Source organism: Gossypium raimondii, chromosome 7 (assembly GCF_025698545.1).
Source record: "Gossypium raimondii isolate GPD5lz chromosome 7, ASM2569854v1, whole genome shotgun sequence".
Classification (NCBI taxonomy): domain Eukaryota; kingdom Viridiplantae; phylum Streptophyta; class Magnoliopsida; order Malvales; family Malvaceae; genus Gossypium; species Gossypium raimondii.
Window position 1 is genome coordinate 47,282,961 of NC_068571.1, and position 72,089 is coordinate 47,355,049.

Genomic DNA, 72,089 nt, shown 5'->3' on the forward strand with positions numbered 1-72,089 from the left:
TATATTAAGAGATTTGTACAAGTTTTGTAATTGAACATTGATAGCACTTATCTGTGTATAATGGAACATATTTTGTGAGTATATTTGAGAGAGTAAACAAATTATGTTTAGTGTCTAAGTTATTAGGGGGAAATTAGAGACGAGTGATCTAGGTCTTTAGACACAAGAGCGAGGTTGCTATATTGGGATGTGATAAAACTTGAATCACTTGTATTGGGATTAAAGATAATGAATGTACTCACTAAACTTTACAGATACACTGCGTAAATAATTTTTTGTCCATTATTTTTGTTGTAGTTTATACAGTGTTATCTGAAATGCCCATTTCAATTGTCACTTTCAGTCAAGCATTCTATTTTTTCCTTAGTAATGAGCAACTATTCGTTTCAACACAAATAGTATATGATTTAGGGTGGGTTTGGATGGGCAATTGGGTGCGGTGCGGTGCGTTTAGCTTACTTTTTGTCTCACGCTACAGTACCGCTACAGTATCTAATCTCACCGCCACCGCTATTTTTACACTAACCGCAGGTAAACGCACTGCCCATCCAAACTCACCCTTAGTTATCATGTGATATATTCCACAAAAGACAACATTCACCTAATTTTACTATAAATTAAGTTGGCCCTTAAATTATCATTTTGAAAAGTTTGGCTTTTAAACCAACAATCATTAAAAAAAACCCATAATTTGAGCATTCAGCCATCCTAAGATTACAATTTAATACAATCATAAATTATACTTTTATACTCCTAAAAGATTCACAATTCAATTTTAGTCTTTCTAAAATAAAATTGGGTAAATTATAATAGAGATCACCCAACTATGATTATTTTTTGTCACCCAATTATAAAAAGTTATAAAATAATCATCCAACTATTCAATTTTATCTTCTTCTTTTATCATCAATTAATTAAAGTAAAAATGCCAATATCGAAAAATCCAAAATAATTAAGTGGCAAAGTTAAAATAAAATAAAATAGTTAAATAATGTTATATAATTTTTATAATTGAATAACTAAAAAATCATAATCTAATAACTACTAATATAATTGACCCATAGATTTTGACTAGTCTAAATTCAAGCGATAACAATTTCCCTTACGTTGAATCCTTCGAAAACCTCTTCTCCCTAAAATACAAGGCAAGTTTTGTTTGTATTGGAAAAATATTATTAATTTGTTTTTCTTTAAGCCTTTAAATTTTTAATCAATTTTCTTCTTCTTCGGTTGTCACCCCAATGAAGATTCAACCAACACCTCGAAGATATCAAACCAAAACCCTAAATCCATGAAATTTGATTCTAATCTATTTGGTTACCAATTAGGCTGATCCCAGCTAGCGGAATTGGATTATTATTATACACAAAGTCACTAAATTATTAATAGTTTTACGTTTTAATCTCTTAAAAAAGTTACAAATTTGTCATTGAATTATTCAAAAATTTTCATTTAAGTCATCGAATTGTTAAAGTTGTTATTGTTATATGGCATTCTTTATTTACACAGCCTGCGCCAATCGAAAGTTATTCTTTCATTTCATTTCTACAATTCAGCATTTTTCATAAAGCATTTTTGAACGTCACGAATCTGTAAATTAAAATCTAAATAGCTTTCTTTTCTGATCTCTAACACTGACTGTTAGATCGAGTTGGAATAAGATATACATTTTTAGTCATCGATAGATACTAATCCATTGTAACAATAATTGAATCATTACTCGGAGCTCGCTACTTGAATTTTTTTCAGTCATTTAAATAAAAATTTAAGAATAGTTTAGTATCTTAAATTATAACTATTGAATAGTCTATTTTATAACTTTTTAAAGTGATCAAAAACGTAAATTTATTAATAATTTTGTCACATAGTTTCCTTAATTTATTTAATTTTTAATAAGTTTCTTCTCGAGTTATGACTTCTATCACCACCCCCACAGAGAACATTCAACGAACACCTGGAAGACATGAATAAAAAAGAACCCAAAAGAAATGCAAAGCTGAACCAACATCTTCAAACTGTTTGTTCTCATTTGTTCCCTGGTTTCTTGATGGGTTGTTTTCTGTAAATAATAAGTCATCTTTACTTTATATGAGAGTAATACGAGACATCATCCCCTCCTGTCATTAGCTAACATTTTTCTGAAACATTTTAAATGAGCCCCCCCCCCCCTCTCATTGCAGTGACAACGTCGACGTAAAAATCAGGACCACTGAGCCATCCATTGATCGGCCACTCGGGGAGATAATGACGCTGTGCTGCGTCATAATTGGCATGGATACAGTGAGTAGTACTGCACGGGAAAAACTCAGATATGTCACCAAATGAAAAGGCTCAATATTCGAGACTAATTTGTTGGGTTTCTCTCATGTTAATATATTAATTCCTACTCGAGTTTAAATTTAATTTTTAATTTGATACTTAGATCAAATAATATAAAGTCACTTAATAATTATTTGATATATATACTATAATAAAAATACATGGGTATTTAATTGAAACAAAAAATTTTAAGGTATAAGGATAATAAAAAACCTCAAATCCGATAATAAAATTATATTTGAGGTAAGCCCATCTCGAGATATTTACAAATATATATATATATATATAAAGTTATTGCTTTTAATATAAAAATATATTAAAATTTGAGTCTAAACTTAAAAAATAATATTTACTTCAAAATAAAAATAAAAACTGTTAAATTAAATTCTGGTTAGGTTGGAGTTGAGTCTCCTATTAAATTTCAGGTTTGAAACGAATTTTTTTCTTAAGAGTCAGGTTAGGGCGGGCAAAAATTCGCCCTGTCTCTCCGTTGGCATCCTTACTCAGGTTCCAAATTAAATATTGAAACCAAACTCGAGTACTTAATTGAAATAAAAAAAAACTTTAATATAAAATTAAAAAAAATCGAGTATTGAATTGAATATTAAAGCCGTATTCACATGCTAGAGCCAAACTCATGTACCAAACAATATATTAACTCGTTTCTTTTTATTTATGACTCATCCATTTACTATACTCAATTTTAAGATTTAGTCATTGAGTATAATTTAGTGGTTTGTTTTTATGTTTTTATGACGAAACTTTTGTTTTTTACTTGTCCAAGCATTATAAATCGGGGGAGGCATGTCTTTACTAAAACTTGAACTTTGAACTGTAAAGTGTCGATATAGAACTTCAACTTCAACTATTTGTTTTTTTGAGTCGTTGGCATGATTCCATATAATTAACATCATTAACTATTTAGATTTATCATCAAGTGTGTTGTTTCACAACCATAGTTATAATGGTGACAAATATCTCACTTATTTAATTTTTAGGTTTTTAAATATACTTTAAGGGCACTCATCATGAATGCTTGTATAATTTTTATTTTTCACTTGCGGAGTAATCATTTTTTTCAAAATATTGATGTGAATTTCTTTTAGAAATATTTTTCCAACAACAAAAGAAAGAGGAAAATTCATGTGAGCATTTTAATTAAAAAATTAATAAGATTAACTATTTAAATTAATTAATGATATTATAAAAATAGAGAGACCAAATTATTAATTTTGAACGAATTAATGATATTATAAAAATAGAAATATCGATTTATATAAACTTGAACTGTAAAGATTAAATTTTAAATTTGAAAATAATAGAAGGACCGAGGCCAAAATTTAACCTTTCTTCTTAACAGCTTCGAAAAGTCGGTAAATATAATAAGTGGACCCTGGATTGTACATTGGTTCTTCAGTGTTCACTTTTTTAGTAATGTCACGTTACTGCCTGGTTATCTTATATAAAATTTAAATAAAAAATAATTTTTTAAATTAAGTGATGATGTGGCACATTCTTAAAGCGTAATGTCATTATAACTTAACGAAATTCAAATTTGAGAAAACCTATCAATTTTGACACTAATCTAAAAAATACAGTTTAAATATCAAAATGAAAAAATTTCCAAATTCAATGATTAAATAATGTTTTATCCCATAATAAAAGTCTTCAAAATAATATTATAATACACACCTCTGTCAAGCTCAAATAAAGGCTTCTAAATTTAAAACACGAGTCCAGCTTCACAAAGTTTTGTGAGCATTAATCCATTTTGAAATGTTTAAATTTCATCAAATTAAATATCGATACAAATGATTGAAATAAATCTTTGTAAAGTCAACCCTGTCCTATTGGATTGCATATCTCATAATATAAGATAAGAAGATTACATAAGAATCCTTGAAGTGTAACATTGCTTAATTCAATAATAAACACGAGATTGACTGTACAAAATCCATTAAAAGATACAATAAAAAAATCGAAATATTTTAGTTAAACTTGCAAACAAATAAAATAAGTTATAAAACCTGCACATTGCTGAGTGCAATAGTTAGTGCTTGCCTCGACAACAGGCAAACATATTCTTTTGCGTTTGATGAGATTTAAACTCAACATTTAACATATTTTCAATATATACATCATATTAATATATATTTAATTACATAATATATAAATATAAAAAAATATTTATAAAATTTAAAAAGTAATGTTAAATCGGCTAAGATTTTGAAAGTTAAATTTCAAGCCCAACTGTTTTTTTTAAACTCACCTTTTCATTTTTTGAGCATAATATATGTTTTTTAATATTGTTGTAACTAAATTAGATTAGTTGGTTGGACCATTTGGATCGAAAACTGTTAGGTATCGATAAAAAAAAGGACATTGAATTTAGCAAAAAATTGGTTGAATCGAATGATTGAACTGAATTTTTAATAATTTTATAAATTTTTGATGATTTATTTAATCAATCTAGATTGATTGGTTGAACGGACGAACTGATTGCCTGATTGATTCAACCATTGTCCGTTTTTAAAAACTTTACTTTTTTTTCAATATTGTATGAATCGAATTGGATTGAGAATGAAATCGGTTAAATTAGAAACCGAGCGATATATTGGTTAGAACAAAAGAATTAAACTAATCTTTAAACAAAACACTAAAAACCAAATGAATTGAAGAAATCCGAATGATTTTATAAAATAAATAGAATTAAATTTGACCGATTAGACCGTGAGTCAAAATTTGAGACACCTTTTGACCAGATGGAACTCATGCAAAAGAACCCAATCCAAACCAAACCATGGTTTTACAAAACACTGTTTCTCCTTATTCAAGAGCCCCACAAAAACTAACTGAAAACCCCACAAACTGGCCAACAACACGAGACTACACCCTGTTTCCCTCCCTTACCTTCTGCAACACTCTGCACCCAACACATTACTAAAGAATTTTCTGGCAAAAAAAATAAAAAAATTTTCCCTACAAACAAACACTCCCATTAATATATATCTATTATTTTCTTTCTATTTATTAACACCCTCCGTACTCATTAATTACATTTACGAGTTTGCCATTTATCTTTCTGTCTTCTTCTCCTAGTTCATCTTCTACATCAAAACCTATAAACAATCCAAAAGCTTAAAATATTGATGTTTTTTAGCTTTGGGTTTTTCTATTTTTAGAAAATAATGACAATGTATCCCACTTTTTACGCCAAACTTTTTTCAAATCTTTTTGTGAACTTCAATGACTTTGAGAGTTGTTTTTGAGGGTTTGAAGAGTGAAGACCTCTATCTCTAATTTTTTTTTCCCATTTCCATAATATTCTATCTTACAGGTCTGACATTGTTTTATTTTTTCAATTGCATTCTTTTGTTTTTATTTGCATTTCTTTATTTCTTGGGCTATTACATTTTTATTATTATTTGTTTTAGACCCTTTTTTTCAGTTACTATGAAATTTGAATTCTAGAGATTCTTGAACTTTGTATATGGAGTTTTTCTTTTATTTAATACAAAGTTACATTGCTTCAGCCTTTTACTCTTTGTTTGTTTTCTAGGCTATGGTTCTCCCTTTTTTTCTTTTGCTTTTTCTATTTTGAAGGTAAGTAAAACACTGAAACTAACTAAGTTGCTTCCCCAATGTCTAAGGTTTTGATTTTTAATAAATGTATATGAAAAATGTACTGCATTTTTTAGGTTTTGGGTGTTCATTTATCATGCATTTTGATACATTGAGTGTATGTTCCTCATGAAAATGACTCGTCTTGTGGACTTTCCCCCCCTTTTCTGTAATGTGCTTTAAAGAGATAATCTTAGAGGGTTTTTAATGCTTTGATTTGGATTTTTAACCTGGAATTTTTCAGAAAATGAAACATATGGGCATTCTATACTGGTTTTGATGTAATGTTTTGTTCATTTTCTAGTTTGCTTGTAGATTGTTTAATGGTTAATACAATGTCTTTTATGATTGTTTTGTTTGTTTTTATTGTTGTTTCAGGTTATGAATTCATATCATGTTTCTAAATCCCGTTATATGAGCTTTTGTTGAAGCAAAGAGCACTATTTTGATACTTAAAAATACTGTTATTTTGAAAAGAATGGATGGTAGAAGACATTCTGTTGATATACCAATCTCAAGAACCCTAATAGCACTTAGGAGAGTGAGGTCATTAAGGGATCCATCCACTAATTCCATGAGTAAATTCTCTTCTTTGTTTGATAATGTCAAGTGGGATACGAATTCGAGCAATGGGATCTCTTTGCAGTTTGTGAATGGTTGCACGGAAGCTGGTTCCGAGCTAAATGAATTTGACGAACGAAGAGAAGAGCAAGGTTATGATCTCGGGTTGCATCCTGTTCCTGAAAACTCTAACTCTAAGTTGATTGAATGTGAGAATGTGGAACAGTTAAGGAACATTGCTTCACTTGTTAGGACCGAAAAGGCCAGTGAATCGGATAATCGTAATGGTGATTTTACAGATCATGGATTAAACAAGGAAGAGGTCCAAAGCAACAGTCCCTTGGGTGAAAGATACAATGGTAATTTTAAGGATGATGGTATGAGCTTGATATGTATGGCACCTAGTTGTAATTATATGGAGGATTTAGCTTCATGCAATGAACCTGATCACTGTGATTCGAAACTGAAATGTCAATCTAGGAATCAAGTGCAATCATTTGGGGTTAATGGTGATGTTGCTAGCCCTTCCCTTGATGTTATTTCTAATTGCAGTACCTCATTGTATGTAGATGAAAATGTTGATGCCGGGGATCGAAATCACCGTGGATGTGGAATAAGTTACTGTTGGTTAAAAACCCCGAGGTTGAGAGAATCCAATCCTTCATCCGATTTTGAAGACTTCCCTTTGTTGTCTTCGGATACAGGTGAGACAACTCTTTGCGGGCAGAGCTTTTGGAAATGCATTAACGGTGAAATTAACCCTTATTCCGACACTCCTAGGAGCTTAGGCCAAAAATTCAGGCCAAAATCTTTCGATGAATTGGTAGGACAAGGTGTGGTTGTGAGGTCTCTTTTGAGTGCCATTTCTAAAGGAAGGGTAGCCTCTTTGTACCTTTTCCATGGTCCTCGTGGAACTGGGAAGACTTGTGCCTCTAGGATCTTTGCTGCTGCTTTGAATTGTCTTTCACTCGAGGAGGATAAACCATGTGGTCGGTGTCGAGAATGCATTACCTTCTTTTCTGGAAGGAGCAGAGATGTTAAGGAGGTTGACTCATTGAGAATCAATCGATCGGATAGGTTGCGGTCCCTTGTTAAGAATGCAGTTTCACCTCCGGTTTCTTCACGGTTTAAGATTTTCATCATTGATGAGTGCCAGTTACTGCATAGTGAGACATGGGCGACGGTTTTAAACAGCTTAGAGAAGCTTTCTCATCACATTGTTTTTGTTGTGAGTACTCCTGAACTCGATATGCTGCCAAGAAGTGCAGTTTCTCGGTCGCAAAAATATCACTTCCCGAAGTTAAAAGATTCTGATATTTCAAACCGGTTGGAGAAACTCTGTGTCGAAGAAGGTCTTGACTATGATCAGGCTGCTTTAGGCTTCATTGCTGTTAAATCCAATGGCTCATTAAGGGATGCAGAGATGATGCTCGAGCAGTTGAGTTTGCTCGGTAAAAAGATCACAATGTCCTTAACCTATGAGCTTGTAAGTGCTGTAAACTTTTCTTTTTCTAATCTCTTCCGGTGCTTACGTTTGCATCTAAGTTATTGAATGTCTTTTTCGTTCACTGGGGCAGATTGGAACTGTTTCAGATGATGAGTTGCTTGATTTGCTCGATCTGGCTTTATCTTGTGACACTTCAAATACGGTAATACGAGCACGGGAGCTAATGAGGTCGAAAATTGATCCTATGCAACTTATATCACAGCTAGCAAATCTCATTATGGACATTCTTGCTGGGAAATGTGAGGAAGGTAGCTCGGAAGCCAGAAGAAAGTTCTTCGGAAAGCATACTTGTAAGTTCTGTATATCCATGCAACACCCTTATTTTTCCATATATAGTATGTTGTTGATTTGATAATGATGCTGAATAGGTTGAAAATACAGGATTATAACCCATATTACCAATATATAACAACCTTATATTTGGTAGATACCACTGAACCAAACTGAATAATTCAAAGGTCGTAAATGAATTCACAAGCATTCTCACAATGAAAGTATCGAGTGTTTCATTGTTTTGAGCATTGCAAATTGTTGTATCACAGCTGAATCGAGCTTGCAGAAGTTGAGTCATGCACTGAGAACACTTTCGGAAACAGAAAAGCATTTGAGAGTGTCAAAGAATCAAACAACTTGGCTCACCGTAGCTCTTTTGCAACTAAGCTCTATGGAATCCAATTTCCCGGAGACAAACGATTCAAAATTATGTTTGGCGAATGCTCAACACAAAGGTAAGCGTTGTTACAATCAGTTGTAAATTATACCTGAAATTTTAAATTTAGTTCAATGTATTGAGGAGGTTTGTTCTTTGTTCGGAAGCAGATGGTGACTCTAACAGCACATCATCGACTGGTGAGAGGTCGAATCATCCTTTCACTTGTATGTGTAATGGCATTAGCTCCTCTAAATTGGCAAAACGGGATGATTCTGAGAGAAGTCTTGAATCTATATGGAACAGAGCAACCGAATTATGCCAATCTGGTTCACTTAAGAAATTTCTGAGGAAACATGGGAAATTGTCTTCTCTTCGTTTTAATCAAGGTACATGATTCTGATTTTTTTTTCTTCAACCTGTACCTAGGATATATGCTCATTGCTCGCATACAAATTCAGCAAATAGTGAAGCTGATCTTAAGAATAAACGTGCGCATGGATTGATGACGTAATGGACCCTTTTTGTCCCTTTTTGATGCATGGATACGTTGATGTTGAAACTAATGACTTGTCTGTTGGTGCTGGAGTTTCTCCGGTAATGGTCCATTTCGTAAACACTCTTGAGCATCCCTTGTCGTATTTGAACATATTTTAGATCACTCTACTTGGCATAAACTATTTTGGCTTGCGGCTACAAGAATTTTTGGGAAACTTTACATGATCTTTCTTCGATATTGCTTTGTTTTCCATAATGCATTGAGAATTTCTCGTCTTTATCGTCTCTAGGAGCTTTCGAGCTTTTGTACAGTGAATTATAGCTTTTTCCCATTCCATTTTTTATGGTTTAATATTTCTCCGAATTCAGGTCTGGCTATAGCTGAACTAGAATTCCGCAGTCCTAATCATGTGTCGAGGGCTGAAAAATCATGGAAACATATCGCAAGTTCACTTCAATTAACTATTGGCTCAAATGTGGAGATTCGGATTAATCTTTCAGTTACTGATCCATCATTGAAGTTTGCCAAAGCAAGGAAACCGTCGTTTAGTTTGTTTAGTTGTTCGCGCAGGCTGCATCTGAGGTCAAGTTCATCTACGAAAAGTGGAAGTGATTCTGAAGTTTCACAATACGCCTCGGAAAAACCAATGATAAGTGACAGACATAGACCTGTTTTAACTTATTACTCTGATCACGGATATGAAATGCCTCATAGTTGTTCTCATGGATCTGAAGTGGTTCGAGCTTTCAGAAATAGTGAAGGGAACATACTAAGCACAGGTGCAACCCCATCTTGTGGTTCATTACGAGACGATACGTCTCGGACTCCTGCATATTTAGTTGATTCATCAAAAGGGGAAGGAAGGGACTGCAAATGCCAGATTCGTTCCGTTGAAGAGCCCGATTATCAGCCGAATTGTTTCCCTAGATCATTGAGGCCTCAAAAGAAGGCGCATTTGTCCAACACTACTAAAATGGAAGAAAACAAACTCACATTATCTATTCCCGGGGTTTGTTCCAATGATCCTTGTTCCTTTTACAGCTCTGATAACGAGGATAGGTAAGAAGTCTTGTCTTTTCCTTTTTGAGACATGCATGATGGTATGTATATGAACATGTATACGACTCTTTTATCCTCAATGATTACTCATTTTGGGCAGGTTGAAGGAGAACTCCGAGGTGCTTTGTTGGAGAACCCCTACTTTTCCATTAAAGAAGGTAACAGTTAATGACACTAATGTTATCGAATTGTCTCGAGAATTGGATGGAAATAGGACCGTGTTTGAGTACACTTAGCTACCGGTAAAAGTATCATGGAGACCCTTGTATTAGAAGTTAGATTGCATTTTACCCTTGTACATTATATTAAAAAAGTAAACTGGTTATTTTGTTAAAAATTTATTCATTTTTACTATGAAAAATAGGTTTTTCTATATTAGCAAGAGGTACATGTGTAACTGCTTAATTATTCCTTCAGCCACACTAATTTTTAACATTAAAAATGAATAAAATTTTTAACAAAAAGGATCAATTTATTTTTTGATCTAACGCACTAGACTAATTTACTCATTTTCTAGTGGCATGAGTCAAAATGCAATCTGACTTCTAGTATAGGTGCTTGCATGGTACTTTTACCCCTAGTTGTTTGTAGTTATTTCTGATTATACGGCATCGACATTTTTAACTTGATGAATACTGCAGGCATGGCAGCTGACATATAACCAACGTAGTCGGAGGCCACACATAGTGGATTGGGTTCTTCCTTGCTCGATCGCCAAGTAGGTCGGTGCGGCATGGTTTTGAGGTCTAAAGGATCAGTACAAGGTTCAAAGTAGTGATTAATGGCACATTTTTGTAAGTATATATAAATCTTATATGAAACTAGATATTGATGTTAACTGTTACAGATGAAGCATAGACATGACAGTCCTATGTACATTCCGAAACGTTAATGTTTGTTGGTTGTTCAACCCTTTCGTAAGGATTTTTTGGTTCAATAATCATTAACCGATTGGATTTTTTGGTTTAATCTTATTTTCTTTATATTAAATTTTTAAAAAATATAAATTAATAATATAAAAAATTAGAGGAAAAACATTTTTAAAAATTAAAAAAAGGGAAAAAGATCGTTTTTACAAAATTAATGGTAAGTGTAGGTTTGAATCTTGTTGTTCAGTTTAATTTAGAGATACTAAAACCTTGAATATTGGAATGGGCTATGGATTGCTAGTGGCTTTTGGAAGCTAAGACAGTATTAATGGGGAATTCAGTGGCTTTTGGAATTCTAAATTCTTATTGCCATTATTGAGAGCGATTCTCTTGGGCTAATTAGGTTTCTTAATGGTTGGTTCATCTAATTAGTGAGAGAATATAAATTTTTTAAAATACAAATGAAGTCATTTATCCAAGGCTTTAATTGGCTTCAAGTACGATATATCTGTTTAACATCAACCAATTTATATAAGAAAAGGGAAGATTTATTAATGGTAACACACACAAAATTTAAAATAACACGTCCAAATCTACTCATCAAACTATTTATTATTATTCCTAAATGTAGAAATACATCAAGCAGTTGAGCATTCGAGCATCATCGTCCAACCCAATTCCTAACAGGTCTTACATGTCTTTTGCATTCAAATCAACTGATGAAACTATTTTATTATTACATGTGTTATGCACTCCACAATTTGAATCAATGTCAAACAAATATATAATAAAAATTCTCAAGTCAAGACAGGGTATAATTCATCTATCTGTAATTTTAGGTTGTTTATATACAAATATTTCTAATTGATAAAATGATAATTTTGGTGTACCTTTTTTTCCATTCTTCACATACACGAATGGATTTTTAACGCAACATTTTTTTTCATAAAAATAAATGTAAATTAATTATTTTTTATGATTTTATAGTAAAATATATTAAAAAGTGGTTTTGGTCATTTAATTAAAAAAATTACAATTTTGTCATTGAACCATTCAAAAGTTTTCTTAAATCACCGGGTTGTTAAAATTAATGCCTTTTTCTATTTGCATTGCCTGTATCAATCAAGAGCCCTTTTTTTTTTCTTCTACAATTCAATTTTTTTCATGAAATAACTTTGGATGTCATGAATCTACGAATCAAAATTCAATCAAATTTTTTCACCAATATCCAAAGTTGATCGTCAAATCGACTTAGATCTAAGGTATGTTTTTCTATTTGTCAATGGTTACTGATTCACCATATCGATCGTCAAATCATTGCTTGGAGCTCCCTGATGAAACCTTTTTCTAAAAAAAAAAATTGAACAACCCAGTGACTTAAATAAAAACTTTTGAATAGTTCAATAACTTAAATGAAAACTTTAAAATAGTTAAATGACCAAATTATAACTTTTTTAATTAAGTGACCAAAATGAAAAATTATCCATAATTTAGTGACTAATGATGTAATTATTTTTAAGTAAACTATACAATTAGTTAATCAAACTACTAGATGGTCACTCAACTACAAGAACTTTTACTTTGTCACTAACTTATCATTCTTTTAGTCACTCCTATTAAATTGTTAACAGAAAAGGGAAGGTGGCACTTTTACTTGGTATAATAATATATTTAGTCCTCAATACTTATACATTTTATCAAATTAATCCTAATTCTAAATAATTCAACAAAATTAGCTCTCCACGATTAAAAATTCTATCAATTTAATTCTCAAACACATCTTAAACAAAAATGGCAACCAATAAACCTAACTCTAGCATGGGTTTGACAGCTTCGGGTTACTTGGTGCCTGTTAAAAACATTTTCTTTACCATTCCTCTAAAGGTAAAGACTAACGCAGTAAATCCCACAATTCCACTATGGATAATTTAACAAGCTTCTCTCTTAAGCACAGTACACTAAAATTTGTAAGTAAAAACCATATCATCCTATGTTTACATTATACCCAAAGGATTGCTATATCAATTCTCTCTCTCTCTCTCTATATAGAAGAAAACATATAGTAGCACTAAAATTAAGAACTCAGAGATGCAACGACAGTGTTGATGGTGGGTCCAAAATGACCTAGTTTGAGAGTGTCGGAGCAGGGCTTTTTCTTGGAGTTGTACAGTTGAGAAGTCAACGAATTGAAGAAGATAGAAGAAGAGGAAGTGGCAACCATGTTTTCTTTAAGATGAAGTTAAAAATGCTTTGGGTTTTTAGAAACTACTTTGAAAAAACCTAAAGCGGATTCGTTTAGATTCTTTTTTTTCCCATTTTAGAGAAGAGAGAAAAAATGAATGCAGAATGGGGAGGGGGTTAGATGCATGATGAAGATATGTTTGGAACCAAATTGATTGAATATAACTGTGGAGGGTTAAATTTGTAGAATTATTTAGAATTAGGACTAATTTAATAGAATATGCAAACGTTGAGGATTGAATATGTTATTATACTAAGTAAAAAAAGAAAAAGACCATCTCACCATTTTCGTTAACAATTCAAGGGAATGACCAAAATAGAATGAATGATAACATTGGTTATGAAATTGAAAGTTTTGTAGTTTGATGACTAAGACTGAAACACGCTAATAGTTATGTGACTAATTATATAGTTTATTCCATATTTTTTAATTTTCCAACTAAAAAAATTAATATTTAAAAGAAGGGTAAACTACTAGAATAGTCACTTTTGTTTGCCTTAGGTTACATTTTAGTCACTTATGTTTGAAATGTTACGTTTTAGTCACTTACGTTATCGTGTTGTAACATTTTAGTCACTGAGTCGTTAATTGTCGACAATGGTGTAACGGTAAGTTGATGTGGCACCTTAAATCATCATTGAAACGAAAATTTTAGGTTAAATTCTACAATTGGTCCCTATATTTTTTCATTTTCAACAATTTAAAAAATTTCTTTTATGTTCTTCTAACTTTTTTTTTCCATTCTCTTATGCTTCTCCCTCTATTTTCCTCCCTTCTTCATTTCTTTTAACATAGTTTTTCTATGCTTTCCATTTGTAACTAGTCCACAAGCTCGCCTCACTCGAAAAAATTAAATTGTGCAAAAAAATAAAACATATAAAAACTACGTTGAAAGAAATGGAGAAGGGAGGAAAACAAAGGGAGAAGCATAAGAGAATGGAAAAGAAAGAACGTTAAAAAAAACATAAAAGAAAAAATTAAATTGCTCCAAACGAAAAAATATGGGGACCGATTGTATAAATTAACCTAGATTTTTTGTTTGAAATGATGATTTAACGTACACATCAATTCTGATTACACCATTAATGTAAACTAACGGCTCATTGACTAAAATGTTACAACGTGATAACATAAGTGACTAAAACGTAACATTTCAAACATAAGTGACTAAAATGTAACTTGAGCCAAAGAAAAGTGACTATTTTGGTAGTTTACTCTTAAAAGAATTAGATATTCTAGGTTAAAATATACTCCAAGTTCCTACATTTTTATTACATTTGAAATACAGTTATCCTACTTATATTTTTAGGAACTTAGTCTCTGTACTTTTAAGATTTAACAATCCAAGTCTAATTGTTGATATCGTTAAATTCATTACAAAAAAATTCATTATAAATTTAAATTCATTACAATGTCATTCTTTTTGTTTCATGGCTTTCACGCGAGAATTTTCTTATTTCAAAATATCACACTATTTAACTTAAAAAAGTTAATGGAATAAACAATTAGACCTGAATTTTAAATCTAAAAAGTAAAGAGTAAATTCTTGAAAATATAAGTAGAGGGACTAAATTTTAAATATACAAAGAGTACATAGACTAAAAGCACATTTAAACCTTAATTTTAATACCTCTGCTGTTTATCATCAGAGCTATTATAATAGCATTACCGTATATTCTCTGTTTATATCAGCTTAAAAAGAAAAAAAGAAAAAAACTATTCAGCTATGGCGATGAGTCAGTTCAGCTCGTGTTCTTCATTTCCCTTCATCTATCACACTCACTTTTTAAATAACCATTGTTCGAAATCCCCTTTTCTTCTACAAACTTCAAAAACCTTTCCTTCTCTCACCCTTTTCGCATCGCTTCCTCCTCCTTCATCCCCTATTTTCCTCCCTTTTCTTCAAGAACCTGAAGAACAAGAGCTACCAATTGAGAACCCAAAACACCCAAAGCTTGATGAAGAAGAAGAAGAAGAAGAGGAGGAGGAGGAGGATAATCATATAAAAGACCCAATCATCAGATTCTTCAAGTCGCGTCCCTCGGCGCCTGACCCACCGAGTCAAGGCAAATTCTCCCTCCAAAAGAACCGTCGGTCTTCTTGGCACCTCGCCCCGGATATCCGGTCCTTACCCGACCCGGAATTTGACTCCGAACCGGAGCCTGATAATGCAGAAGAAGAAGACTTGTTCTCAGAGGCAAAACAACAAAGAGGTTATACGTACGAAGACTCAACTGAACTACCTGACGGAATTGTGGGAGAAATCATTCGCGCTGCGAGAAACTTGCCGGAGAATTCTACATTGGGTGAGTTCATGGGAGGTTATCAAGGGAAATTAAGTGAAAAAGAATGCTTGGAAGTGTTGTCATTGATGGGAAAACAAGGACTTGCTTTGGGCTGCTTGTATTTTTTTGAATGGATGCGTTTGCAGGAGCCTTCACTCGTTACTCCACGAGCTTGTTCGATTATCTTCCCTGTGTTGGGGAGATGGGGAATGGGTGATAAACTGATGGTTTTGTTTAGAAATTTGCCACAAAGTAAGGGTTTCAGAGATGTTCATGTCTATAATGCAGCCATTTCTGGGCTTTTATGCTCGAAAAGGTAAAGCTTTTCTGAGCTTTTTAGATAAATGTAATTGTTTAGTGATAGGTAAAAGTATGTGTAAGAGTTATGCATTTTCCCCTTCTACTTAATGGGCAAAGCAAATTGCTTAGTTAAAAATTTTATTTATTTGTAGTGTTAAAAACTGAGGTGGCTGATGTAATAATCAAACGATACCTCATGTTAATTTATTAGGATCAGTTTTAACATTAGAAATAGACGGAATTTTTGACAAAAGGAACAATTTGCTCTTTAATCTAATGTACGGAAATTATTGTACCATTTTTTAAGTAGGGGGGGCGGAATACAATCCAGCTATTAGAGGGGCTTCCATGGTGTACTTTTTCCCTTAGTTATACTATTTTCTTATATATATATGTTTACAATTTATATAGGTATAATGATGCTTGGGAAGTTTACGAGGCCATGGAAGCTAACAATGTTAAACCAGATCATGTTACATGCTCTACAATGATTACAATTATGAGAAAAACTGGGGGTACTGCAAAAGATTCATGGCAGTTCTTAGATAGAATGAATAGGAAAGGAGTGAAATGGAGTGTTGAAGTTTTGGGGTCGATAATAAAGTCTTTTTGTGATGAAGGGTTGAAGAATGAAGCTCTTATTATCCAATCTGAAATGGAGAAGAAAGGGGTTCATTCAAATACTGTAGTGTACAACACTTTGATGGATGCTTATGGTAAATCGAACCAAATCGAGGAAGTTGAAGGCCTTTTCGCTGAGATGAAAACGAAAGGACTTATGCCTACATCTGCTACCTTTAACATATTAATGGATGCATATAGTCGGAGAATGCAGCCGGAGATCGTTGAGAAACTGCTTGTTGAGATGCAGGATATGGGGTTAAACCCGGATGTGAAATCGTATACTTGCCTGATAAGTGCCTATGGGAGACAGAAGAAGATGAGTGATAGGGCAGCTGATGCTTTCTTGAGGATGAAGAAAGTTGGTCTAAAACCGACTTCACATTCGTATACATCTCTTATCCATGCTTACTCCATTAGTGGTTGGCATGAGAAAGCTTATACTGCATTCGAGGATATGCAGAGAGAAGGACTTAAGCCGTCCATTGAAACATACACTGCTCTATTGGATGCATTTAGGCGTGCAGGGGACACTCAAAGATTGATGAAAGTATGGAAGTTGATGATGAGCGAAAAAATCAAAGGCACATGCGTTACCTTCAACATCCTTCTCGACGGATTTGCAAAACAAGGTCAATATATTGAAGCAAGGGATGTTATTTCTGAGTTTGGGAAGATTGGGTTACAACCAACAGTGATGACATATAATATGCTAATGAATGCATATGCAAGAGGAGGCCAACACCTGAAATTACCACAATTGTTGAAAGAAATGATGGTTCTTGATTTAAAACCGGATTCAGTCACTTATTCAACAATGATCTATGCTTTTGTTCGTGTTCGGGATTTCAAGAGGGCATTCTATTATCACAAGCAAATGGTGAAAAATGGGCAAGTTCCTGATGTTAAGTCCTACAAAAAGCTCAGATCAATATTGGATGTAAAAGCTGCAAAACAGAACAAGAGAGATAAGAGTGCTATACTAGGTATAATCAACAGTAAAATGGGGATGGTGAAAGCGAAAAGGAAAACAAAGAAAGATGAGTTCTGGAAGTATAAGAAAAGGAACCATAGAACTCCCGATGTTGCTCATGATGGTCAGAAATGAATGCCACCTTTCCGTTACATGAGAGCTTAAGTTGTTCGACATAAGTATTTGGATATTGGTGTTGGTCCGTTGGATATGAAGATGTGTCAGGGTAGTACACCGAGTTGATTTCATCTCCTCATAGCACTCTAGGAGAGGCCATGGTCTTTTAGATTGGATATACAAGTGTTCATACTCTCTTCAACATTCTTCAAACATGTGAGGCATCTTTTCTGGACAAAATCGCGAGATTCAATGAGGTAAAGGAGATAATATCTTATAAATTGGTATGAACTATGATAACATATCATGGGAATTAAATGGCTACTGTTAGGTTATCCTTATTTATGTTTGCATCTCTTTCTAGGCTAACTTTTGCAAATACTTCTCTAAATATAGTAGTTATAATAATTAATGGATGCTATGTACTATGTAGCCTTTGTAGTTTCTTTTGTTATTTTTGGGTAAATTACGTTAGTAGTCATCCAACTATGGTTTTGTCACTCGACTATGAAAAGTTACAAAATGGTCATCCAATTATGATTTTTTTTCTTTTTTTGTCATCCAACTATTCAATTTTGTCTTTTTGAGTCACTCAACTATCTTGAATTTTTGAGTGTTTCCATTTTTACGTTAATTAGCTGTTGACCAAAAAAAGAAAAAAAAGTCATAGTTGGATGGCCAATTTGTAACTTTTCATAGTTGAATGATTAAAACAAAAAAAAATCGTAGTTGAATTACCCTAATTTTTTAATTTTTCGTTTGATAGGAGGATTAACCTTGTAAAGATTTCTTAATACGATAATTAACGTTAATTATTTGTTTGGTTGTGAAAATCAATTGATTAGTTGTTACACCACTTAATATGTTTTTCTTAATTTGAGGAAAAGATTTTATACTTGTTGAATTGGTAAATTCTATCAAGTGTTTTTCTTCCTCTATTTCTTTTAATGTTTTCAATAGTGTTTTGCTCAAAAATAATTTATTATATTTTCTTCTTCACTTCTTTCAGCATCATTTCAAGTAATATAATAATTTTTAAAATATTAAAAAATTCCAATCTTCAAAATTTTCAACCATATCATTCCTATAAAATTACATGTCAAATTTTGCTTGGATTTTATTTTATGGAATATTGTATAAAATATTTTCATTTAAAACTATTTTTAATTAAGTTTATTTCAAAGGCATATAAAAGTTTATAATGTAATTTTATAGAAGTAACACATTTGGTAAGTATATCTTTCCCAATGGTCACTAAATTGTTTTTAAGGTGTGATTGATGAGAGAGAGATTATGCTCATCCATCATCTAGTAAAAATATTATCTTAGGATGGTACTTAACATCATCCAAGATGCAACATGTCTCGAAAACAATATGGAATTATTTATCTAACATCCGAAGATGCATGTAAGGCATTGGTATTGGATGGACATTATGAGTGGCATGAGATATTACGTGAAGCATTTTTCAGAGGATTGCTTATAGATTTTCTGACTTGGGAATGATGATTGATCATGGAGGAAATATATTCCTCTTCAAGATAAACATAATTTCTTAATTATGGAAGAATTTGTTTATGATAGAGTTGATTTACTTGGTGAGCACAATGATTTGTATAATGACTTAATCTTTGACCAAAATCTGTTTCTGATGCACTTGTTGATGGTATGTATAATGGATTTGGTGTGTTCTTTTTCATATATGGTAGTGGTGATACTTGTGGAGATCAATCATTGCTGGGGTTAGATCAAAAGGTAAAATTATTGTTGTTGCATCTTTAGAATAAGTTTTCTGTTGTTGTTACCTAGGGAAGAAATGCTCACTCTAGATTTAAGATTCCCTTGAAGTTCAATAAGGATTCATGTTTTCGTGTTAAATAAGGTAGTCCATTTGAGATGAAGCTCCAATGACACATAGAAATGCATTTGAATCAATTGATGGTATGCTGAGGGACATTATACGTTTTATCGATCCTGATTCTGAGCATAAAATATTTGATGGAAAAATAGCGTTATTGGATGATGATTTTCGTTAAATTCTTCAAGGTAGCAACTAGCAAGGCTGACATTGTCTTAGCTTTTATCTACAAATCATAGATTTGGAATCATTATATGTTGCTTATCTTGAGGAATTCAACATCTGATACAATATTTGCAACACCTTTAACTTGATCCGCCTATAGTCTCGATCAAACAATGCTACTCGATAATTCTTTTGATTATATTGTCAATTATTACAATCAGAACTATTCCGGTTGCTGTTAAATCAAGTGAGCTAGAACTGTACTTGTAAATCCGAGTTTGACCATTTTAAACACATCATTTTTTTTTTCAAAACATGTATGAGGTATTAATACCCTTGGCTTGAAAGTATTGATACCCTAAGTTTGGGTGCTGGTACCATGTTCTCTTATTTGGTTACTGACTTGTGAGGTATCGACATCCACAGTTCAAGTATTGATACTTTGACTGAAGGTATTGGTATTTGGGTACTAGGTATCCATTCCCAACCTGTCTAGAATCTCTATTTGGCTGGTAATTTAGTAAGTGTTGGTACCCTTGTTCTGGGTACTGATACTGGATGCAGTACAACCCAAGTTGCCCTTCTAAAGGTAGCTTGTTATGCAAGAAAACCATTCTAATGACTTGCTACTCACTCAAACATAATTTAAGGTCTCTGACCCCTTTAAAGCTCACAAAGACATGTTAATTTCTAATACTAAACAAACTATGCCAATAACTCTATTCTCGATATACATATTAAATCATTATAAAATTCTGTTGTACTTTAGATTGTAAATGGGATACTAATACCTACTCTAGTTTGATTAAAAAAAATTTAAATTAAATTTGGAAATTATTAAGCCAAGCTCGAGCTTAGTAATATTCAACTCGAACGGCTCGTAAGTCTTATTGAGCTTTTCTTATTTTTATACTATAAAATCATGTTTAATGCTTTTACCTTTGATATATATTATTAAACCTAAGTTTAATTATTGAGTTTAAGCTTGCGTACAAAAATTGGTAAACAAGTTTAATCGAGCTCAAGTAGCTTGATTATAGCTCAAGCAAAAACTTGAGCTTAAAAATAGATGTTCGATCAAGTTTGAATCGAGTGTCAAACTCCGAATTTTGAGTTGAATTCAAACTCGAACTTAAAAATATTTGAATTCAATTCGACTCAACTTGGTTATACTTCTAAATGCAATCTTTACAACCCAAAAACATAATACAAAGGATGTGAATTTAACATAAGGATGCATCTCTTCATCAAGTTTACTAAAAACCAATCAACTTTAAATTCATTGATACTCACATGATTTCTAATAACATCCTATAATATACATTAAACAAACTGATAATAAAGAAAATAAGTTGCCACATATTTCACAATCACCTATTAATTTTAGGTCTTATTAGACCTCTTAAAGCTCTTTATCCATTTCATCTCTATTAGCCAATTTTGAAGAATCAAATTAAAGTACAACTTCATCTATACTCTTTTGTGTCCAAAAGATTACACTTTGAGCTATTGAATTCTATTAAACTTTAACTCATCATCAAGTACAATTTTATCTATACTCTTTTTTGTATATTAGTTTTTCTTTTAAACTGAGTTAATCTTTGGTCAACTTGTAACACTTAAGTTAAATTAGGTGTTGTTTGATAAATTGAAAAATAAGTTTTTAGTATAAAATTTATAATTTTTAATTTACATTATAAAATTGTTTGTTATGTTAATAAAAATTAAATGTTGAATATAATTATATTGTTTGAGATTAATAAATTATAATTTTTTAAATTATTTATTTCATAAATTAATATTATTAATATAATATTTTATATTCTTTTGGATAAAATTAAATATAATAATTTGAACATTTCATTTTTAACAAAATAAAAATAATATTTTATTTTTATTTTATTTTTAAAACTAAAATCAACTAATCTTTTCAACATTAAGTGATAAGTAGCTATCTACGTACTTATTTTACTCTATATTTTTGCTAAAAATTTGAATTAACTAATAATTTATTATGGTTATTAAACATAAAACATATATATAAATTAAATTTTGAAAATTTTCTTTTTGAAAAAATGAAAATTGTCAATGGTTTATCAAATACACCCAATTAACGTGACTAAGTTAGTACCCAATTAATTTGTGACACCAAAGATATATTGTATCCACCTGTCTTTTTTGAGGAAAATGGTGAAATTTCAATTTAGTTCCTATGCTCCAGTTAAATTTTATATCATATAATAATGGTGAAATTTCAATTTGATCAACGTGCTACACTCAAATTTAAGATTCAATCTTTATACTTCAAACCTTTTGATATAAATTGGTACCTTTGTTTGTTTGCTTTTTTTTAATCATTGATTAGATCAAATACTTTATTTTGATTAAAATGATGATGTAACTTTTAAGTGTTATTGACACTATTACGATTATTTGTTAAATTCAATTCCATTGTAATGCCATTTTTTGTTACATGATACTAAGTGAGTATTTTTTTTTTAATTTCAAAATGTCACATAAACAATTTTACTAGAAGAATTTAAGGCATTAACAATTGAATTTGAATTATTAAATTTAAAAAAATTGTAACACCCCTCGCCTGACCCAATTGTCAAGTTCGAACTATAGGATGCTACATTCGTTGCCGAAGCAACTACATTCAAATATACAATAATTAATCATTCACACATGCGATTAAGCATCAATCACATTCAATTTATGTTAAATAATCATTTTCAGATCTTATACAAGCTTATGAAAGCTCTTTTGTAAATCTGAATATGAAATAAGACCAAATTGCAAAGTCTTGAAAATTTAGGATCGGCGTTGCGATTTCATCACTTCCACATCGTGACGTTGCCAACACAGTAAGTCACATCACAACTTCATGTCATTTGATGTCACGGCGTCACTTATTGTCAGCCGACGTTGTAATAAGAGAGGTTGGTCGTCGAAACGTGGCTCTTGTTTTTGGCAAAAATGTACAATTTGATACCTAAACCAAAGTTTCGAACAAAACCTTTCAATATGTTCATCTATTAATCACTACTACTTGATTCAAAACATACCAACACATACCAAACAAGTTCAAACATTCAAATTTAACTTATTATCAAGACATTCAATACTTATTCATCAATTAGATTTAAACAATTCAATATCATTATAACATACCAGCCAAGTCATTCAAATACCAATCTTTACCTATACAATACCATATTGAAACATTCCATTTCACTTTAATTACATACACTTGTGTACATTATACATACCAAAGGCTTATAGGCCTTAAGTATGAACATCAAACATACCATTTCAACTAAGCATCAACTTAGCTATTTTACTTATCTCAATCTACCAACTTCAACATACCAAGTTTAATTAGGTTCATGTTTCTCCTTTCTAAAAGCATCAACAAATTGTCAAATCATGCATTAAATAAATCACATGCTATGACCAACATTCAAAATCATATACACTAAAACACTTATATACATACCACAACCCTAGACTCAAAATGATCGTATAACTACCGATTCGGTGATAGTGTGAGCTTCGAGACGATTCAACTTGACAAGTTCTGCAAAGAAAGGGAAAACAAATAATGTAAGCATATAGGATGCTTAGTAAGTTCAAATGTATTATACAAAACTTACCTTATTCTTACCTAACATTTGTAAGTTACTTTAGCTTGACATAAGAATTGGCTAGACATGGCAATAAAAAACACCAACGTTGTAAGCATTGACTTATAATCAAAACCATTTGATACCACAGTTACTTAACATGCCAATTCATGTCACTTTAGGTAATTAATCTTAAAAACACATTCAATCAAGAGATAATACAATCACATACATGTCAAAGACATTACTCCAATTAATTTTTCATACTCAATTCATTCAATATTTTTCCATTTGATATCAAGTTCATTCCATCCCATTCAATTTCTCATTTTCATATAAATTACATCCCTCGATGAACTCTAGTAAACGAACTTGGATACACAGGTATCTACACTACACCAGTTGTTCATCCGAGCTGAATATATATATCAGGTTACCCGTCTAGGCTAAACCTTTATAACGACACATCAAGTTACTCGTCCGAGTTAAATCTGTGCCACATACATTTGAGAATCCGCAACAAATGCTGGACTTCAGTAACATCTGTAATAAATACCGTACAAGTGTGCATAAGACCCCATTGGCATGTCAATCGTATCCCAACTTTTACTAAGTTCACATGAGCATCTTTACACATATAAGCGTCACATTTCAATTTAGTCCAATTCTAGCCTTTCATATCAATTCACAATTAATTAATCCACAATCAAACATACATAACAACCTAAGTAAATAAATATCATATGAACTTACCTGATCAAAACACCAAACAAGTTAATTTTTTAGGGACTAATCAATAATTTTAACTTTTCCTCGATTATCTCCACTTTGATCTGGTTCTTACTCTAAATAATTATTTTATACAATCCATCAATTCTAAAAATTTTATATTATGACATGACATGAATGAACCTATATAATTTCATTTTATACCCTTAAAGTTTTACATTTTATTCATTTTAGTCCCGAATTGAAATAGTCATAACTTTCAACTTTTAGCATTGGTTTAAAATTTGACTTCACATACATTTATTAGGGACCCTTTACTTTCTATTTATACCAAAATTTCACAATAATTTCAAATTTTATTCACTTTGGTCCCTATGCACAAAACTAACAATTAAACTTTACAATCTAGTCCTTTTATAATCTAAACTTAAAATTTATCAATTTCAAGCCTAATTCTTCAAGAAATTAATAATGATAACTTTTAAAATTTACAAATTAGTACATGGGCTAGCTAAATCAAGCTCCCATGACTTCAAAAACATAAAAAATTAAAGAAAAAAGACTTGAATTTACTTACCTATTAGATGGTCGAATGTTTGAACTTCAAAAATGGTTTTTCCTTAGGTTTTTATGTTCGGCCGGTTAAAAAAAAGATGAAGAAGATAGAATATCCCACTATCATAGGTCTTTTATACTTTTATTAGTCTTTAATTAACCTAAATTAATTAATTTAATCAAACTTAATTAACATTAAGCTTTTAAATTTCCAACGGTGGAGAACACCATCATCAAGCACTATCTCCTAATAAAAAATGGATTATTTACCATTTTGAACTTTTGGCTAATTGCAATTAATAGGCCAAATTGATGGGCCAAACATCAATATTATTTTATACTAGCTCCATCAATATTTATATTAAATATTTTCGGACTCGGTTTACGGAAATGGAGTTCTAAAACCGTCTTTTCCGGCACCACTAAAAACTAGGCTGTTATAAAAATAGAAGAACTAAAGCTCTAAAAATAAAAGTATGAAGACTAAATTTAAAATATATAAAGTGTACAAAGACTTGAAATATATTTTAATATTCAAATATATACCCTATAATTTGACCCAAAAATAATTAATAATTAACCCTAAGGCTGAGCAAGAAAAATCGAAAAATTGAAAACCTACATGAACCTATGTATTTGGGCAGTTTATGTAATACAAGCTTAAAAATTGCGGTTACACTAAAACTGAATCAATTCTATTTTTTCTAATTTATAATTAATTTTAATTTTATGATATAAAATAAATATTTTATATTTAAATTACTGAAAATAATTTAAAATTTCTTAAAAGATATTTTTTAGAAATATTTATGAAAAATATTTTGAAATATTATCAAATAATATACAAAACCATAAAACAACATAGATGAAGCCAAAAGTTGTTATTTGAGGGCCAAAATTAAAATTTAAAATTTAAAAGGGTTAAAGTAAATTTTTTCTTTGTAATATGCTTGTTAGTTTAGAATTTCAAAGGATTAAATTAAAAAAATCATCTTTAAAGAGTCAAAGAGTAATTTTACCGTTAAATTAACTTATAATTTTAAATTTTTAAAAAACTAAATTAATAATATACCATTTTAAAGGCACTTTAATGTCGTACCTATAAACAAAGTTTATTTTGTTAAAATAAATTTAAAAATTTAAAATAAAAATTAATATAAAAATAAAAAATGGAACCGATCCCAATAAATAATTCAAAAAATTAAAGAAAACCAATTTAGAGACACTCAGAGAGGGAAGATCGCTTTAGTCCGTGCCGTGTAGTAAAGATGCCACGTGGACTCCAAAAAACCGATAACATCCCATTGCCATTGATGACGTGTAATTATAACCGTAGCCTCCCTATATATATGATTATATCCCTTCTTTTTCGATCCCTTCTTTTCTGCCCTCATCCATTTCCTGTTTCTAACAGATTTTCCGACCCGAAACTTGGATCCGACGACCCTTTTCCTTTGATCTAGGGCTCCATTTTCCCTTCTTCTTCACATCGCCCTTTGTTTTGGTGAACTGGAATCCCAGCTCCGGTTCTTAGATCCGGTTTACTCCTGTTTTGGGCTTCAGATCCGGGCCACAAACAGAAGGGATCGGGTTACGTCTCTTTTACTTCATTTCTTTTGGAATCAGGTCTTTTTTTTGCTCATTCTTATCTTCTTCTTTAGTTTTTGCTTTTTGTTGCTTTTGTTTGCCTTTAACTTGTTTGGTTGCTCGGAAAAATGGTGGGAAAAAATGAAGGAAAGTAGAGTGTTCAGTGTGACCGTTACGGTTTTTAATAGAAGACGATTTGTCTTTACTTAGTTGACGAGTTTTTATTGTATTCTACTGTTTGGTTTTGTCAGTTGCTTTTAATTTTTTTTTAAACTGCTACTCAAGATTTGTTTAATTAATTGTTTATTCGAATTGAACTTAGTTCATCAGATAACAGTGTAATACTTAGTCGATGTGATTGTATTGTATTTTACTGTTTTTCTTTTTCTAATTTGCTTTTGATTGTTTTTCACTGCTAATCCAAGATTTCTTTGATTAGTTGTTTATTCCAATTGAACTTAGTCCATCAGATAACAGTGTAATACTTAGTCGATGTGATTGTATTGTATTTTACTGTTTTTTTTCCTAATTTGCTTTTGATTGTTTTTCACTGCTAATACAAGATTTCTTTGATTAGTTGTTTATTCCAATTGAAATTAGTTCATCAGATAACAGTGTAATACTTAGTCGATGTGATTTTATTGCATTTTGCTTTTGCTTTTGCTTCTTTTTTTGTTTTTTTGCACTGCTAATCAAGATTTCTTTAATTAGTTGTTTATTCAAATTGAACATAGTTCATCCAAAAACAGTGTAATACTTAGTCGACGAGATTGTATTGCATTTTACTGGTTTCTCTCCGTTGCTTTTGAAGTTCTTTTACTGCTAATCGAGATTTCTTCAATTAATTGTTAATTCCAATTGACCTTAGTTCAACAGAAAACAGTGTAATACTTAGTCATATATGATTAATTGCATTTTGCTTTTGATTCTTTTTGTTCACTGCTAATCAAGATTTTTTTAATTAGCTGTTTATTCAAGTTGAACATAGTTCAGCCAAAAACAGTGTAATACTTAGTTGACGAGATTGCATTGCATTTTACTGGTTTCTCTCCGTTGCTTTTGAAGTTTTTTTCGCTGCAACTCGAGATTTATTTAATTAATTGTTTATTCCAATTAAACATGCTTCATACGAAAACAGTGCAAACTAAGAGTATTTACTTGTAGGTTGGTGAAGAGTAAATGGCATCAGGTGAGGGATTTCTTACTGATGAACAAAGGGAAGTGTTGAAAATAGCGAGTCAAAATGCGGAGACTCCTTTACCATCTCCTAGATTGTCATCATCACCGAAATCCCCTACTTCTTTGCTTTCCGATCACCACTTAAAGGATCCTGCTGGTGGTAAGGCACCAACTTGTGGTGTTGGAGTGAGGCATGTTCGTCGGTCTCACTCAGGGAAGTTTGTCCGTGTAAAGAAAGGTGAGCCTTCTTACTGCTTTGGCTATTTGATTTCATTTTGGTTTTATAATTATTTTTATGTATACCTAGGTTTTCTTTCATCATATTGTATTGTTGGGATAAGTTGCATTCAAATCAGTAACTGGTGAAGCTGACTTTTACTAAATAAAGTAGGGTTCGAGGGAAAAATGGCAGAGTACCAAAAAGTCGTATAATATTGACTACTCATCATCAATCTCACCTTAAATGTGTAACTTGATCGTAAAAGATATATTGAAGTTACTGCTGGACGGTGTGATATTTGTAATTTTTGTAGAGGTTGGTATGCACCTTTCTTAACTTGCTGAGCAAGTAATTCAGAATGATTCCTATTATATGGTTTACTTACGCTGGAATTGTAGTTAGCAAATTGGGGCCTCAGTAAGATGAAAATAGTTTGGGGAAGTTTCAAATTTTGTTTGTTGATTTTATACCTATAGGTACATTAGCACTTAAAAGTGTTTCATCTTGTGTTCTATTATCCCATGATTTGGGTTTCTTCTCTCCCTGTAATTCATTTAAGCTTAATGGTGTAAGCTCAGATTGACTTATGGTGCTATGGTGCTATGGTGCTATGCTGCTTTGTGTCTGCATTTTTGTCAAAGAACTTAGCTGAAATGTGGGAGAGTCACCAAGGAGTTCTTATATGTTTTTTCTTACTGATTAATTGTTATCCTCCTTAATAATGTTAAAACAGATGGTGCTGGTGGAAAGGGAACATGGGGGAAACTGCTTGATACTGACAGGGAATCACATATAGATCGAAATGATCCTAACTATGACAGTGGAGAGGTATTTGTACCTTTTAGTCTGTTGTATTTTTCATACTTGCTTTTTTACATTTCTTTATCTGGTAAACCACAGTTGTTCATAGAGTTAATGCCACTTGTACCTGCCGTCGATAGTTATTTGTTAATAAGTTCTGATGATGTTTAATTTATTTACCCTTGTCTTTGCCAGGAACCATATCAACTTGTTGGTTCAACTATTTCTGACCCTCTAGATGAGTACAAAAAAGCAGTTGTCTCGATAATAGAAGAATATTTTAGCACTAGCGATGTGGAATTGGCAGCATCCGACCTCAAAGATCTTGGCTCAAGTGAATTTCATCCTTATTTTATTAAGAGGCTTGTCTCCATTGCCATGGACAGGCATGATAAAGAGAAGGAAATGGCCTCGGTTTTGCTTTCTTCATTATATGCTGATGTCATCAGCCCAAACCAGATTAGGGATGGTTTTGTTATGCTTCTCGATGCTGCGGATGACCTTGCTGTGGACATACTGGATGCAGTCAATATCCTTGCTCTGTTCGTAGCTCGTGCTGTGGTTGATGAGATACTGCCTCCAGCATTCCTCACAAGGGCAAAGAAGACACTTCCTGAATCTTCCAAGGGATATCAGGTTCTTCAAACTGCGGAGAAGAGCTATCTCTCGGCACCCCACCATGCTGAACTTTTAGAGAGGAGGTGGGGCGGTAGCATTCATGTCACAGTTGAGGAAATGAAGAAAAAGATTGCTGATCTTTTAAGGGAGTATGTGGAGAGTGGTGACACATTTGAGGCCTGTAGATGTATAAGGGAATTAGGTGTTTCGTTCTTTCATCATGAGGTTGTTAAGAGGGCTTTGGTTCTTGCCATGGAAATTCAAGCAGCGGAACTGCTAATGCTGAAACTCCTAAAGGAAGCAGCTGAGGAAGGGTTGATAAGTTCGAGTCAAATGGTGAAAGGGTTTGCTCGGTTAGCAGAGAGTCTTGATGATCTTGCCCTTGACATACCATCTGCGAAAACCTTGTTTCAATCCATTGTCCCAAAAGCTATATCTGAAGGATGGCTTGATGCATCATTCACAAAGTCCTCATGTGAAGATGGAGAGGGTCAAAGTGAAGAAAAAAGATTGAGACGGTACAAGGAGGAGGTTGTAACTATAATTCATGAGTATTTTCTCTCAGATGATATTCCGGAACTCATCCGGAGTCTTGAAGATCTAGGGTTGCCTGAATTTAATCCTATTTTCTTGAAGAAGCTTGTCACTCTTGCCCTAGATAGGAAGAACAGGGAGAAAGAAATGGCGTCGGTTTTGCTCTCTGCTCTTCACATTGAAATCTTTTCAACCGAAGATATAGTGAATGGGTTTGTCATGCTTCTGGAGTCTGCAGAAGACACGGCCTTGGATATTTTGGATGCTTCGACTGAGCTTGCTCTCTTCTTGGCGAGGGCTGTTATCGATGATGTGTTAGCCCCGTTGAATCTTGATGAGATAGCAAGCAAGTTGTCACCAAATTGCAGTGGAAGTGAGACTATCCGCATGGCACGATCACTTATAACCGCACGCCATGCTGGTGAGCGGCTCCTCAGATGCTGGGGAGGTGGAACTGGCTGGGCTGTAGAAGATGCAAAGGACAAGATAATGAAGCTCCTTGAGGAATACGAAAGTGGAGGTGTTGTAGCTGAAGCTTGCCAATGTATCCGTGACCTTGGAATGCCATTCTTTAACCACGAAGTGGTTAAAAAAGCACTAGTGATGGCCATGGAGAAGAAAAACGATAGGATGCTGAATCTGTTACAGGTATGTTTCGACGAAGGGCTAATTACCATTAATCAAATGAGCAAAGGCTTCACCCGAGTAAAGGACGGCCTTGATGATCTAGCTCTTGATATTCCAAATGCAAAAGATAAATTCAGTTTCTATATGGAGTATGCCCAGAAGAAAGGGTGGCTTCTTACATCCTTCGGGTCATCTGCAATGGAAGCTCCACCAATCGCCACAGCCTCCTGAGATATTGATGTGTTTCTGTCTATACAGTTTCTCGCGCATGCTGTTGCTGTTCTGGTACTCTCCATGCTCATAGCCGTCTTCAAGTTTGAATTCCTCATGTTTTTTCTTTTAATTCCTTTTTCAGTGGTCATCCGATGGGAGATTCACACATCCCAGCTAGCCATTGTATAAAGTTGGTTCTTTCCGTCTGCTATATCGAAATAGCTTTAGGTTCGTATTCTAAACAGTGTAGCATGTTGGTTAGGAAATGATATGATATGATATGCGTGCTGGTACTTACCATCATATTATGATGGCATATGATGGTCAGGATGATGGTTGTATACTTCCAAAAAGGATCCATATTAATGTAATGCTCCCATATTAAATCTTTTAATTGAGAAAGTAAAAAAAAAAAAGTGTTGGGGACGATATAGAGTTTTGGTAAAAGCTGAAACCGTGGTAGTTTTGGATCGGGGGTATCAGTTTGGAAAATGTATTAAATTGGTTGACCTGTAAAGCGATATGAGCTGGTTGGATTGGGTTAAAAAATCGATTGAATTATTTTTTTAAAATATATTTCTTTATCTTTTTGATGATTTATTTAATTAAACCGTATGAATCGATTGAATCAATGGTTTAATCGATTTTATCACTGATCTCATTATTTAATTGACCTTTTGTTTGTTGAAGGTTTAAAGGCTAGTGTTTGATGCTGAAAATGTATCAACTAATTGGGAAAGATCTTAGGATCATATTGTTTTGGGTACCGAAACACGTTTCATAAACTATTAGTTGTAACAAAGTTATTATTTAAGACAACATTAATATGGAAATAAGAAGCAAATGTTGCCCATCTTGATCTGCAATGTCGATCCCGACTCTTCATCCTTATAGTAAACATTCCCAAGCTTCCTAATATCCTCCACCAAAGGTTCGTGTCTCTAATTTAATCCTTTAGCCCTTGAGTTTTTGTTTAAGTAGTTCTTTATTTTTATCAATCGTTTTCATCACCCAACTGCTCTTTTTAGCATGAATGAGGGCTTCCCTAATTGCAAAAAGTGATGCTTGTATTTTGTCTTCCAACAAAACATCAGACGTGTACGCATATCTCTATCAATCAATGAGCATGCAATACTTGTACCTGTTTGTCTCCGTTTTACTTCTATTATTCCAGTACAATTATAATCTCTACATGGATGTTTTTTAATCTCAACTCTCTATTTGATGAAAACTTGATTGACTGTATACTTTTATAATTTGAAAAGGTTTTATTCCACAACCGTCCTAACTCCATTGCTTTATATATTGTACTGTCCACCCTTGCTCTGTTCCTTTAAATACACATTCATTTCTTTGAAGCCAAATGTTCAATAAAATACTCGCCTACAAATACGAGTTGTTTTATGTAGAATTAAACACCTAACATCATAATCATCAACTTCATGGGTTTTGATATCTAAATTTGAGCCAGACCAAATAGCTCTTGAGAAAAGGCAGTGGAGAAACAGGTGATTACTATCCTTCGAGTTGCAAAGGACACAGTTCATGTCCACCCCATTGATTCTTCTGCCAATCTCTTTTTTGCATGGTAACCCGTTAACGCACACCTTCCATGGAAATAACACAGATTTGAATGGTACTTTGAGTTTCCATAAATTGCTCCAATCTTGCTTAGGCCAATCACAATGAAAGGATTGTCGATCTTGTATATTCAGATCATTTAATAATGCCTTGTATCCTAAACTCACAATGTACTCCCCATCATTTGTGAACTTCCATACCTGTAAGTCTCTACCACCAAAGATAGAGAACGATTTTTGTATTAAGTTTCTTATAGACTCACTATTCACGTAACTGTTTATGTGATTCAAATTCCAATTTCTATCATCCTGATTCATCATTGTTGCAAAATGACCATACATGTGAACTGCAAACTGCAAGCTGCGAATAACGAACTCTCCAAATATGAAAGTTCTAAAAAACTGCGAGCTCACCAAACATGTGAACTCTTCACTCTGCAAGTTGCTAGTTTGCACTAAAACAATAATAACTTTTTTATTAGACATTGTGGCAGCTGGATTTAGACAAAAATCAGCCAATAAAAAAGAAAGTTGTATGAATCTAGTCACTAGATTAAGCCAAGTTGTAATTATTTTATTATTATTTTCAGCTTATTTAAACTTTATGATTCATTAAATCTTAGTATTAACCTTTCATGTTAATGAAACAGTAGTTGATCCTGTTTTCACTCAATTTTTGATCTGTTTTTGCTTCTGGTTCAATCCTTCCCTTCATTAAATATATATCCAACAATCATGTTCATCATCATCATACAATCAATTTCGCCTCCCTGTAGTGGCATATCCTTTTCGTCCAACACACCATTTTCAATTTTAAGATTGTTCCCACTCCATACTTGCTAATCAAGACCTTTTTTACACACATTATTTCCATGCAAAATATTTTTCCAAATCCACCAATCAAACGGCTTAACTTGAATTCTATCAAAGTTTATATTGCGACAGTATTTCTTGACAATTGTATTCTGAACAATCGAGTTCATACCTCCATGTATTCACTATTCTTGTTCCGCTGCTCCAAATATTTACCTCGTTCAGTAAGAACCTTTATTCCCAAAATTTCCCTTAAACATTCTCTTGAATCTATTATGATAGTTCCTACTGACCATAAGTTTCGATTTATCAAGATTTATGATTTGACCTGACAGTTGACAGTAGTCGTCTACAATCCTTTCGACAACCCTGCATTCCTCTAAATTGGCTATGAAGAAGATGAAACTATCTTCTGCAAAGAACAGGTGAGAAATAGGAATGCTATTTCAACTCACCTTTATCCCATGAATTATCCCCTCCTCCGCTCTCGTCAACACGCATGAAAGAACATTATGACATAGAATGAAAACGTAAGGAGAAAGAGGGTCACCTTGTTTAACCCCACGCTTCGGGAACAGATGTCTCGATTGGTCTCCACTGATTAGTAATTGAGAGCTTATAGACGATATGCATTCATTAATAATATGGGTCCATATACTATTAAAACCCATGTTCTCCAACACCACCTAAACAAAGTTCCAACTCAGCCTGTCATACGCCTTAATCATATCTAATCCTTCTCTTCCATATAGTGTTCATGATCTTCCACATGAATTTGTCTATAGCTGACAGACACAATTTGAAAAGGAGAGATGAGATTCTTAAGAGTAGGTTTCAACCTGTTTTCCATTATTTTGGAGATGATCTTGTAAATGGTTGCGCTCAAACTGATTGGTCTGAAATCCCCTGCTGTAACATTTTGCTCCTTCTTCGGTATGAGAACTATGAATGTCTTATTTGAGTTCTCTCAGCATCCTTCCCTTATCAAAAAATAAATAAATTTACCGCTGTTTCGGTGTTTCCACAAGGAACCTTATGGTATCTCAATTTTCTTCGAAAAAAATTGCCGAAAAACCATCAGGATCTGGGCGCTTTATGAGGCTTCATTTAGAATAAAGTTGCTCTAATTTCGTCGCTAGTAACAGGCACATTGAGAATTCATCATCTTTTTTCGTAATCTTAGTACGCTATGACCTCATCCATTAATAACACTAGTACAAAATAGATTTAGGATGAGTTTGGATGGGTGGTGCGTTTAACTGCGGTTAGTGTAAGAACAGCGGTGGCGGTGAGATTAGATACTGTAGCATGAGACAAAAAGTAAGCTAAACGCACCGCACCACACCGCACCGCACCCAATCGCCCATCCAAACTCACCCTTAGTATATACAGTTAGCCTTCTCTATAACAGCCACCCGTTATATCAATATTTAGCTATAACAACTAAGTTTCTAGAAGAATCGATTTTTTATATTTTATTTTAACCCTTTATAACAACAACATTCATAGTTATGAAGTACGTTCTTTATTAAATTAGTTCTCTATAACAACATATGAACTAAATTTTCAAGTAGTAAAATTATATTTATTTTATATAAGTAAGCCTATTAATTATCATTTATTAAATAAAACGATTTTAATTAAAACATCATTTCAATAAAATGATTAAATTTCATGTGAAGAAATTTATTAATCGTATTTTATTAAATGAAAATAACTTTAATGAGTGAAATTAAATATATTAATTCAATAAACTATTAAGTTTTGTAATTAAATATTCTACTATGAATTTGGAATATTATAGATTTGGAACATCATAAACTTATAAATTGATTAATTTAATTTGATAATTCATTGGTTAATTGAACTTGTTAGATTTATAAACTTTATAATTAATCATATGAAAAATGTAAAATAAAATATTCATTAAAGGAATAATACATGCACATGTTATCGTCGTTTAATTTTGTTAGTTTTGATTCCCAATTTCTTTTTCTTTAACATAATTTTTACTTTCTTTATTTGATAAAAATTCACGATATAATTTTCACGGTCAGCTTATAATGATATCTCTCTACTACAGTTAAAATCTTAACAAACAAATAAGATTATTATAGAGAGTCTTGATCTTCCCATTTCTATTAAAATAGGAATGGGACTCCTACTTTTCCGACGGCAACAAAAAATCTTTGTCACATGTGAGCTTTTCCCAATATTTTATTGTTAAGTATAGTTATGATTTTTTCGCTCGACCTGTTTCTTCAACAAATAAATGGAAGTTCTATCTTGGACCATCAATAGTTATTTTTCTTTCGAGTTTGGCTACTTTATTGGTTCACTTATCTCTATTATGTCAATATTAATCACTACTATTGGAATTTTTGTTCTTATTTATAATGACAATTATATGTCTCATGATGAAGGATATTTGAGATTTTTTGCTTGTATGAGTTTGTTCAATACTTCAATGTTGGGATTAGTTACTAATTCGAATTTGATACAAATTTATATTTTTTGGGAATTAGTTGGAATGTGTTCTTATCTATTAATAGGTTTTTAGTTCACACAACTAACTGAGGCAAACGCTTGTCAAAAAGCGTTTGTAACTAACCGGATAGGCAATTTTGGTTTATTATTAGGAATCTTAGGTTTTAATTAGATAAAGGGAAGTTTCGAATTTTAAGATTTGTTCGAAATATTTAATAACTTGATTTATAATAATGATGTTCATTTTTTATTTGTTACTTTATGTGCCTCATTATTACCTGATGCCATGGAGGGATTTAACTTTTTAACATTTTAGTTAAATAATATTTTAATTGTATTTACTATTTATTTAACATTAAATAATTATTTAAATATTTGAAAGTTCATTTAAATAAATTTATGGATTCGAACCCAATTAGTTTAATTTACATTTTCATGTGGGTGTGTTATATCACTTACCGGTCCTGTCGGCCAAAATTCCCCATTTCCGTGAGGATTTTTTTATTCCATAAAACATTTTATTTATTAAAGAATATAATGAACCTCAATAATAATAGCAAAATAAAATATTAATAATGAGATCAATATAATTATTTTTAATTTGATGTTATAAAATTATAAATATAAAGTTGAATTTATTTAGTTTTTGCAAATATATGCTTTCTACAAACTTTATATATTAAAATAGATGAAATACAAATCTTACTAAGTGATGAATTTCACCGTAATTAAAATTTTAATATTTTTAGGTTAAATTATAAAATAAAAATTTAAAAGTCTTGTATACTTTCTATATATTTGAAATTTACTTTCATTTTTATTTTAAAAGTTAGCATCTTTGCTTTTCGAATTTAAATATTCAAATTTAGTTATTAATATTGTTAAAAATTTTTATTATTTTTATAAGGTGTAATGGTTTTTTAGCTCTTTTCGTATTTTTAATTTTGAACTTACATTTTTTGTCAAATCAATTCAAATTCGATAAAAAATTAATATTTATTAACTTTACTAACATGACAAACACATAGATTACCATATGTATGCCACGTAAACAATTAATCTAATTGTCAAAATAGCTCTTTTTTTTTAATTTTTCCTTTCTATCTCTAACTTATCCCTTCTTCTTTTTTCTTTCCTATTCTAGAATATTCGAAAGTTTTTTTTTGCTTTGCTTATTGCCGATGTTTTTTTTTTTTCTTTTTTGGATTTTGAATGGGTATACATTTGTTTCGATTTTTGAATGGTGTTGGGTGAGAAAGATTGATGGAAGGTTTTGAGTGGTGGGCGACGACAGAAACAGAGACGATGGTGGTGGTTTGGGTTTGAAGGAAGGGGAGGAGGAAAAAGTTTTTTTTAAAAATATTTTATATTGATAAAAAAAACTAATAAATAAAGGTGAAAAATTGGAGGCATTAATAAAATAATTTTGACTTTCATATCAGCAATTTTAAATCCAAGTCGTTTTATACTTAACGTCTTAGTGACTAGCCGATGGAGTGTTGGTTCTATTAATATGGATATTATTGTTAATACAAGATGATGTAAGTTCGAGTGTGCTGAAGCGCATTATTCTACTATTTATTGGCTAGGGAGTGGCTATAAATAGTTTTATATATTATATCAAAAAGAATGGATATAATCAGAATTTATAATGAGGTTGTAACTAAAAAAACTGAACTAATATATTTTAGTGATTAAATTGGAAATGCCTATAGTTGAGTGACCAAAATAAAAAATTATTAAAATTTTAGTGACTAATTAAATAGTTTACCCAAATTGACCAAAAATAAATAAATCTGCACCCAAAAAATTAAATTTGAACAATGGAAAATGGAACATTCAGATTTTGGTTGGAGGAAAAACAAGTGATACAATGGGCTACAACATAACCAAAATTAATTAACCAATGAATGTATGACACGCAAATCCATGCACTTGAGGCAAATTTATATATAATAAGTCTCATGCGGTTTGTTTTCTTCTAGACTCTGTTTTGACTACCGTCAAGTCAAAATAAAAAAGTAAAAACCGTAAAAATAAAATTTATTTATTCATTTATTTGATTTTTCATTATTTTTCCTAACTAAATTTATATAAAAATTTGAAAAAATTTATTTAAACATATTACTAAGAAAATTTTTAATATTATCAATAAGTTGATGTATGGTTTTTATTTTGATATTGACTTATATTGGTATTGATATGTTTTAGTGTATTTTTTATAGTTTAGTGATATTTTTAATTTAGTTTAAATTTTTTTATTTTTAATAAAATATATTAATTTACATGGAATATATCTCAGTTATGTAGTAAATACGTTTTATATGAATATAAATTTAAATTTTATTAACTAAGTTAAAAAATGAATTTAATAATTTACACTTTGTTTTTAATGTAATAAAAAAGTGAAGATAAAAAATTAAAAACTAATTTCAAATATTAATATATTGTACCAATTAATATGAGTTGGTAAATATGTATCCGTATAACTCGAACACGAAATTTTACTTAAGAGACACGTGTCAGTACCTGACGCATCGTTAATTTTCTTGTTGACTTCATCTGAAGTAATGATTTGACAAACCACTCATTCCTCTCAAAAGAAGTCATCCACCGGCTTTTTAGGTATGAATACTATCAAGTGTGATTGCAATCTTAATATGATAAGGAATCCACTTAGACGCAACAACCTCGTACTGATAAGGTCTCATGATATACACTCATAATTATCCTTTACACATTTGGCAGGATTGAACGCTTATCACGCCACACCACACTAATGGACAAGTAAACCTCTCCTATAAATACGTTGATGAACGATGAAGAAGGGATCGATTTCCCAACAACCTAAAGTCATTCTGAGCAATTTTCTTATTAATCGGCCTGTACTATTGTCATTGTTTTGGTTCTTAGCCTCCTTAAGGGAATCGGCCTCCTCTATATCGCCACGATCTCCTCCTTGTCCTTCTCCCTTAGTGTACACTGTATCAACAATATTCTTATATAACAAAGTTTCTTGTTGAGTTTATTGTTATAAGTCATCTCGACATGAATCCGATCAAGGAAATTACTTAAAAAAACAATTTTAAGAATGTAATAAATATTAGTATAATGGTGTTTTTCTTTTATTATTTTTATATGAAATATTTAAATAAAATATCTAAAACCACAATTTAAGGAAAAAATAAATATTATTGATTGAGCCTTAGCTCAACGAACAATGTTGCTATTATAGTTATTATGAGAAATTGGATTTAAGCATGTTTAAGCATGTTTTTCTTGATTTAAGGATCAAAGAGGGTTATAAATAGAAGTAGACATAGTTAACTCAAAAACACAGTAAAAGTATTATAGAGGCCTTTATACTAGTAATCAAATTACATTTTATTCATTTTACTAAAAATGGACAAATCAATCTCCATATGTTATATCAAATAGTAAATTGATTCTTCTATTAAAATTTCTATTCATTTTATTGATCTAATATACAATAACTAATATACCCATTTTTTGAGTAAAGATGACAAAATACAATTTGTCACTTAATACAATAGCCTCCATAATACTTTTATCCCAAAAAATACTACACCTGGGTTAATATACACGGAGATACCTGAACTTGGCAACTTGTACCTATTTGGTACCTAAACTTTTGTTTGGGCTTAATTGATACTTAAACTTGGAAATTGTAAGCCAACTTGGTGCTTTTTTTAGGCATATGACTAACACCGTTAAAATACACTAACGTGACATAGATAACCAATAGTATTGCGATACATGGCGGCCTCACAGTTTAACATGTGACAAATAAAATAAAAAATTAAATTTTACTTAAAATTTTTATTACGTGTTACCATGCTATTGGTTGTTAGCGCCATATTAGTTTTTTTTAATAATGTTAGTCAGGTATCTAAAACATGTACCAAATTAACTTATGGTTTTCAAGTTTAGGTACTAGTTAGATCCAAAAAGAAGTTCAGGTATCAAGTAGGTACAAGTTGTCATGTTCAGATATTTCCATATATATTAACCCTCACCAATTTATTTATTGAATAAATTTTTTATAAGTACATTCTTAATATAAGGGTTTAATATAAAAAAGCCATTAAGGAAATGTAAAAAAACCAATTAATCCACTATAATAAATTTGCACCCAATTAAGCCATTGCACTTAACTAAAATAATAAATTAAGCCACTCTATTAACGGTTTCCATGTTGACCATTAACCAAATTGATGAGCCAATCAGCTGGTGACATATGGTAGTTTCTGGTTTAATCTAAATTTTCCCATAAAATCATTAAAAACATTATAAGAATAAGAAAAAAAAAATAAAAAAACTTATAAACATTATAAAATACAAAAAAATCAAATAAATTATAAATTATAAAAAAATATAAAAATAATAAAATTTATTTAAAATATTTAAATTTTTATAAAAAAATATTAGAATTCTTACAAAATAATAAAAACTTGTAAAAATTATTAAAAACATTAAAACTGATATAAAATTATAAAAAAAATCATAAAAATTTGAATTGGATTAAATCAGTTAGCTGGATTGGTTAGCTCGAAATCGGTAAGGGTACCGGTTTGAAAAAAGCCATTTGACTGGTTGACTTGGAACTAGGCAAATGAAGTTTTTATTATTTTAATAATTTTTATCAAACCAAAATTTCATTATCCAACTATAGCACATGTCAGAATATTCTGTCCTGGGTTTTTAGAGACCACCGATTAGGTCGTCAATTTTCTAGTTCGACTAGTACGTCTAGTTCAATTAAATAAAATATTAAAAAAATAAAAAATCGATTCAACCATACAGTTCTCAAGTCAACGATCTAATGTCTTTTTTTTTTTCGAACCGATACTCTTATCGATTTCAGTCTAACTGGTCCAACTGACTGATCTGGTCTTTTTATGATTTTTTAATAATTTTTATAAGTTTATATCATTTTTAATATTTTTATTTTTTATAGAATTTTTTATACGTTTTTATAAAATTTTAAATATTTTAAGTATATTTTATTAATTTTATAAAAATATAATTTATTAAAATTTATTATATTATTCATGGGCAAAGCAAGGAAAAAATTTTAGGGGCGAAATTAAATTGTCTATATCTTTACAACTTTTAAAGAATTAAATAAAAATTTATCATTTTAAGGGTCAAAGTACAATTTTGTTTTACTAGTTTAAAATTTTAAAATTTAAAGGGTAAAATGATAAAATTTTCATTTCAGGTCAGCCCCTAAATCCACCTCTATGTTATTATAATATTTTATATTTTTATAAGTTTATATTTATTTTAGCATTTTTGATATTTTCTGATTTTTAATAATTCTTTAAGATTTTTAATCAATTTTATGAAAAATATTATATTAAACCGAAGTTACCATGTGTTATTATTATGTCAATTTATTTTAATAAATTTTAACAATCGATGGCGAAACTATTAACGGAGGGACTTAATTGATTATTTTAATTAATGACAAAACTTAATTAGATAGGAATTTAACGAAAAGATTTAATTTAATTTTTTTGACGTACAAGCCTAAAATATATTTCTTTTGACATAATCTACTTATTAATGGAAAGTTTAATCAGCTCACACAGCCCCCAAAAATTTATTGTTAAATTAGCCGGAATAAAAAAATAAAATAAAAGAGACAGTGGTAGGAAAGTAAATAAAATAAAAATGGCTGTCATTTTCATAACTTTCTTCCAAACCCAGAATAAAACCCATCCAATTCCCTCTTAGTTTGTCTCTGCCCCTTCCTCTGTTATCATAAAATAAACATTTTAATATTTTTCACTCTTTTACTCTGTAATTTGCTAAAGAGAAAAAAAAAAAAAAAACACAGAGGAAAAGAAAAGCAAAGAAAACCCATTTTTCAGAGTATAAAAATAAAGAAAATGGGAGCTTAGAAGAATCTTCAAAACTTTTTTTGTTTTGTTTTTTTTTTGAGCTCTTTTTACAATATGAACTTTTTTCAATGATTACCCAAACCTTACCCACAATTTTTTTTCATGGCTTGTTCAAGTCACCATTCATTGGAGCAAAGTCAAGAAGCGTTTTCATGGCTGAAATCCATGCCTTTAGCTCCAGAGTACAGGCCTACTTTAGCAGAGTTTCAAGATCCAATTGCATACATTTTCAAGATCGAAAAAGAGGCTTCCCAGTATGGAATCTGCAAAATCATACCGCCAGTACCACCTGCTTCTAAAAAGACAGCAATTGGGAACCTCAATCGTTCCCTTTTGGTTCGTGCTGAAGCTAATGCAAGCTCCGATTTGAAGCCAACACCCACATTTACTACTCGTCAACAACAGATCGGGTTTTGCCCCAGAAAGCCCCGACCTGTTCAGAAACCGGTATGGCAAAGTGGGGAGTACTATACTTTCCAAGAATTCGAAGCTAAAGCCAAAAGTTTCGAAAGGAATTACTTGAAAAAATACAGCAAGAAGGGTACCCTTTCAGCTTTAGAAGTTGAAACCCTTTTTTGGAAAGCAACGGTTGATAAACCTGCCATGGTTGAGTATGCTAATGACATGCCTGGTTCAGCTTTTGTGCCATTGAACCCAAAGAAGAGTAGTGGAGGAGGGAGAGAAGCAGGGGAAGGGGTTACAGTAGGAGAAACACCTTGGAATATGAGAGCTGTTTCGAGGGCTAAAGGGTCATTGTTAAGGTTCATGAAGGAGGAGATTCCGGGGGTTACTTCCCCTATGGTGTACATTGCAATGTTGTTCAGTTGGTTCGCTTGGCATGTTGAGGATCATGACTTGCATAGCTTGAATTATTTGCATATGGGTGCAGGGAAGACTTGGTATGGTGTGCCGAGGGACGCTGCGGTTGCTTTTGAGGAGGTCGTCAGGCTTGATGGCTATGGAGGAGAGTTCAATCCTCTTGGTGAGTTTTAGTGAACTATTGGTTGTGTTTCCTCTGTTTCTTAGCTAGCTATATGTGAAATATTTTGTATGGACTCTGCATGTGTGAGTAATACTTCATTTAAGATTAACCCATTGGTGTGGTCGACTTGTTTGAGCAAATCAAAACCTTAATAGACTAGGACCAGCTGGTGCTTGAAATTGACTTCTTCTTGAATGGTGTCAATGGCGCCTATAAGAGGTTTTAATTATCAGCTAGCACTATGTGTCAATGGAGGGGAGTTCAGTCCTCTTGGCGGGTTTAGTGAATTATTAATCGTGTTTCCTCTGATTCTTCACTAGCTGCGTGTGAAATACTTGGTGTTGGCTCTGTATATGTAAGTAGTAACCCATATAGGATTAGCCCATTGATGTGATTGAACAGTTTGAGCAAAGGAAAAACTTAGTAGACTAGGACCACTAGGTGCTTGAATTTGACTTGTTCTTGAACAGTGTCCATGGCACCTTTTAAGGGGTTTTAATTATCGGTTAGCATTTTGTTTCAATGGAGGGGAGTTCAATCTTCTTGGTGAGTTTAGTGAATTATTAATTGTGTTTCCTCTGTTTCTCTGCTAGTTGTGTGTGAAATACTGTGTTGACTCTGCATGTGTAAGTAGTCCATGTAGGATAATTTGGCATTTTGGTGTGATTGACTAGTTTGAGCAATGGAAGAATTAGCTTAGTAGACTATGTGCTCCAATTTGACTTCTTGTTGAGAAGTGTCAATGGAGATTTTTAAGGGGTTTTAATTATGCGTTAGTGTTGTATCAATGGAGGGGAGTTCAATCATCTTGGTGAGTTCAGTGAACTGTTAATTGTGTTTCCCCTGTTTCTTCACTAACTAAATGGGAAATTCTTTCTGTTGACCATGCATACGGAAGTAGTAGCTTATCTGGGATATGTTGATGAGATTGACTAGTTTGAGCAAAGGAAGACTTAACTTAATAGACTAGGTGCTCAGATTTGACTTCTTGTTGAGCAGTCTCAATGGAGGTTTTTAAGGGTTTTAGTTATCTGTTAGCATTGTGTGTCAATTGGAGGGGAGTTCAATCCTCTTGGTGAGTTTTGTGAACTAGTTTTCTTTTGTTTCTTTGCTAACTATATGTGAAATACTTTGTGTTGACTCTGCATATGTAAGTTGTAGCCCATGTAGGATGACATTGGTGAGCTTGACTAGTTTGAGTGAGGGAAGAATTTGACCTTAGAGACTAGGTGCTCAAATTTGACTTCATGTTGAGCGGTGTCAATGGGGCTTTTTAAGGGGTTTTATTATGGCTTTGCGTTGTGTGTCAATGATCAGGGAGTTCAATCATCTCGGTGAGTTTAGTGAACTGTTAATTGTGTTTCCTCTGTTTCTTCCCTAACTGAATGGGAAATACTTTCTGTTGACTTTGCATATGGCAGTAGCTGCTTATATAGGATACTTTGATGAGATTGACGAGTTTGAGAAAAGGAAGAATTAACTCAATAGACTGGACGCTCAAATTTGACTTATTGTTGAACAGTGTCAAAGGAGCCTTTTAAGGGGGTTTTTGTTATCAGTTAGCATTGTGTGTCAATTGGAGGGAGTTCAATCCTCTTGGTGAGTTCTGTGAACTAGTAATCGTGTTTCCTTTGTTTCTTTGCTAACTATATGTGAAATACTTTGTGTTGACTCTGCATATTTAAGTTGTAGCCCATGTAGGATAACATTGGTGAGATTGACTAGTTTGAGCAAAGGAAGAATTGACTTTAGAGACTAGGTGCTTGAATTTGACTTCTTGTTCAACGGTGTCAATGGAGCCTTTTAAGGGGTTTTAGTTATTGGTTAGCGCCATGTGTCAATGGAGGGGAGTTAAGCCTCTTGGTGAGTTTAGTAAACTATTAATTGTGTTTCCTCTGTTTCTTTGCTTGTGAAATACTGTGTTGACTCTGCATATGTAACTAGTAGCCATATGGATAACATCGGTGAGATTGACTGGTTTGAGCGATGGAGGAATTAACTTGATAGACTAGGTGCTCGTGTTTGACTTCTTCCTGAATGGTGTCAATGGGGCCTTTTAAGGGGCTTTAGTTATCGGTTAGCTGTGTTTAGTGAGGCTATGCTGTTACAAATGTATACTGTTTTTGTTAGATTGAATCTAGATTCTATGGTATAATTTTCATTGTGTTATGTTATGTATAACCACGAGTTAACATTTACTCTTCAATTTCTGTTAATTTAAGCGTTGGGACTCATCAATATCATCCATGAAATTTTTTTTCTTATATTTAATGTAGATTGTGCTTATGCAAGTATTTCGTATTATTCTTATCCTTTTATACCCTTTGATGTAGTGTGGCGTATGATTAGAATAGTACTAATTGACTTTCTAGTGTATCAATGGTTTTTGAATTGCCATTTTGGATCAATTTAATTTTATTCCATGAAATTTCTTTGTGATGTTCTGGTTTAACTAGAAAAGCAATTGGATCTCTCATACTTAAGTGATGGTATTGATATTGTATCTTTTTCCAAATATTTCAATTCAGCAAATTTTACTCTGATTTTTCATGTATTAGTTACCTTTTCTACTCTCGGTGAGAAGACCACAGTGATGTCTCCTGAAGTATTTCTTCATGCCGGGATACCATGCTGCAGGTAAGTTTACCTCATATTATTTTGCACTCTTGAGTGATCTTAGGTTCAATAAAAATCCTAAATTACCACTTATGATCTTTTACATTGCACATTTGTTGTCTTGCTTTTCATTTTTATTTCGTGCTATAAGTATTTTAATACTATTTTTTGTTCTTTTAATTAAACTTATGGCCCATCCATTTCTCCTTTTTTTAGCAAAGATGATATATTGAGAAGTTTCTTTGAAATTCTTTAAACTTCTATTTATTATCATAGTGTCATGGTGAGGGACGGTTATCTATCACTTTCTGACATTAACAGTATTCTAAAATCAGGTTAGTGCAAAATGCTGGGGAATTTGTTGTCACCTTCCCGAGAGCTTATCATTCAGGGTTCAGTCATGGTGAGATTCCTTCCAATTTCTATTAGTTATGATTTTAGGAGGGCGCTAATTTCATCCATATGTTTTTTGCCATTAGGTTTTAACTTTGGCGAGGCGGCTAATATTGCAACTCCGGAATGGTTGAGAGTGGCCAGAGATGCTGCTATTCGAAGAGCTTCAATCAATTACCCTCCGATGGTCTCTCATTTCCAGTTACTTTACGATCTTGCACTTGAATTATGTTCAAGGTATGACTCATGTGTCTGGTAAAAGCAGTATCTTCCTTCTCTATCAAATATGGCTGGAACTCTTGTAGTTTGCTGCTCTCACTGTGAATGTTAGCGCAACTCATTTGAATATGCATATGAAATTTAATCGAGTAATTGCTCATTTCTTGCCACTAGTTGTGACCAGAATTTGTTGCCCTTTTTCAATGTTTTTTCCTGCTCCTTTGTTGCTTTGACTTGGTCTCGAATGCCAGAGATGGGTATCTTTGACTTTTTGCTAGTTTTTCCTAGCAATATGTAGACAGTCACAATGTCATGCCATTATGTCGTATATGTGGTCAATGTTGGTACATTAGATTTAACTATGCTGCTCATACTCACTTTTCTTGAAGAATCCGTGTCCAATATATGGATATGGGGACATGACATCCTCCAAATACATGGAGAAACTTGGAAAAATCAAACCATACCCATATCCAATACACTCGAGTCTGAGTAACTTAGCATTAGAATTCTGAAGAGTAAGAAACATATCCCTTTAGTTTTTATTTCTTGTTGTTATGAAGTTAATGACCGGACATTGTAAAGGGAAAAAAAATCTGTGAATATCTCTTGGAAAGTTCAAAATTTATACCCAAAGTTGCTTGTAGGATGCTTGAAGTACAATAAATTAAAGAGCAATAACTTATATTATGCACCTTTTCCTTATTCTTGTTAAGTTTGTCTTTGCAGGATACCTATGAGCATCAGTGCTAAACCTAAGAGTTCTCGACTAAAGGATAAGAGAAAAAGCGAAGGAGAAAACTTGGTTAAAGAATTATTTGTGCAGAATCTAATACAGAACAATAACTTACTTCATATTCTCGGAAAAGGATCTTCAGTGGTATTACTTCCCAAAAGTTCATCTGACATTTCTCTTTGTTCTCATTTACGATGCCAATCAAGAATAAACCCAAGGATGTCACTCAGTTTATACAAGGATATAATCAAATCATCAAAAGACGTAGGTTCTGATGAGACCGTCATAGGTGGGAACGAAGAAATCAAGGGAATAAAAGGTTTCTATTCAGTGAAAGGAAATTTTGCTTCTATGTATGAAGGTAACCGAGATTCTTCATTTAGAGGAAATGATTATTCATGTAGATTTCCATCGCAGACTTCGAACACAACCAGGGAAAGAGACAGTGCCATTCTAGATGACGCATTGCCCGATCAGAGGCTGTTTTCATGCGTCACATGCGGAATATTGTGCTTTGCTTGTGTTGCTGTTCTTCAGCCAACCGATCAAGCGGCTAGATACCTCATGTCAGCTGATTGTAGCTTTTTTAATGATTGGACCGTTGGTTCTGGAGTAACCCATGATGGGTTCAATGCTGCTCATGGGGATGCAATCACTTCCGAGCAAAATCCTTGTTCAAGTAGGTTAAATATGGAAACTTTCTCTTATTAGCCGACCTTCATGTGATTTACATGCTAGTGGAAGTAAATATATTTTTACATATATATATTTATTGTTTTGTTTAACGTTTTACTTGTGCTTGATGAACAATAGCTTTGTCTTTATGATGCATATAAGCAGTCTGGTAAGTAGACTATCTTCGAATTTGGCTGAAGGCCATTGGCTTCGTACAAGATGTCATATTCAACGAGTGATAGGGATGATAACTCAAATATGTTAATTCGAATTGATGCTTCCTGTTTTATGTTACTCTCATGGCAATTGGCTTTTGTTTGGGGCCAGTGTAATGAACAGTTGCTCATATACTTACATCTGAATAGAATGTGATAGCTTTCATGTTTGAGTTAAACTATGTATACTATATGATATCTTGATCGATCATATGCTTATCTATAGATGAGGATTCTTATCTGAGCTTCTGGAATTAATATTTTATTTGTTCTGGAAACATCATTAGCCCTTCTTTTTGTCTTTCTATTACAGGGAGAATGAATAAAAGTGCTCCAAATTCTTTATATGATGTCTCTGTTCAGCCTGTTGACTCCAAGTTTCGGATGGGAGATCAGAGCAACCAGGTGCTGGAAGATACTGAAAAACGGGGAGAGAGTTCTGCTCTCGGTCTATTGGCTTCAACATATGGAAATTCATCTGATTCTGAAGAAGATCTCCCTGAACCAAATGCTACCATCTTTCATGATGAGACAAATCCCACAAATGTTTCACCAGAAAGGAAAATTCAGTATAATGATTCCGGTTTTTCTCCTAGTGATGTGAACACAAGTCGTAATCCTTCATTATCAAGGCTCGATTCTGAGGAGGAATCTCCATTTGACATCAAGAATGGAAGCCCTGAAACATTTGACCCTGATCTTGAGTTTAAAACTGATAATCTTATTTCAAGAAGATCCAATGGTTTGGAGGATAAGTTTAGAGATCCAATGACATCATCACATGTTAATCCGAATTACTCTCGAGCTGCTCATGGCATAGAGAAAATGAGGTTTAGCATGGCTGTCTTACCAATGGAGAATGTGGATATTCCATTTGTTCAAAGGACGGACGAAGATTCTTCTCGAATGCATGTCTTCTGTCTTGAGCATGCTGTAGAAGTAGAACAGCAACTTCGCCAAATCGGAGGAGTGCAAGTATTTCTCCTTTGTCATCCAGGTACATTCTGGCCTGGGAAAATGAATAAACATTAACTGTTTTAGGTTCTTTTCTTTTCCATCTTTAACAACTATATTATCTATGAAACAATGCAGAGTATCCAAAAATAGAAGCAGAAGCAAAGTTGGTAGCTGAAGAACTAGGAATTGATTATCCTTGGAATGACATCTTATTTGGGGATGCTACTAAGGATGACAAAGAACGGATCCAGTCAGCTCTTGATAGTGAGGATGCTATACCTGGGAATGGGGACTGGGCAGTAAAGCTTGGTATAAACCTATTTTATAGTGCCAATCTCAGCCGTTCTACTTTGTACAGTAAACAGATGCCATACAATTGGATTATATACAGTGCATTTGGTCGAAATTCTTCTGATAGCTCACTGAAAAAGTTGAATGTGTACGGGAGGAGGTCAGGCAAGCCGAGAAAAGTAGTGGTGGGAAAATGGTGTGGTAGAGTTTGGATGTCAAATCAGGTCCATCCCTTTTTAGCACAAAGGGATTCTGAGGAACAAGAGCAAGAAAGAAGCTTCCATGCTCAGGCAATTTCGGATGAAAATGTTGAGAGGAAACCGGAAAATGTTCCGAAAGCTGAAACAATGAAGGTGGTTAATAGAAAGAGAAAATCGAGGGCAGAGATCACACTGAACAAGAAAGTGAAACGTGTTGAGTCAGAGGGTGCAGTTTCGGATGATTCATTGGATGGTAGTTCTCTTAGGCAGCAACAGATAGTTTTCAGAGGCAAGAAACCTAGACTGGTCAAGAAAGAAGAGGCAGTTTCATGTGATTTGCTCGAGGATGATTCTCTTCTGCGTCACTGGAATCTCTCAAGAAATAGAAGGGCTAAATTTATTGAAAGAGAGAATGCAGAATCAGAGGATGCAGAAGAAGATTTTACCCATCAGCAGCAACGGAGCAATCTCAGAGGCAGGCATCACAAATATATCGAAGAAGATGATGAAGTTTCCGGTGATTTACACAATGAAAGTTCTCTTAAGCAGTATAGGAGAACTCCTAGAAGCTTGCAGGCCAAATTTTTGGATGGAGAAAATGGTGTATCTGATGATGAACAAGAGGAAATTTCACATAAGCTGCATCGGAGGATTCCAAGAGGCAAGCAAATCAAGTCATCCAAGAGGAACACAGCTGTCTCGGATGATTCCCTTAAGCAGTATAGAAGAATGCGTAAAGGCAAACAAACAAAGGTTTTCGAGAGAGATGATGCAATGTCAGATTATGCATCAGACGATGATTCTCAGTATCAGATTAGGAGGATTCCTAGAGGTAAGCAAATGAAGTGCATGGAAAGATATGATGCCTTTTCGGATGATTCAGTAGAGGATAATTCTCAACAGCAGCATCGGAGGATTCTTAGCAGCAAAGCGGCCAAGTTTACTGAAAGGAGGAGGGTTCATAGAAGTCAGCTAACCGAGTTTATTGAGACGGAAGATGCAGTTTCATCTGATTCTCCAGATGACAACAGTTCTCTCCGGCAGCCTCGGAGGATTCCGAGAAGTAAGCAACCTGAAATTCTTGAGAGGGAAGATGCAATTTCAGATGATTCGTTGGATGGTTCTCATCAATCAAATAGGAGCCTTAGAAACCGAAAAAAGAAAGGCCCGACACTATGTCAAATGAAGCGAGAAACCGCTCAGAATGTAAAACAAGTGAAACGTCGGTCAACGGAACAGGTTATCTCTCAGCGTGTGAAACAAGAGACTCCTCAGAATCGGAACACCAAAACTAAGCAAACTGCCAGACACTGCAGTTCATCATCTGATGAAGATGAGATAGAAGGTGGACCGAGCACACGCCTAAGGAAAAGAACCCGAAAGCCACTGAAACAGCCGGAAACAAAACCAAAAGAGAAGAAGCAAGCCGGTAAGAAGAAAGTGAAGAATGCTTTGAATTCGAAAACCTTATCTGGTCAAAACTCTGCAAAAGTAAGGGACGAAGAAGTGGAATATCAGTGTGACATGGAAGGCTGTTCGATGAGTTTCGGCTCGAAACAAGCTCTAATCCTACACAAAAGGAACATTTGTCCAGTCAAAGGGTGCGGGAAGAAGTTCTTCTCCCACAAATATCTGGTTCAGCATCGTCGAGTTCATTTAGATGACCGACCTCTTAAATGCCCATGGAAGGGCTGTAAGATGACATTCAAGTGGGCATGGGCTCGAACCGAACATATCAGGGTTCACACAGGTGCTCGTCCTTACGTATGCGGTGAGGAAGGCTGTGGCCAGACATTTCGTTTTGTGTCGGATTTCAGTCGTCATAAACGGAAAACTGGGCACTCTGGGAAGAAAGGTAGATGATAAATTTAGAAGGAAGGGAAAACTGTAATTTTAACATTGTAATGAACCTGTCATTGAATGGTAGGCTAGGGTTAGGATTTCACCATTGTTGTCATTCAGGAAACTGTTAATTATGTTCTGTCTTGGGATTTCATTAAGCCCCATTCATTTACTCTCAAATTAGAGCAATTGGTTGGATCTTGAATCAGATTATTGCCCCTTCATTTCTGATTTAATTATTAACATTCTAACTTTAGGGCTTGATTTGCAATTTGATTTACTTTTGGTTTGTTATTATTATTATTATTATTATTATTATTATTATTATTAGGAATGAGACTTTGGCAAAGCTGGCAGAGACGGATGCTTTGGTTTTGAGTTTTTAGGTTTGAGATTATTATGCACAATTAAATGTGTAGGTTCTCGAATTTCATCATATACTATTGTTATGTGTGAATTTTAGATTGGTTAAAGTATCTAAGAGTCTTTGTATTATAGGAGTTTGATTAAATTAGTCTTTATATTATTAAAAGAATCAAATAAGTGTAAATTATCACAAGTTTACATTTATTGTATACAAAATGTCTTGATTATTTTTTAATTGCAGTTTAAATCCAAACAAAGATTTTATTTACAAAGCGATAAAAACTTTAAAAATATTAATGTTATTAAATGATAATTTATGTTTTTAAATTGTAAATGTTAATTTCATTCCAATTTGATCTTATTTGATTCTTTTTAATAGTAAAATTAAATCAATCCATTTAATAATAGAAGATTTAATTTGACTAGGTCCTTATAATAGGACCTCTCAAGTCGATTTAATTTGTAATTCTCTTTCAAAAAAAAGGTTTGATTTGAAAAGTTGACAAATTTAATTGGCGACTTGATGAGAAGGGCTTATATATTATTATCTTTGTTTTATATTTTTAATAATATCTATGTTTGACGTTTGTGATTGACTTTTCTAACAACGTTATCTTTAAAGTTTGAATTTGTATTCTTCAAATTGCTAAGGTATGTATTGATTACTCAAGAACAAGTGTTGATTCATGCCTCTTTAGTTTGTTCTGCGGCTGACTTCCAATGTATGGATATCAAACCCCTAGTGTCACACCCCTATCAATATCCATCCTTATACTAACTCGATCGTCGGGTCAAGATATCGGGATGCTACATTTGTTGCCGAAGCAACGACAGTCAAATTTAATTGGTTCTGAATACTTATTTAATCAATTTGATCAATTTAAACTTTTGATATGCCTTAATATAATTTTCGAGTCTTATATGAGTTTATTGCAACCTTTAAAATAGTACAAAAAGGAATAGGGGCTAATGTAAAATGTTCTCAAAATTTCGGGGTGACACCGGGGGGTTCCTCATCACGACGTCTCGTCATAACGTCACACACTGACTTATGTCGTCGCAACATGGTTCCTCCATCGTCACAACGAGAATACTATTTCACATGTTTTACCATATTTCAAGTTTTTAATATCTAAGTCCTTCAAAGCTCAAAATTCAATCAATTCAATTCATTTCACATATCATTCACATTTACCCATTTATAATCTCAAATCCACGTGATAAAACACGATATTCCATCAAAAATAGTAAAACTATTAAAAATGAACACAATTATCGAAATTTTACAAAATATGGCCATTAGAGGACTTACACTTACAAATAAAGTTTACTCTTACTACATACCATAACTATTGCCAACATATACCAATCAATCTATCCTTTAGGACTACCTTAATTCATTTTATAACCATCACTCACTTAGCACCTTAAATATATATTTTAACTTCTCTTATGTACTAGCAAGTCCATTATTTGCAACAACTTCTTAGCAAAATCACTTTTCTATCATTTTTTCCTCCTCCTCCTCCTCTCCATTCCACTTCCTTAATGTTTATATGTGTGTATATATATATATATATATATATATATATATGAATATTTGGTTTTAACATATCATGCTTATATGAAACATTAATTAAGGTTTTTGTAGCTACACACATACTCTTATCAAGGCTGTCCATTTGAGTGACAGTCACTAATTTATTTATTTCTTGGTCTATAGAATTTGAAATTAAAATCCGCTTGTTGTGTTTGAAACTAAATTCAATGAGATTTATACCATAAAATTTCATAATTTCTACTTAATTCAATTAATACAGCTTTTTTCTTTAAATCTTTCCTGTTTCTCTTGCTAGGCGACTCTATCCCTTATTTACTAAAAATTAAATATCTTTCAGTACAAGTCTCATATTATGTTTCCGTTTGTTTTCCTTGAAAATATATTCATTAATATTTTATTCATATACTAAATATTTTTTACAATTTATAATGATTTTCAAAATTATAACAAGGAACTGAAATCATTCTGTATTGTCTCACAAAATTTATTATATCTATTAATCTACAATTTCATTGCTTACAAATTTTCTTCTGTGAAAAACTAGATTTGGTAATATTTAATTTAATATTTTATTCAACCTATACCTCGATTTCTAAAATTTTGGTGAATTTTCAAAGTTGAACCTTTGTTGCTATCCATAATTGTTTTAATGCTAATTTTTACTTTCATGGTTTTTGTATTAACTTTCATTTAGACATACATAATCATTATACTTTTAATTATTGTCCAATTTAATCCTTAAAAGTCACTTATCATCAACATATAGTTTTATCATAACTTCTCTTATTTCAATTATAAATTTCACAAGTTTACAATTTAATCCCTAAGATCATGAAAATTCATTATTTACTATAAGTTCACTTTAACATCACTTTGTAAATAATTCACTAACACTCAACATTTCATTTAAACTTCAGTAACACAGTACTTTATTTCACACATAAATTTTTGCACACTTTACAATTTAATCCCTATTATAAAAATTTAATGTAACTTGAAATTTTCCCACACATTCACTTTTTATGTCATCACAATTTCATCACACTTCATTTGTATTCTCTTTTCAACATTCAGTTTCACATAACCTATTTTGTTTACTTTACAATTTAGTCCATTTTTCTACTACTTCAATATACCAATTTAATTTTCATACACAATATTTGCACATTCACAATTAATTCAACTATTTTAGCATACTCTATACTTGATTAAAATTAAATAAAGTAAAATTCTTGAAATACTTACCTTATCTCTTTAATTTCCTTGCTTTTTCCAAGATGATATTCTAACTCTCTAATGTCTCTACTTCACTTCTCCTTTTGGGTGGCTATGGAAATTTTCAAGGAATTTGAGAGAAAAAGTGAGACTTCATGGTAAATGACCAAATTGTAAAGAAATGAAAACCCCTCTTCATCTATTTATAACCAACGCAACATGCATGGAAGATGAGGGGATTTTCTACACTTTTCTTCAAAAATATCTCATTTAATTATTTAATTAAAATATTAAAATATCTTACAAAATAATAAAATAATCAACCAATCACAATTGAACACCTTTCATCCTTAATAATTATACCATATAAATATCTAATTTGAGTAATAACCATTTTACCCTTTACATTTCTTCAAAATTTAATTCTTGAGTCACTAATCACTTTTGATAAAATTGCAATTTAGTCCCTCGTATTTCTTTCACTTATTCAATTTGGTCCCTACATCGCAATTTCATATATTAAAAATTGGGCTATTTACTTTTGATCCTTTAACTTTTCTCAATATTTACACTTTAACCCCTTAAATTTTGAATAACTATACTCGTGTCTCAAAACTTTTGACATTATTACAATCTAATCCTTTCCTTAGATCAACATTCTTCTTAATTCGAAATTTTCTTTGGCATCACTTACCCCTTTTCTTTTATCATCTTTATATCTTCTTTTCATTTTACCAGTAAATCAATTATACACTATTTCAATTTAATACCACTTTTATAATATATCGATTTTAAGGGTGTTACACCTAGTATTGATATGTAGCCTCTAAATTGTTTTAAAAACATTTTAACACTTTAAAAACTTGTAAATGACTCAAAAATATTTGGTACATTATAAAATATATATAGAACATGTTTTATAATTATATAAAGTAAATATGAATAAACAAACAAATTACCTTTTCTTTTTTAGTTTCCCAAGGTATCTATTGGAGCAAGCTCAGTAACTAATCTTTCGCATTCGGTAGGCCCATTAAAGGGGTAGATGCTAGCCACAAGTTTTAAACAAATTACCTTTTCATATGCTTAAATGTTACACCCCTCGCTTGTCCCCGATGTTGGGATCAAATTACAGAATGCTACTGTACAAAATAAAACAATTACAAATAATTAATAGTCAAATTATATTAACTTCAATCATATCAAGCATTCAACACTATTTAAACCTTTTTACGTGTCTCAAATGAGCTTACGTGAGCTCTAAGATAGACTCGGGAATAAACAAGGATCAAAATACAACATTTTCAAAAGATAATGACACTTTTACAAAACAGGGGTCATACGACCATGTACCCAAGTTGTGTAACAAGCTGTAAGTGTGTAAAACTGGAGTCACACGGCCGTGTGTCTAGGATGTGTAACTCATTGTGGCCATGTGGGTCAACTTGTAAAAAATCATCAAATGCCACACGATCGTGTGGTTGGGTTGTGTAACTAACTGAGACCGTGTGAAAAACTAAATAACCAAATCTACAATACTCATACAGGTGTGTAACCAGCCCATGTGACAATCGGGAGTTGTGTGATTCTAATGCTTCATATTTACCAATGGACACACGATCGTGTCACTAGTCCGTGTGTGACACATGGTCGTGTGGTACAAAAATAGGTCACTTGAAGTTTGTTTTCAAAACTAACCATAATTAGCAATCCCAAATAAACATTTAACCACATATGACCTATTCAAAAGACTTCAAAACCACGCTAACACATCCTTCTCTAAACATTAAACTAATATGCCCTCCAAGGCACCACAACTTACTCAATTCAAAATGGTTAAATCAACACTTACCAAAACTTAATTATAACTAACTATATGCCATCAAACACCAATTCCAAACACATACAAGTAGCCACATTTCTAAAACCAAACAACATGCCAAGTTTGACATAAATGCTACAACAATGTCATACCTAACCATCATACCATTTCTACATCACAAATCATTTTCAAAATGCACTTAGAAGCAACATAGAATCCACATTCAAAGTTGCCATTCATTTAAACAATTAAGGCATACCAAAATAACTACATACACATTCATAACCATTACAACCATATTAGTACCAAAAGTCATATAAAGACTAAAGTGACAAGTCTTAAAACTAACATATCCACAACTACACCTATGTAAAAGACATATAGCCATTCATGTTGGACCTATACAACCACCAAAGTACATGCCACATCTAACCGAGCCAAAATGACCAAAACTCTACCGAATTGAATAGTGGATAGTGTGAGCTCTGACGTGATCCACTCAATGTGTTCGACAACCAACGATCCACAAAAAAAGAAAAGAAGAACAATTGTAAGGATTTTTGGATGCTTAGTAAGTTCGTACAGAAATCGATTTAACTTACCTTGACGTTAAATATTATAAGTAAATGAAATCACATAACATAAGCTGGGGTGAAGTCAAAATTTTTTTTAAGGGGGGCTAAAATTAAATTGTAATTTTTACAATAGTAAAAATGCAATTTCATCATTTTAATAGCCTATATCTTTATAATTTTCAAAGGATTAAATCACATTTTTATCATTTTTAGGAGGCAAAGTGCAATTTTACCTTTACTAAATTAAATTTTAAAAAAATTTATAAAACCTTAGCATTTCATACATATAACCATTGGTTTCACCTTTGATCTTGCCATTCGATTCAATTTCATTTAGTTACTGTTTTCACTCGAAGAACTATAGTAAAGTAGCCTCGAATACACGAGACTTAAATTGCTCACACGAGCTGTGAAATATATTGCTCACATGAGTTGTGAATTAGAACTTTGAACTTTACATGATGCTGCTCGCACGAGCTGGCAGAATCCGCAACACATGCAGGATCTCAACCATTGGTACTGGTACTTGTTACCCTTTAGACCCTAATGGCATGTCATTCGTATCTTAATCGTTTACTAAGTTCACACAGGCCTTAAATCAATCCTCGTATCGTTTTCATCATTATAAAAATCCATATTCATTCCATATCATCTAATTATTCACTCTAGGCACATATACTGCACTTTGCAATTTAGTCCCTTCAATACGAACAATTGTCATTTTAAAACAACTTAACTCACAAGTAATAATTAACACAATAATAACATGTATTAACAAGGTAAATCACATAAAAACTTATTTAAACAAAAAAGCAACAAGTACGACTTCAGGGACTACTGCGCAATTTTTCCTTTTCCACATTTATCTTCCGGTTGATTTAATTCTTGATCTATATAACAATTCATTTCAAAATTTTAGTTCCAATTATCTTAAAATATCTATTTCTATGCATATGAAAACTTAATTTCATCTTTCACAACTTCTCTAAAGTTTCACATTTTATTCAATTTAGTCCCTAAAACCGAAACTATCGTATCTTTCACATTTAAGCTTTGTTTTTCAATCTATTTTGCTATTTCATCCATTTATAACTCTCTAGAATTCATAATTATAGAAATTCCATGACAATTTCTAAATAATTACATTTTAGTCCCTAAACTCAAAACTAATCAATTTTAATTTACAAATTAGTCCTTTTCATATCTAAGCTTCAAATCTAACAATTTAGTATTGAAAGCTTTAAGATTCATCAATGGAAAGTTTTAAAATCTTAAAAATTTTGAGCAATAAAGTGTGAGTTAGCTAAATCGAGTTATCACGATCTTAAAAATATAAAAATTATAAGAAATAGGTTGAAAATCACTTACCAATTTGAAGAACAAACCTTGAAAACTCAAACCCTAACTTTCCTTAGCTATGGACGGTCAAAGAGGAGAGGAAAAGATGAAAATATGATGACAATGTCATCTTTTCTTTTTATTTTAACTTATATACCATAATTAACACTAATTAATTAAAGATTAAACTAATTAAGCTTTGTTTAATTATCAATAATCATAGCTATCTATATAAAATAATAGGTCTAATGAGGAAAAGATGAAAATATGATGACAATGTCATCTTTTCTTTTATTTTAACTTATATACCATAATTAACACTAATTAATTAAAGATTAAACTAATTAAGCTTTGTTTAATTATCAATAATCATAGTTATCTATATAAAATAATAGGTCTAATATTTTATTTGGTCCTTTAACTGAATAAAATTCCATAGTAATTAACTTTTACGATTTAGTCCTTGTACCTTAATTACTAACCGTTCATTGAAACTATCGGATAAAAATCAATATAATATTATACTAGACTCGTAAATATTATAAATAATATTTACTGACTTGATTATTAGAATACGAAGTTCCAAAACCACTGTTTTCAATACCATTGAAAATAGATTGTTACATTGAAGATTAATTTGTGATTGCAACCATGTAATATTATCCTTCTAATAAATTGTATAGTCACAATTACCAGTCCAACTGCTAAAGTATTAAATATTAGTAAAAATATAAATAATTTATACTCTAATACGTTTTATAATGTATGCTTATAATTTTACCTTTTAATAAGAGAAAATTGTGTTCAACAACATGCTTATAATAGTAAAATCATAGGATAAATTACGGTAGAGGTCATTCAACTATGGGTTTTTTTTTTTTGTCAGTCAACCATGAAAAGTTATAAAATGGTCACTCAACTATTAATAAATTTCTTTTTTGGTCATCCAACTATGAAAAGTTACAAAATAGTCACCCAACTATTCAATTTTGTCTTGTTTGGTCACTAGCTGGCTAACGTAAAAATGAAAACACCCAAAAATCCAAGATAGTAAGGTGGCCAAAAAAGAAAATTATTAATAGTTGAGTGATCATTTTATAACTTTTCATAGTTAGGTGACCAAAAAAAGGAAAAAAATCATAGTTGGGTGACTACTAATGTAGTTTACCCAAACTTATAAGGCAACCATTTATCTCCATGTTCTCCTATTTGCACGCTATACATACACTCTACATAAGCATGCCAAAACAACATACCCCTAATTGTATCTTGTGATCATTCAGAAATCAACTAACAACAAGGCATACATTACATGAATTTTTATTGTTGAACATTTTTGGCATCAACACACCTCTGATCATTTAGAGGATGTAAGATCTAGCATTTTTGAAGAATTTAAATAGGAGATACATCTTATAGGAGCTCTTTAAATGCCTCATCAACCATTTAACCCGTAAACCCATGTAATCAACCTTAGTGTTAGTAAACATATTGAACACATTAACGAGAAATATTCAAAAATTGAATGTAGAAGTTCTTGTTATTGGTAGATTATTGATTGAAAGCATGTCAATAACATTACATATTTTATCGTTATCATATGTTCACCTCGTGAGAGATGAAAAGTATGAGTCTCTATCATTCAATCAAAATGGAAATAAATACCGGCAAAAATGACATATTTCTAGTTTGACTAATGTGATGAAAATCAACTTCTTTTGTGTGATCAAGGACCAAGTTGTGACATACTTTTATTTCTATATTATTGTGACATTAATTGTTCGTACACATTGGGCAATAGATCCTTCCGATCACAATAAAAATTAAGTCAATTTAAAACTTCAAAATTCAGATTTAGTTTAAGTGAGAAATTGAAAAGCACGTGCCACATCGTGATGAGGCGTTTCGTCATCAGGATGAAGAATGACCGCGTCGTCGGTACGAGGGTTTTTTATTATTGTAATAAAATTTTGATTATATAAAATGAAAACATAGAAATGAAAAAAAAATTATTAGTATAATTAATTTACCGAATCTCAAAAAAATTACCCATCCAAATCCTTGGTTGATTCAATTCAACAGCCAAAACCAAAAAAAGAAGAAAAAAAACCCCTTTCAGTCAAAAGAACCTATTGATTTTGTGTTCTTCGATTCAATCCCTAAACCCATTCAATCGATTTTCGATTGTTGTTGATTTATTTTGTGTTTTTCTGAATCGATTTTATTTATTGAAATTTTAAAATTGATTTGAGAATCTTAAACTCTCAAATCGATCCTGTATTAAAAAAATGCAGAAATAAAAAAAAATTAACTGTTTCATTTTCTAAAATCGATATATATCATTTAAGAAAAAAGTCGAAATCTTTGAATCATTAACTTGCCTTGGTAATTTAAAGATATGTATGTATGTTGTTTGGGTTTAGCATTGCTTAGTGCCTTGTATATGTATCGAAATATTTGTGATAAATTAACAATTTGTTATATGAAATATACATGAACGAACACAATGCTACAGGGGAGATATATGAAATATTTCAGTGATCAACATGGTTGCTCTAGGTTCTACTATGAAATATTTCAATGACTAAACATTGAAATGTTTTAAATAATTGTGTTAAAAGATAATTTCTTTATTATATTTTTTAAAAATCTCAGATGCCACATGGCAGATAACGATTGGCTCCAAAATTTTTTTAGACCAACTATGGTAACAAAAATTACCAAAAAAATAAGTGTAAGAACCTGAATGAGAAATACGTTAAAGTTTGGGCAAAATACCATTAAAAGCTATTTTTTAAAAAAATTTACTGAAATGGGCCCGGTAAATAAATATTTACCAGAATGGCCCAATTCCCCGAAAGCGCGTCCACGTCAGAGCGCTTCTTCTGACGTGGCTAGAAAACGCATCCTTGGAGGAGCGTTTTATCTACGTGGACACAAAGCGCGCCCTTAAGGACGCGTTTTCTTACCACGTCAGCAAAGCGCGCTGATGTGGACGCGTTTTGCCCGCGCGTGAATAGTAGCAATGGCTACTTGTTTGACCGTTGGTAACCCCCCCAACGGTAAAAAAAACTATAAAAACCCCCTTTTCAATTTTTTACAACTTAATCCTTTCTCTCAAATTCTCCCAAATTCTCTCTAATATTCTCTCAAATTCTTCTCAAATTCCTCTCAAATTCCTCTCAAATTATTTTTAAAAAAGCTTTAATTTTTAATTATTTTTAAAAAAGTTTTGAATTTTATTTTTTTGAATTTTTTTTAGATCGTAAAAATTTGATCGTGTTAGCAATGGTCGGGGAATTAATTCGTCTTGATGACAAGCACATATCCATCGAGCAAATGAAAATGGTAAGTGTTAAATTTAATTTTTAAATATTATTTAAGATATTTTTTATTTATGTAATTTTAAATAATTATTATTTTATTATTTGTTATAAAAGTCTGTAGATCGGATATTGTAATGCTATATCCGCAACATGCATGGTCCTCCATCACCGTTGGTAGAGAACTACTTGCGGGAAGCGGGTTTTTGGCACGTGGCGATGGTAGGTTAGGGATGCAAGTTGGACCCGAAACTCATCAGTGCGTTGATTGAGAGGCGGAGACCCGAGACGCACACATTCCATCTTCCATGTGGAGAATGTACTATCACTTTGGAATATGTCAATTTGCAATTGGGATTGTCGGTGGACGGGTACGCAGTCACCGGGTCTGTTCAATCTGGCGATTAGGGAGCGGTATGCTACGAGCTTTTAGGCACTATTCCGGAGAATATTAACGGAGGTCGAATCGAGATGGGCTGGTTACGAGACACATTTCCGAATCCGGATGATGATTCTACCGAATTAAAAAGAATCTGATATGCTTGGGCATACATTCTTCAGATAATTGGAGGTTATCTGATGCCGAACTTGTCACGGAACCTTGTACATCTAAGATGGCTGCTGAAACTCGTTGATTTTAGAGCAGCTGGTGAATTGAGTTGGGGGTCTGCCATTTTGGCCACATTGTACCAGGAGATGTGCGAGGCGACGCGACCAAGTAAAGTGAAAATCGGAGGTTGTCTGTCACTACTGCAGTCATGGGCACCGTTTCGCTTTCCATTTTTACGTCCTCGAGTGGACCACCCATATACATTCTCACTCATAACGAGGTAAATTTTATATTAGATTTTACAATTATTACGTATATTTAAAATATAATAGTATGCTAAAAATTTATTTAATTAGGTGGAACCATTCGGTAAGTTATGCTCGATTACCTACCTCTCTTGAAGATATACGGCTTCTATTAGACCAACAGTCGAAAGCACAAGTATTAAATAAAATAGATATTTCCATCATGAGCTAGTCAATTGGTATTTAGTATTTAGTATTTAGTATATATAACTAATATTTCCATCATGTTAATATAGTTTCAATAGACACCATACGAGGATTCGGCAATTCGGGCAGTAATTCCGGATGAGTACTTCCAAAATCCAAACGCTTGGCATGTGAAAGTCGCATTGGTCAACTATCCGACCGTGGAGATGCACCAGTCGAACAGAGAATTACGGCAATTTGGATTCCGAAAACCGATCTCCGTGGCACTTGAGGTGTTGGATGATCATCACAAAATCAACATACGACAATTGCATACGGATTAGCCAAGATTCTGGTCACACTACATCCAAATGTGGGAAGACCGGTATGATTATATACCTACTCGGGAATCGATCATCGTTCCTGAGTTAGCGTGCGTGCCAAAATACATGCATGGTTTAGGATCCATGGCAAGTCGTATTTACTGTCGGCAGAGGAGAGACAGCAACAATTACGTGTCCAAAGGGAACGATGTGGCCCTTTAAATCCAAGAAGAAGGGACGACGAAGCAGGCCCATCAACGAGGCCCAGACAATCACCCGGCCCATTATCAGCACCCATACAATCACCAGGCCCAGCAACAGCACCGACACAGTCACCCAACCCAGTAGTTCAACCGACGATATCCACGGTACAGCCTTTTCATATGATGTCAGGTGCGTATTCTAGCCCTTTTATGTATCCTAGCCCTGATATGTTTCCTTTTTCTAGTCCTATGGCAGGTTGGAGTCAATGGCCCGGTTCATCTCCATTTTCGATTACGCTGAGCGGACCGCCGATGTCTAGGCCAGCATCACACGAGGGATCGCAAGAGGGGCCGTCAGGGAGCTCTTCTTTTTTTCAATCTCCATCACCGTAAAGCGCACTTTCTGTCTACGTAGGCAAAACGCTTCCTCAAGGACGCGTTTTTCTGCTACGTGACAACACGCTGACGTAAATGCGTTTTCAGGAAAATAGGGTCATTCCAGTAATTAATTATTTACTGGACCTATTTTAATAATTTTTTTTTAAAATGGTTTCTATAGGTAAAGTTTGGGGCTTTTTTTGGTTTAAGTCTTATTGAATTATTATTTCTATATTATGGATTCTTTTCTCTTAACCTTTTAGCTGCCTTTTCGTCATGTTCAGACACACACTTTAGCACTTGCATGCCATTTCCCAATAACAAAGTCTCTATCCTTTATAGTTTATTCTTTTTCTTTTCTCTCCTTTTTTTTTTTTCCAAATTTTAGGGGTTTTTTTTTTTTTGAAATGTTGATTTACGATGTCACAATCTGAAGAAACCACTCACACCGATTCCGCCCTTCTGAGTTTAGGGCTTAACTCGACCGATCCGACTCCGATTCCCCTCGACGAGTCACCGTCTGATCTCAATCACTCGGTTAAGGAAACCGACCACCACGAAAACAATCTCGAACAGCAGCTGAATAACCTCGATTTGAAGGAAGAGGACGAGGAGAAAGATGAGGTAGAGACACAAAACGACGTTGAAGAGGAGGAGGACATAATCGAGAATGAGAATGATGATGATGTGAAGAAGGATGAAGAAAGGAGGACAATTTATCCGGTGAGACCGGAAGCAGAGGACTGTGCTTATTATATGAAAACCGGACTTTGCAAATTTGGATTCAATTGCAAGTTCAATCACCCTGTTCGAAGGAAGAACCAGGTCTTTTTTCTCACTTCATTGTTAGTCCGTTTCATTTTATGCTGAAAATGCTCTCTCTTTAGCTGAACAGAAACTATCTTTTTGCTTGATTGATTTTTTTTTCCAGTTGTTTGTTTATGCTGTGAGCCTGTGAGTGTTGAAGTTTCATTTGTTTCAGTTGTTAATTCTTGTGCCTTGAGGAAAATGTAACCATTTCTACTTCTGTCAGCTTGTGAGGGCAAAAAACTGTCTTTTCGTCTTTTCACTCTGACGTAGCTCTTAATTAATTACCAGCTGATATATAATTTAGTATTGGGATATGTTATTCAAACAAAGGAAGTTTTGATTTTTGGGCCTTGTGCTTCACATAGGTACCCTACCCTATCCCTTAACAATTAGTGATTTTGGTTGTTTTATTGTTTTATAGTTGACTTGTTTGAAACATACCTATTATCCATTTTATTCTGACTTTTTTTTCATTCTGGGTGTTTTGGAATTATGTTGTCTGAAGGCTGTTAAGGAAAAGGATGAATCAACAGAGAAAACAAACCAACAAGAATGCAAGGTCAATCTTCGTAATTTATGTTTGCAAAATGTGCTCTTTACGATCGTAACTGCTATCACGTTGATGAGTGTTACTAATTTGATTTTCAACTGTTTTTTATGTTCGGTTTTGTTTTGGATCAGTTTGAGTAGTTGAACACATTTGACGAGTTTATTTTTGAGATTAAGTTCTTTGCTTCCTGAGGATGAAATTCTTTTGAATTTATGCTGCTTCTTTTCAGGAATTTTATGACTGAATCTGTGTATATTTTTTCATTCTTTCAATGAAGCCGCCTTTTATAGCATTGTCATTGCATTTCAAGTGCCTAATGTTAATATCTTTAATCACTGGTTCTAATAAATCTTGTTTTTAGACTGGTTTACTTTGGCCCATAACATATTTGTTCCTGCTTGTTCAGCTGCTTCGGAAGTTCATATTTATCTATTTTAATCTATGTGTATATAAGAAATGTGCACAGTTTGATAGTAACATTTCTGTAGTTTTACAATTTTGCTTGAGATTTTCAGTACTACCTAAGAACTGGTGGATGTAAGTTTGGGAAGGCTTGCAGATACAACCACTCAAAACAAAATTCTTCAGTGAGTCCTATCTTAGAGCTTAACTTTCTGGGGCTGCCCATCCGAAAGGTGTTAATTTTGTCTTTACACTATCAGTGGAACTTTAGCAAATTCCATAATTTCATTTTTCCTACGATCCTTCAAATCTTATGAGATATATATTTTGTGATTAATTGGAGTAATCATTTTGGAAATTTGAATTTTTTAATTCATCACAGGGAGAGAAAGAGTGCCCCTATTACATGCGTAATGGGTCCTGCAAGTATGGAGCCAACTGCAGGTTTAATCATCCTGATCCTAAACTTGCTGGAGCTTGTGAACCACCTTCAGGATACGGTAATGGTGGATCTGTTTCATTGCAAGCTGCGTCACAAGTGAATATGGTATCCTGGTCAGCACCAATGACATTAAATGATAGTGCTGCCTATTTGCCAATTATGTTTTCACCAACTCAAGGTGTTCCACCTCCAAATCCAGAATGGAATGGGTATCAGGTACTACCATGGCTCTTATGTTGTTTAAAGTTTCTGTTCATATATTCTATAGCATGTATTAAACTTATATTAGCATACTATAGTTGCTAATATCTTAGCATTGCAATGGTCCTTACCTTCCTCTTGAAATGCACACCTGATTTTAAAATGTTCTCCTAGATTCTTGAATTCATACCTTGAAGTATCCAGTATGTATCACCATATTGATGACTCTGAATTGTGTAAAAATGCTTCTGCACCTTCAATATATAAATTGCATGAATGAAATGGATAATCTGGTTTAGGATGTCATGATCCCATACACTGATAACTAATAAATTTATTTTGTAATTCTTACTGGCAATAGCAAACAACCATATTCAGGTAATAAATGGAATATTTCAATTCTGAAGGTCAGATGGTTAAAACTAGTTCTAGAGTTGTCCTGAGGGAACTCTTTAAGATTACTAACTTGAATAATTTATTTTTCAATTTGGAACTCATGAAACTAACTGTCATTTTCTGCATTGATACAAAAGAATCAGTATAAATGGTATATAGAACTAATAAGTGCATGTAAGGAACTTGTTAGCAAAAACCATATTATACTTGGCCGGCTTCAAGGTTTTTGTTGAAAATCCTACTTTCACTTTTCTCATCATGCAGTTTGGTCACTTTGTTATCTCAAGGTCTGAAATGCTTGCAAATGTAAGCAGAGTCATGTAGAGACAATGCACAGGATGTGGAAAAACACTCCATTTTCATGCTTATTCAACTGAAGAAAACTGTTATATTCACGCTTGTCGTAGTCTAATATGTTGAGACTTGCACCAAAGTAGACTAAGTAGAACCTTGGTGTTGGTTAAGTTACATGGATGATGGATTGTTTTATTTGGCTCTAAAATAGACTTGCACCAAAGTAGGCCAAGTAGAACCTTTGTCCAATGTGTATTTATTACTTGGTTGACTTTTTTACCTTTTGTTTATTTTACTACGACCTATTCTTAAAGAAGCCCGTGCTTTACATTGCCTCGTAAGTCTGAAATTGGTTCTGCATATTATTTTCTTCTCCCAGAAATTAGATATGCTTAATGAAAACTTATAACCAATATGGTTCTGCATAATGAGTTGATTTTGTTGTGCCTTATCAAGACAACTCTATATCCGCCACTGGAAAGGGGTTTGCATCCAACTCCAGCGTATGTAATGAGCAACCCATCAACTGAAACCACTGCCTATACTCATCATCAGCTACAGATGGTGGTTGATGATTTCCCTGAACGGCCTGGCCAACCCGAGTGCAGTTACTTCCTCAAAACTGGGGACTGTAAGTTCAAATCTAATTGCAAATATCATCATCCAAAAAATCGTGTTCCAAAGCCAACTCCATGTGCTCTCAGCGACAAGGGCTTGCCATTGAGACCCGTAAGTTTTTTCTCTTTTAGATTGTGCTGCTTTTGAAATATATATAAACCAGGTAGATACTTTTAAAGTTTTCTTTGTATGTGGAAAATGAAAACATACGTAATTCACGTAACTACAAATGTTTCACAATTCCTGTTTCGTACTTACTTAGTGCAATTCCAACTCTCCGTATCTCCTCTTATATTTTGAAACAAAGCTCCTTATGAGAAATCAACAAAAAATTGCATATTTTAGAAGTTGCAACTTGATTCATATAAACTAGGCAACGATTAAAACCTAATGTACTGTTAGGCTCCGAGATTAACCCTGATAACATACATTACTCTTTTAGCATTTTGTTCCTGCAAATGATTCGTGTTTTTAGTGAAGACAATAAATTCGGTAAAAGTACCATGGAAGGTCTTGTACTAAGAGTTGATTGCATTTTGTCCTTTTACTCAAAAAAGGGGTAAATTGGTTTTTTTATTAAAAATTTTATCCATTTTTACTGTTAAAAATTGAAATGTTACACATGACGTGCTACATGTACTTCATATTGATATACAGGGATCAGTTTTTAACAGTAGAAATAGATGGAAATTTTTTAGTAGAGGAGACATGTAATCTAACTCTTAGTATAAGGGCGTCCATGGTACTTATACCGAATAAATTCTCATTTCTCATTGTGCTTAACGTTTAATGCTTTCTCGGTTTCATATTTTTGGAATCCAGGATCAAAGCATCTGCTCATACTATAGTCGATACGGCATTTGCAAATTTGGGCCAGCCTGTAAATTTGACCATTCAATACAGGCAACTCCTCCAACAGTGTCTGGACTAGATCAGCCTCGACCGTTCAGCCATTCCACCGCTACAGAACAAGCTGGAATTGCCAGAAGCAACCGTGCTGATACCGCAGTTCAGCAGTCTGTGTAAAACAAGGATTCTTCGATCAAAGGTCCATACCGCTTAGATCTCTCACATTATTATCAAGGATTCTGAATTTTCCCTTTTTTTCAACCGGAAAAGTCAATTCGACCCTCTTTCTTCGTGTTTCGGTAGCCATAAACTTTTCAGGGAATGTCATTATATATTAACAGTATATACTTAAATGTATTGTTTTTGCTAGTGCTAGTGCTTGAAGCTGAAAATGAAATCCAGAAAAATGTAAATTATGGCAGATTTTTCACGTTATCTTAGGAACTAATGCAAGTGAAAGTTTGAACATCTTTTACTTCTAGGGCCGGGGCGGGTGGCGGTGCGGCTTATATATATTTTTTTATTTTTGAAATATCATAATATTTTAATGAGTTAATTGCATAAACATCCTCAAGCTATTGCCCTAATTTTGAATTGGTCCTAAAACTTCAAAACATTTTAATTATCTTCTCAAACTATTAATTTCATATCAATATGCAAAATATTGCTGCAGTAAAACTAAAAAAAAGAGTGAATGATGGTTATATTAAAAAACACTCAAAAACTATGATATTACAACACAATTTTCCTGCAAAAACATTAAAAAAAAAAACACATAATTTTTAACAAGAAAATTGCATCATACTAATCAAAAACTTGTTTTCTTTTTTCTCTACAAATTCAAATGATTTCAACCATTGATTCAACCCCATTGGACACTTGATTTTGTTCTTTGATCACCATTTTCCTCATCTTATTCACCCATTTGATAAACCCCAACATTAAATCATATAAACTAAGTGCAATATAAACCCCAATACCACCAATAATGCCATTAGCAATAGAATAAGTCAATGGCATAATCGACATTGTAACAAAAGCAGGGACTGCTTCTTTAATATTCTCCCAATTTATATCTTTCACCACTTTCATCATCATCACACCAACAATCACTAATGAAGGTCCAATAGCCCATGGTGGTACACTTGTCAACAACGGCGTAAAAAACAACGATAAGAAGAAATAAAAGGCGATAACGACAGCAGTTAATCCTGTTCGACCCCCTTCTTTAATCCCGGCAGATGATTCAACGTAAGTAGCTACAGGTGAAACCCCTAACGCCGAACCGACGATAGTCGAACTAGCATCAACAATGTATGCTAAATATTCACCTTCAAAACTCCCTTTATCATCCAAAAACCCCCCAATTTCAGCCATGGTGTATAATGTACCAGTTGTAGCAAGCACATCAACATATAACAATGTGACCAAAGCAATCCAGACTTCAGGCCTATTGAAATGACTAAAACTTATAACCCCAAAAGTGGACTCTATTTTATGAAAATCCACTACTTTTTTGAAATAGTTATAATTTGTATCACCTAGTGGGGTTTTTGGGAAAATTGTAAAAGAAGTCCCTCTAATCCATGAAACTAATGTGATAAATGAAATACCATAAATCATACTTCCTTTAATCTCTTTCATTAAGCCATAACAAGTCATTAAAAACCCCACCATGGCTAACCAAAATGTGGGGCTTCTCATTTTGCCCCCTACACAAGTGTTTGAAATAGGGTCAATTTTAGCACAAGCTGAGATAGTGACCAATGTGGTTGGGTCAGGTCCTATAAGGCCAACCCCTTGGTGTATCTGTAACCCTACAAATGCAATAAACAAACCAATCCCTGCCCCACAAGCTAACCTAACTGGTTTAGGCATGAGCCTAGCTATCTTGGCTCTAACCCCTAATGTTGATATGGCTAGAAAAGCACACCCTTCAATTAAAACCATTGCCAAGGCTGTTTGATATGATATAGACCCAGATCCATGGAACCCCACTAAGTTATAAGCCAAATAAGCATTAGGTCCCATACCAGGAGCTAACCCCAATGGCAAATTGGCTAACACTCCCATTGCAAATGACCCAATCATGGCTGATAAAATAGTGGCTACAACAAGATCACTCTTGGTTTTCGATACACAGTTATCGTACCCCAGATTAGGCTTCAACATACAGTCCGGCGAAGCTGCCGTTTGGTTAGCCGGAACCGTACAATCAGCCATCAAACAAGTGCCACCGGAATCAGCGATGATGGTGGCGTTGACCGTGATGATATAAACCATTGTTAAGAAAGTTGCTGTGCCAGCTCTTATTTCCCTTGTGAAACAAGTTTTCCTTGCTTCAAGCTTGAAGAACTTGCCAACTTTGCTCTTTGAAATTGCATCATTGACACTCATTTCTATTTTCTTCCATGAATTTGAGAGCTTTTTCAATGAAGCCCCAAACCCCATTTCTCCACACGTTTCACCTCCCATGTCTATGGTGGTTTTTAGATTTCTCTGAGTAATAATGTCAAATAATGGAAGGGAATCCTATTAGATTTTATAACCCATTTCAATCTCCTTACCTGGCTACTTTATATATAATATTATATATTTTATATGTCAAAAGCTGCTTCCTATGTTAACTTATCCGTCAGCTGTGATATTAAATATAACGAGGAGGTAAAAGTATATACTAGAGGTTATATTGTAATTTATCCATTCTATTTAAAAACAGATAAATTAGTTCATGTATATTAGATCAAAAAATAAATTAGTGTTTTCTATTAAAAGTTTCATTTATCTGTATTATTAAAAACTAGTGTGACTGACAAAATAATCAAACAGTGGCACGTGGTGTGCCGCATTAACCTCATGCTAATGTATAGAGACCAATTTTTAATAATAGAAATGGATGAAATTTTTAACAGAATGATTAATTTGCTCATTGATCTAATGTATAAGGACTAATTTAAGTAGATGACAAAATGTAGCCTAACTCGTAGTACAATAACCTTCATAATACTTTTGGTGAGATATATTTCTACTGCATGAATATTTCAGATCTAACCTACTAAAACAATCGAACAATGCTGTTAAAATTTAGAAACTTATGTCATGTATGATAAAAATATTTTATTTTAATACTTCTACGCAAAAAATTTAAAAGGTCAAAATATGTTCCAAATCATTGTACTTTTTGCATGTTTGGAATTTAGTCCATTTACTTTTATTTCCAGAATTTAGTCCCTTTATTTTTCGGATTTAAAATTTCAGGTTCAATTGTTAAAATCATTAAAAATATCATGTTAAAGTTATTGGTATGATATTTTGAAATAATAAAATATTCACTTGGTAGCCCTGTAAAAAAAAACATTGTAATGGACTTGAATTTGAATAATTTTAATTGCATTAATAATTGGATTTGTATAATCCAAAAGTAGAGGACTAAATTCTTAGAAATAGAAATAGAAAGACTAAATTCCAAATGTACGAAGAGTACATAGACTTTAAAGCATATTTTAACCAAATTTAAAAATATATACTTTTTATACATACCAAATTTAAAATAATGATGAATGTATCATCCTATATATATTAGCAACTTGGAGGGTATATGACAAAATCCCGAAACTAATTGCTAATAATCTAAGTGTAATCATAATAGTATTTTATTGATGAAGAAATGATGGCTAGGGTTTGGGTTTGAAATAAATTTGACTGACTGATTTGTCATTGTGGTCTGTGGTCCAATGGCCTATCAACAATTAAACAAATAATTTCCAGTCAATTTGTAATCCTTGAAAGCAACTTTTCTCCCTTCACAATTTAATTATATAATGGTTAAAGTATGCTACAAGTCCTTATACTCTTGGTGAATTTGAAATTTAGTCTCTATACTTTTAATTCTAGCAATTTGGTCCCTTTACTTTCATATTTCAAAATTCAAGTTCAACTGTTAACATTTTTAATCTTTTTGTTAAATTCAGGTTAATTACAACACCTTTTTTAATTACATGACTGCCAAATGAATTTTCTTTTAATTTCAAAATGTCACACCAACAAATTTAACAAAAAATTTAATAGTGTTAACTGTTGCACCTAAATTTTGAAATTTAAATAATAGAAGGATTAAATTCTTGAAAATAAAAGTATAGTGACTAGATTCTAAATTTGTAAATAGCACAGTGACCTATGGCATATTAAGACACAATTTATTTATTTATTTTTCAAAGTTAAGGCAGAAATTAATAACAAAAAATCTTGACAAAATCTAGATTAGGAGCGAATGTTGGATAAATTATGTGTATCTATTTGGCTTCATTTATTTATTTTAATATTTCAAAAATCATTTTCAAATATGGATGTTAAATATAAATATTTTAAGAAATAAACCCTTAAATCTATTCTAAATAAACTCTTTGACATTTAATTTGTATTCAACTAAACCCTCACTATAAAATAATGTTTCACTTTAAATAAATGATTCTTTTATACAAATCAAAGAATAAGATTTTTTAATACATTAAAAATCTAAATACTTGTTTTTTTTAAATCTAAATTTTCTTAATTTTTGTTGTTATTATTATACATATATTTTTTTGAACAATTTTATTATAGGTTCTGATTATATTTGCTTTTTTTTTTACATAATACCTAAAACTACCCATAGTCCCTCCCCAACCCATAAATAGGAGGATAACGCGCTTCAGCACACTCAAACTCATGTTCCCTTACATTAGCAACAATGTTCATACCAATCAAGCTAAGACTCAATCAACCTTATAGATATAAAGAAGTACAAATTATAAGAATACATTATGTAATAAATAATTGCAACAAATTTATATACTGAAAAAAATAAAAGATATATGATGTTAATTTAATCAAAAGAAAAACAGCCCTTGCTTACTAAAATTATATATTTAGTGTAGTAGCTCGAAAATTCCAAAACTAAAATCTTTGAATGATCACTAAATTTAATTTTATAATAGAAAATCAAAACCAAATTTGTTATTTAATTGCGTGATCCTCGAGTCTTAATTTAATAATTTTTTAACTTTAAATAAAAAAAATTCCAACTTGAGTTGGTAATTATCAAATCGAACTCGAGCTATTGATCGAGTTGAATTTACTCTTAGTAATACTTGGCTCGAACGGCTTGCAAGTCATATCAATTTTTTTCATTTTTAA

At 32.5% G+C, this 72,089-nt stretch overlaps 6 protein-coding genes and 1 long non-coding RNA gene across 10 annotated transcripts; 5 read left to right on the forward strand and 2 right to left on the reverse strand.

Moving 5' to 3' along the window:
- Positions 1–5,212: 5,212 nt before the first annotated feature.
- LOC105786612 (protein STICHEL-like 2) lies at positions 5,213–11,184 on the forward strand. Of its 2 annotated transcripts, none has more exons than XM_012613132.2 (8): positions 5,213–5,656; positions 6,319–7,987; positions 8,079–8,298; positions 8,551–8,736; positions 8,828–9,046; positions 9,525–10,215; positions 10,316–10,373; positions 10,857–11,184. In XM_012613132.2, the coding sequence occupies exons 2-8, from the start codon at positions 6,419–6,421 to the stop codon at positions 10,935–10,937; spliced, it is 3,024 nt and encodes a 1,007-aa protein (XP_012468586.1). In that variant the 5' UTR covers positions 5,213–5,656; positions 6,319–6,418; the 3' UTR covers positions 10,938–11,184. The 2 variants fall into 2 exon arrangements, with proteins under 2 accessions (XP_012468586.1, XP_052489134.1); XM_052633174.1 differs by lacking the exon at positions 5,213–5,656 and adding an exon at positions 5,888–5,922.
- Positions 11,185–14,999: 3,815 nt separating this feature from the next.
- Positions 15,000–18,088, forward strand: LOC105786606 (pentatricopeptide repeat-containing protein At5g50280, chloroplastic). The gene is made up of 2 exons (XM_012613122.2): positions 15,000–15,927; positions 16,323–18,088. Exons 1-2 carry the CDS (start codon positions 15,053–15,055, stop codon positions 17,638–17,640), a joined length of 2,193 nt encoding a protein of 730 aa, XP_012468576.1. The 5' UTR covers positions 15,000–15,052; the 3' UTR covers positions 17,641–18,088.
- A 4,251-nt stretch (positions 18,089–22,339) lies between these two features.
- LOC105770427 (uncharacterized) lies at positions 22,340–24,639 on the reverse strand. Its single transcript, XR_008197454.1, has 3 exons — positions 24,578–24,639; positions 23,145–23,814; positions 22,340–22,640 (listed from the first exon to the last, which is right to left on the reverse strand). It is a non-coding gene; the product is annotated as an uncharacterized LOC105770427 (long non-coding RNA).
- A 1,285-nt stretch (positions 24,640–25,924) lies between these two features.
- On the forward strand, positions 25,925–30,763 carry LOC105786600 (MA3 DOMAIN-CONTAINING TRANSLATION REGULATORY FACTOR 1). The gene is made up of 4 exons (XM_012613111.2): positions 25,925–26,181; positions 27,307–27,559; positions 28,275–28,369; positions 28,538–30,763. The coding sequence occupies exons 2-4, from the start codon at positions 27,322–27,324 to the stop codon at positions 30,350–30,352; spliced, it is 2,148 nt and encodes a 715-aa protein (XP_012468565.1). The 5' UTR covers positions 25,925–26,181; positions 27,307–27,321; the 3' UTR covers positions 30,353–30,763.
- A 10,238-nt stretch (positions 30,764–41,001) lies between these two features.
- On the forward strand, positions 41,002–50,475 carry LOC105786591 (lysine-specific demethylase JMJ705). Of its 3 annotated transcripts, none has more exons than XM_012613103.2 (7): positions 41,002–42,123; positions 44,682–44,760; positions 45,075–45,142; positions 45,219–45,369; positions 46,081–46,766; positions 47,291–47,974; positions 48,070–50,475. In XM_012613103.2, exons 1-7 carry the CDS (start codon positions 41,244–41,246, stop codon positions 50,286–50,288), a joined length of 4,767 nt encoding a protein of 1,588 aa, XP_012468557.1. In that variant the 5' UTR covers positions 41,002–41,243; the 3' UTR covers positions 50,289–50,475. The 3 variants fall into 3 exon arrangements, with proteins under 3 accessions (XP_012468557.1, XP_052489173.1, XP_052489172.1); XM_052633213.1 differs by lacking the exon at positions 41,002–42,123 and adding an exon at positions 42,192–43,198; XM_052633212.1 differs by lacking the exon at positions 41,002–42,123 and adding an exon at positions 43,263–43,722.
- A 12,145-nt stretch (positions 50,476–62,620) lies between these two features.
- On the forward strand, positions 62,621–67,382 carry LOC105786580 (zinc finger CCCH domain-containing protein 67). Its single transcript, XM_012613091.2, has 6 exons — positions 62,621–63,177; positions 63,668–63,721; positions 64,228–64,347; positions 64,497–64,772; positions 65,904–66,176; positions 66,888–67,382. The coding sequence occupies exons 1-6, from the start codon at positions 62,773–62,775 to the stop codon at positions 67,089–67,091; spliced, it is 1,332 nt and encodes a 443-aa protein (XP_012468545.1). The 5' UTR covers positions 62,621–62,772; the 3' UTR covers positions 67,092–67,382.
- Positions 67,383–67,693: 311 nt separating this feature from the next.
- On the reverse strand, positions 67,694–69,408 carry LOC105770419 (adenine/guanine permease AZG2). The gene has a single exon (XM_012591619.2). It carries the CDS (start codon positions 69,387–69,389, stop codon positions 67,755–67,757), a length of 1,635 nt encoding a protein of 544 aa, XP_012447073.1. The 5' UTR covers positions 69,390–69,408; the 3' UTR covers positions 67,694–67,754.
- Between the last annotated feature and the right edge of the window lie 2,681 nt (positions 69,409–72,089).

Coding starts and splice junctions, on each gene's coding strand:
- LOC105786612 (XM_012613132.2), top strand. CDS start 6,419: ATGGATGGTAGAAGACATTCTGTTGATATACCAATCTCAAGAACCCTA. Junction 7,988..8,078: donor TGTCCTTAACCTATGAGCTT/GTAAGTGCTGTA, acceptor TCACTGGGGCAG/ATTGGAACTGTTTCAGATGA. Junction 8,299..8,550: donor GTTCTTCGGAAAGCATACTT/GTAAGTTCTGTA, acceptor GTTGTATCACAG/CTGAATCGAGCTTGCAGAAG.
- LOC105786606 (XM_012613122.2), top strand. CDS start 15,053: ATGGCGATGAGTCAGTTCAGCTCGTGTTCTTCATTTCCCTTCATCTAT. Junction 15,928..16,322: donor GGGCTTTTATGCTCGAAAAG/GTAAAGCTTTTC, acceptor CAATTTATATAG/GTATAATGATGCTTGGGAAG.
- LOC105786600 (XM_012613111.2), top strand. CDS start 27,322: ATGGCATCAGGTGAGGGATTTCTTACTGATGAACAAAGGGAAGTGTTG. Junction 27,560..28,274: donor GTTTGTCCGTGTAAAGAAAG/GTGAGCCTTCTT, acceptor ATGTTAAAACAG/ATGGTGCTGGTGGAAAGGGA. Junction 28,370..28,537: donor CTAACTATGACAGTGGAGAG/GTATTTGTACCT, acceptor TGTCTTTGCCAG/GAACCATATCAACTTGTTGG.
- LOC105786591 (XM_012613103.2), top strand. CDS start 41,244: ATGGCTTGTTCAAGTCACCATTCATTGGAGCAAAGTCAAGAAGCGTTT. Junction 44,761..45,074: donor GCCGGGATACCATGCTGCAG/GTAAGTTTACCT, acceptor TTCTAAAATCAG/GTTAGTGCAAAATGCTGGGG. Junction 45,370..46,080: donor GCACTTGAATTATGTTCAAG/GTATGACTCATG, acceptor TTGTCTTTGCAG/GATACCTATGAGCATCAGTG.
- LOC105786580 (XM_012613091.2), top strand. CDS start 62,773: ATGTCACAATCTGAAGAAACCACTCACACCGATTCCGCCCTTCTGAGT. Junction 63,722..64,227: donor CAAACCAACAAGAATGCAAG/GTCAATCTTCGT, acceptor TGAGATTTTCAG/TACTACCTAAGAACTGGTGG. Junction 64,773..65,903: donor CAGAATGGAATGGGTATCAG/GTACTACCATGG, acceptor TGCCTTATCAAG/ACAACTCTATATCCGCCACT.
- LOC105770419 (XM_012591619.2), bottom strand. CDS start 69,389: ATGGGAGGTGAAACGTGTGGAGAAATGGGGTTTGGGGCTTCATTGAAA.